General features: G+C 41.1%; 1 protein-coding gene and 1 pseudogene across 1 annotated transcript; both read right to left on the minus strand.

Moving 5' to 3' along the window:
- Window positions 1-42,484: 42,484 nt before the first annotated feature.
- On the minus strand, window positions 42,485-44,084 carry LOC104110745 (GDSL esterase/lipase At1g71250-like; annotated as a pseudogene).
- On the minus strand, window positions 43,947-50,293 carry LOC138903925 (uncharacterized). The gene is made up of 3 exons (XM_070192496.1): window positions 49,905-50,293; window positions 44,334-44,635; window positions 43,947-44,264 (listed from the first exon to the last, which is right to left on the minus strand). The coding sequence occupies exons 1-3, from the start codon at window positions 50,291-50,293 to the stop codon at window positions 44,131-44,133; spliced, it is 825 nt and encodes a 274-aa protein (XP_070048597.1). The 3' UTR covers window positions 43,947-44,130.
- Window positions 50,294-72,089: the final 21,796 nt, after the last annotated feature.

Genomic DNA, 72,089 nt, shown 5'->3' on the forward strand with positions numbered 1-72,089 from the left:
CACCGCCCACTCAGCCAGCTAAAGGCGGGGGTCAGGCTGCTAGAGGTAGAGGTCAAACCATTAGAGGTGGAGGCCAGTAAGCTAAAGGTCGTCCGAGAGGCGGATGTCAGAGTGGTAGGGCCCAACACCATTTTTATGCATTTCCAGCTAGACCTGAGGCAGAGTCATCTGATTCCGTCATCACAGGATTTTTTCGGTTTGCCAATGAGATGTCGCAGCATTATTTGATCTAGGCTTTACTTATTCATACGTGTCATCTTATTTTGCTTCATATCTGATTATGCCTCATGATTTTTTAAGTGCTCCTGTCTATGTGTCCACGCCTGTGAGAGATTCTATTATGGTAGATCGTGTTTATCGCTCATGTGTGGTTTCTATCTGGAGCTATGTGACTAGGGTATATCTCCTACTTCTTGATATGGTGGACTTTGGTATTATCTTGGGTATGAATTGGCTGTTACCTTATCACACCATTTTGGACTGTTATGCCAAGATGGTGACCTTAGCCATGTTGGGGTTGACCCGATTAGATTGGAGGAGGACTCTTGGCCATTCTACTAGCAGGGTTATTTCTTATATAAAGGCTTGGCGTATGACCAAGAAGGGATGTCTAGCATATTTGGCCTATATCTATGATCCTAGTGCGGATGTTCCTTCCATGGATTCAGTACCAGTTGTGCGCGGTTTTCCATAGGTGTTTCATGTAGATTTGCCGAGGATGCCACCTGACAGAGATATTGACTTCTGTATTGACTTGGCTCTAGGCACTCAGCTCATTCTATTCCACCATACTGTATGGCCCCAGCTGAGTTGAAGGCACCGAAGGAGCAGTTACAATATTTGCTTGATAAGGAATTCATTAGACCTAGTGTCTCTCCTTGGGGTGCACCTGTGTTGTTCGTGAAGAAGAAGGATGGTTCGATGAGGATGTGTATAGATTATTGGTAGTTGAACAAGGTCACTATCAAGAACAAGTATCTTTTGCCGAGGATTGATGACTTATTTGATCAAATTCATGGTGTCAAAATGTTTTCGAAGATTGATCAGAGATATGCCACCATCAGTTGAAGATTAGGACATCAGATGTCCATAAGACAACTATTCGGACTTGATATGGTCACTATGAGTTCCTAGTGATGTCATTTGGCTTGACAAATGCCCCAACAACATTTATAGATTCGATGAACTAGGTATTCAAGCCCTATTTGGATTCTTTTGTAATCGTCTTCATTGATGATATTTTGGTTTACTCTCGTAGTTGAGAGGAGCATGAGCAGCATCTTCGGGTCATACTTTAGACCTTGAGGGATAGTCAGTTATATGCCAAGTTTTTACAGTGTGAGTTCTGGTTGGACTTGGTTGCATTTTTGGGCTATTTTGTATCTTCCTAAGGCATTAAGGGGAATTTTAAAAAGATTGAGGCAGTTCAGAACTATCCTAGACCTACTTCAGCTACAAATATTCAGAGCTTCCTTGGTCTAACGGGTTATTATCGCCGGTTCGTGGAGGGGTTTTCATCTATCTCAGCCCCATTAACTAGATTGACCAAGAAGGATTCCCCATTCGGATGGTCTAATGAGTGTGAGTAGAGCTTTCAAAAGCTTAAGACTACTTTGACCACAACTCCAGTTCTAGTTTTGCTATCAGTATCGGGTTCATATGCAGTTTATTGTGATGCTTCATTGATTGGCATTAGATGTGTTTTGATGTAGGAGGGTAGGGTGATTGCTTATGCTTTGTGTCAACTGAAGCCCCATGAGAAGAACTACCTAATTCACGATTGAGAGTTGGGATCCATTTCTCACACATTGAAGATTTGGAGGCACTATCTCTACGGCGTGTTGTGTGAGGTATTCACAGATCATCGGAGTCTACAACACTTGTTTAAGCAATCTAAACTTGAGGCAACAGAGGTTGTTAGAGCTGTTAAAAGACTATGATATCACCATTTTGTACCATCCTAGGAAGGCCAATGTGGTGGTCGATGCCTTGAGCGGAAAGGATGAGAATATGGGTAGCCTTGTATATATTCCAGTTGGTGAGAGACCACTAGCATTAGATGTTCAGGCTTTTGGCCAATCAGTTCATGGGGTTAGATGTTTCAAATCCTATTCGGGTTCTTGCTTGCGTGGTTTCTCGGTCTTCTTTGTATGAGCGCATCGGAGCGCGTCAGTATGATGACCCCTATTTCCTTTTCCTTAAGGACATGGTGCAACACGGTGATTCCAAGCATGTTTCTATTAGAGATGATGTCGTGTTGCAGATGCATGGTCGGATTAGTGTGCCCAATGTGGATAGGTTGCGTGATTTGATTCTTGAGGAGATGCACAGTTCGTGGTATTCCATTCATCTGGGTGCCTCCAAGATGTATCGGGATTTGAGGCAACACTATTGGTAGAAAAGAATGAAGAAAGACATAGTGGAGTATGTGGCTCAGTGTTTGAACTTCCAGCAGGTGAAGTATGAGCACCAGGGGTCGGGCTTTGCTTCAAAGACTTGAGATTCCCGAGTGGAGGTGGGAGCGTATTACCATGGATTTCATTGTTGGGCTCCCACGGACTTTGAAGAAATTTGACGCAGTGTGGGTTTTTATGGATAGACTAACCAAGTTTGCACACTTTATTCCGCTTATGACTTCCTATTCTTCAGAGCATATGGCTCAGATCTATATTCGAAAGATTGTTCATCTTCCCGGCGTACCGGTGTCTATGATCTCCGATCGAGGCACATTGTTCACATCGCATTTCTAGAGAGCTGTGCAGTGTGAGTTAGGTACACGGGTTGAGTTGAGTACAACATTTCACCCCCAGATGTATGGGTAGTCCGAGCGCACCATTCAGATCTTGGAGGACATGCTACGTGCTTGTGTTATGGATTTTAGGGGTTCATGTGATCAGTTCTTACACTTGCAGAGTTTTTCGACAACAACAACTACCAATCGAGTATTCAAATGTCTCCTTATGAGGCTTTATATGGGAGGCGGTATCGTTCTCAATTTGGTTGGTTTGAGCCGGGAGAGGCAAGGTTATTGGGCACTGATTTGTTTCGGGATGACTTGGAGAAAGTCAAGCTGATTTAGGATAGGCTTTGTGTAGCAAAATCTAGGAAGAAGAGTTACGTTGATCGGAAGGTTCGTGATGTTGCATATATGGTAGGCGAGAAGGTGTTTCTCAGAGTTCCGCCCATGAAGGGTGTGATGAGGTTCGATAAGAAGGGCAAGTTGAGCCCTCGGTGTATTGGCCCCTTTAAGGTGCTTGAGAGAGTTGGGGACGTGGCTTACAAACTTGCATTGCCACCCAGACTATCGAGTATTCACCCAACGTTTCATGTTTCTATGCTCCGAAAGTATTATGGCAATCTGTCACATGTTTTGGACTTCATCACGGTTCAACTTGATGAGAATATAGCTATGAGGAGGAGCCGGTGAATTCTAGCCCGACAGGTGCGAAAGTTGAGATCTAGGAGTTTTCCCTCTGTGAAAGTGCAATGGAAAGGTCAGCCAATCAAGGAAGCTACATGGGAGTCTGAGTTCGATTTAGGGAGTAGATACCCACACATTTTCACCAGTTCAGGTACTTTTATATGTCCGTTCGAGGACGAACATTTCTTTTAGAGGTGGTGAATATGATGACCCGATAGGTCGTTTTGAGTACTAGCCCTTATGTATGTATTTTGTGACCTCTATTAGCTCCATTTTATATTTCTCAATTTGCATGCGTAGACCATGTCTTTTTTCGGAAAGTTTTTACGTAAAAGTTTGAAGAAAATATAATTTTTGGCTTTAAAAGCAACTTGAGTTGACTACAGTCAACATTTTGTGGAAATGACCTTGAAACAGTATTTTGATTGTTCCGATAGGTCCTTATTGTGGTTTTAAACTTGGGCGTATGCCTGAAATTGAATTTGGAGGTCCTTAAGTTGATTTGACTTGTTTTATCGGAAGTTAGCAATTTGAAGTTTGGGAATTTCTTAGGCTAGACCGTAGGTTGACTTTATGTCTATCGAGTTCGATTTTGATTTTGGGACTTGGTATAGGTTCGTTTTGCTATTTGAAATATGTCTGCAAACTTTGGTACAATTCGGAAAATGTTTGATAGGATTCTGACGCTTGGTTGTGATTTTAGAGGTTCTTGAGTTTTCTTTGAAATTTCATGCATTTTGATGTCCGATTTATAGTTCTATGTGTTATTTTTGTGTTTCGATCATGCGAGCGAGTTTGTATGATTTTCTTACACTTGTTTGCATGTTTGGTTTAGAGCCCGAGGGGCTTGGGTGAGTTTCTGATAGGCTACAGACCATTCAGACTTAAGAAGTTGCTGGTTTTCAGCTATTTATTGTGTCTGATGTGTTGTGCTTCGTGATCGCGAAGCTTCTCGCGAGATCGCGAAGCTTCTTGCGCGATCGCGAAGGGGAAGTTGAGGCTAGGGCAGATTTTTTCTATGCGAACGCGAAGCGGAGGGGGACTTACCCTTCGCAAATGAGACAGGCCTCTCGCGAATGTAAAGAGTTGTAGGATCTGGGGGAAGGTCAATCGATTACTCATCGTGACTGCGGGACTTGGCTCGCGAACGCGAAGGCAAAGGGGGAGTTAAGCCTTCTCGAATGTGAAGGGTACGTCACATGAAGGCCTTTTGGCCGCTGTTCTTCGCGAACGCGAAGAACACCTAATGCCCATGTATTAAAATATCTAAAAGTCGGGGTTTAAACCAACGTTTCACTATTTTGAAGCTAGAGCTCGGCCTAGAGGCAATTTTGAAGAGGTTTTTCATCCCAACTTCATTGGTTAGTAAATTGTAACTTGTTTTGTTACATTTTCATAAACACCCATTGATTTTAACCTTTAGTCTAGGAATTTTCATGGTATATATTAGGGATTTAGGTATAATTAGAAAATTTTATAAAATTGAGATTTAGACCTCAAATTGAGGTGGGATTTCGAAACAAATCACATAACCGAGTTCGGGGATGAATGTGTAATTGGATTTTGGTTCGAATCTCGGGTTTTGACCAAGCGGGCCTAAAGTTGACTTTTATTGACCTTTTCCAAACTCATTAAAGATTGAATATTTTTCACTCGTATGTAGTTTTTAAAGCCTAATTTGAATTATTTGAACTATATTTTTCTAGATTTGATTGGTTTGGAGACTAATTCCAAAGGAAAAGTCGCGGATGAGTATGATTTGTTTGCGGAGAGAGGCAAGTGTCGTGGTTAACCTTGACATGAGGGATTATGACTTTTTAGTCTAAGTGTTACTTGAATTATGTGCAGGAACGACATATATTTAAGGTGATGAGTATATATACATTGTTATTGGGTTAAAGCATGCGGGTAAAAATTGTTTTTATTGTATTATGTTGTTTCCATGAATATGTTTTCCATGCCGTAGCTAGATTATTACTTCTTTAATTGTTCGCCTTCATATTTATTGATTATTTTGGAGTTGTTGAAATTTTTAAAGTTGAGACAAATTATCATTACATTAAGCTTGAAGTGAAATATTTTCCCACCTTGTTTTGCTATTTTGAATTAATGTTTTTGCTTGGTGAGTAAGAGTGAAAAGCACGAAGGGTGTTGTCGTGCCTTATTTGCATACAATATTATTTATTGAGAGATTGTGAGGATTAAAACACGAAAGGTGATGCCGTGCATTTGATTGCTTATTATCATTTATCACATCATGTGAAGTTAAGAGTAAAACTATGAAGGGTGATGTCGTGCCATTTTATTTATGATATTACATGGTGAGGATGAACGTAAAAGCATGAAGGGTAATGTCGTGCCATTGTTGATTTCTTTGCTTTACTTGGATTCCAGATTGATGATTTTAATTGGTTGGATTATTATTGTTTCTTTTTGGAAAAACATGATTTGGTGATTTTGTACTTGCCATTCTTTTTGTACTTTTCTTTCTACGTGTCCCCTCCCATTTAATACTTTAATTATCCTACTTGTTATTTTTTTGCTTTATTTATACTTGTACAGGATTTACACAGGTGTCTTGTCATAGCCTCGTCACTACCTCGTCGGGGTTCAGCTCGACACTTACAGACTACATTGGGTCAATTGTACTCATGTTATACTTCTGAACTTCTTGTGTAGATACTGGTGTTGGTCCCAACGACGTCTAGTGGTGTCTCTACTTGGATTCAGCTATATCAGAGACTTGAGGTATAGTTGCACGACGTCCGCAGCCCTGAAGTCCCCTTCTTTATCTAGTTTACTATTTCTTTAGTTACAAACAGTTGTATCTTTGTTTAGAGTTTATCTGTAGTACTCTAGATGCTCATGTATTTGTGATTCCATATTCTAGGATATGTTTAGATTATGGGTGTTTAACGGGCGGGCTGGGACGGGCTGGACACAAAAAATAATAGCCCGTCCGTTTAACGTTGCGGGCTGTTAGCGGACTGAGTTAGCAGGCTGTTAGTGGGTTGTACTTTTTTGGGTTTTTTTTGTCCGTCCGGGTTCGGGCTTAGCGTGCTGTTAGCGGGCTGCTAGTGGGTTGTTAGCGGGCCGTGGAATTTTATTTTTTTTAAAAGTAAATTTTGTTTTTCTTATTCAATGTTATTGATACTTAAGTGTTTGAAAACTTTTAAGGCTTAGAATTAAACTTTGAAGTTTAAAGTTTTAAATTTGAAATTTGAATTTTATAATTTTAAATTTGAAAGTAAGTGGCTACAAAAAATTATTTAATAAGACCAATAGGCAATATGTAAGGATCAAGCTCCGAAGACTTTCATTTGATATTTTTATTGAATAATATATAATACTTCAAATTAAGTTGCAAGTTCTTTTTTGATTTTTTTATTTTTGAACTTGCAAATTAAAAGTTTACAACAATTATAAAAAAAGAAAAAATAGTACATCACATGCTTTGCATCATTTTTGTAAGTTCATCCATGTCAACATGAGGTTCTTGGTTTTCGGCATTGGTTGAATCAGCACCATAAACCATTATATCTCCAATTTCTTGGTCCTCCGCTTCATCTACCTCGTCACGCCCTTGATTTCGTCGTTATTATCTTATCCAATCTCTGAAGCACACTAGAATTTCCAAAGCGTTGATACCCAATGAATGACGGGTATCTCCTAGTTGCTGCCTTGCTTGGCTAAATGCGCTCTCTGATGCGACTGTTGAAATCGGCACGTCTCGAGCCATGGCCGAAAGAACAGGAAATTTATTTGAGTTGCTCCTCCACCAACCCAGTGGTAGAAATTTCTTTTTGCGGGGCTCTACTGACTTTTGCAAGTAGAATTGAAGTTCATCAATATTCCTGCTACTAGTTTGTTGATGCTCCCCTAGTGTAGACCAAATCAAATAATCTTCAACACCATCATTATCATCCAAAGCACTGGTCCCAAATGTTGAAACTGAACTTGAAGGAATATTTGCATCTACAGCAGAAGAAGCATCAACAATATTAGCATAATAATTATATAATGTTTCTAAATGTTTATGTAGATCAGAAATACAAGTGTCAATATCAAGAGTTTCAGTTGGTCCATTAAAAAAAAAACTAAAAAAAAAACATTAATAAACGGGCTGAACCGGGCTGTAGCCCGTTAACAACACGTTAACGGGCTGAACCGTTAATGGGTTAACGAGCTGAACCGGGTTGTAGCCCGTTAACAACCCGTTACCGGGTTAACGGGCTTAGCGGGTTCCGGTGCACTGATATCAAAAAACTGTTCGTTTGAAACCCGCTCCCCGCCCAACCCGTCCTAGCTCGCCCCCATACACTATAGTACCGAGCTAAACGGGGCTGAAATCGGGCTGTAAACGGGTCAGCCCGGCCCGATTAACAGGTATAGTTTAGATCATATTGTAACAACCCGACTGGTCATTTTGAGAATTTGTGTCTCGTCTGGTGGCTTAAAGTCCTGAGCAGCTTTGTCTTATGTATTATGACTTGCGTGTGTGGTCGGGTTCTATTTTCGGATGATTCAGGATTTATTTGGAAGAATAATTCTTGTTGTAGAACCTTAAGTGGTAAGAGTTGACCGAATTTTGACTTTTGAATAGGTGACTCCGGAATGATGTTTTGATGATCCTGATAGCTTCGTATGGCGATTTTGGACTTAGGCATATGATCGGATTTGGATTTGGAGGTCCGTAGGTTGATTTGATGCTTTTTGGCAAAAGTTGGAAAGTTGAAGGTTTCGAAGGTTGAGAGGTTTGACCGGGAGTTTACTTTGTTGATATCGGGTTCGGATTGTGATTCCAAGAGCTCGTATAGATCCATTGTATTAATTGAGACTTGCATGGAAAATTTTTGGTCATTCCGGTTGATTTGATATGATTCAGCACGACTTGTCGAAATTGAAAGTTCATACGTTCATAAAGTTCGATTTGAGGTGCGATTCGTAGTTTTGATGTTGTTCGATGTGATTTGACGCTTCGAGAGAGTTCGTATTGTGTTTTGGAACTTCTTGGTATGTTCAGACGGCGTCCCGGGGCATCGGGTGTGTTTCAGATGGGCTACGAGCCATTTTCTCATGTCTTGGATTGTTGATCTGATATCTGGTGCCTTCTTATTCGTGATCGCGACTGTAATGTCGCGTTCGCTGAAGGTACATTAGAGGCCGACAATATTTGTGCTTTGAGTTCGCGGGTATGTGACCGCGTTTGCGTATCTTGGAAGACTTTTGTCTTCACGTTTGCATGCTCTCTTTCGCAATCGCGCTGAAGGTAAGGCGGGAAGGGCATCAAGAAATTTCCCTTCACGTATGCGAGTACGCAGCTCGTTCTCATAGGGGGCTGAGGTCTTGGTCACCGCGTTCGCGAAGCACAATTTGGCAGCGGAAGGTTTTGTTCTTCGCGATCGCGAAGGAAGTTCCGCGATCGCGATGTGTAATATCTGGGTAGAATATAAAAGTACTCTATTTCGAGGGTTATGATATTTTCATCACTTTTTGAGTTAGAGAGCTTAGTTTTGGGCAATTTTGGAGGGGATTTTCACGCTTTGGATTGGTGTAAGTGTTTTTTTTTTATTTTTTTTACCATATTTGATTATATTTCATGATTCCATCTTTGTTTTTATCATTAAATTAGTGATTTGAATTGAAGAAATTGAGGATTTTTGTAAAAACTTTCAAAAATGTAAAATGTGGAATTTGAAGGCCGATTTGATATTGGAATTGGATAATTTTGGTATGGTTGGACTCATATCGGAATACATGTTCGGATTTTGTGAATTTTGTCGGGTTTCGAGGTGCGAGCTCGGGGTTGGCCTTTTGGGTTGGTTTTTTAGTTTTCATTAAAGATCGAAGCTTTATAATCCATAATTGTTTTCTATGGTTGTTATTTATGATATTAAGTTATTTTGGCTAGATTTGAACCGTTTGGAGGTTGTTTCACACGAGAAGGTCATTTTAGAGTATTGGTTTAGCTTCTCTGAGGTAAGTAGCTTGCCTAACTTTTTGTGGAGGAACTACCCTTTAGGATTTGAGTTGTTTGTGCTATTTGTGTTATGTCAAAGCCGTGTACGTGAGGTGATGAGTGCGTACTCGGGCTTATATGTGGAAATTGACTGGTTTAAACTCTTATGCTTATTTTATGTATTCATTTGATATTGTTAGCACATGCTATATCTTTTATTTTTCATGTTTACTCTCACATGCTTTATTTGAAGTTGTTGTTACATGTCATATCCTTTACTTGCCAAGTTTACTCTTATATGCTTTATTTAGATTTGTTACCTCTTTTATTGTAATGTGACCTCCTTTATTATTGAGTTACTTTTAATTGAAATTGTTGTTACATAATATCCTTTCATTGTCGGGTTATTCTCAAGAAATTAGACGTAGTTTCTAGTTCATGCCATCTCTTTTGTTGTTAGCTTATTTCACACACTAGAATTTGGAAATTTGCCATTTTATGGAAATATCTTCATTATTGAGTTTCTTCTTAATTAAGTAATTGAAGTTGAAGTTATTGGAAGTCATTAATATATTATAATTGAAGTTGTGTTTAAAGAGGGCGTTGATCATTGTTGAGTTACTTTCCTATTCATTTTGTTTTTATTGAAATTTTATACGCATTGTGTTTGAGCCGTGGGCTATGTGATATGGTGATAATTGTATCATTATTTTTGAAAGGTTGTGGCGTATGGGCACTTGTGGTACAAGTTGATATGTCGCGGTGTTGTAATGTTAGCACATGTGAATTGTTGTATGGATTGGTTGTTGTTATGCGGAGCATAAGGGTGGCATCTCACTATGGTTGTTATGCGGAGCATCATGGTGGCATTTCACTATTGTTGATTGCACATAGTGATATGGGTGGCTGTTGTGTTATTGTCCAGACAGAGCGATAAGGGTGGCTATTATGTGGAGTGATATGGGTTGCTATCTGAGTGATATGGGTGGATAATGATATTGTCAAGGCGAAGTGATGTAGGTGGCAATGTCAGGGATGATGTGTGATGGCCTGGGGGGCATTATATTGATGATATTCATATGATGGTGTGATTTTCCTTGTGTATGTCATGCACCTTTCGTGACTTGTTGTGTTGCTTTCAATGAACTACTCGATATCTTTGATATTACTTGTTGACTTGGGCTGTAATAATACACTCACACAAGCATACACCGTAGCATGCCACTTATACTAGTTCAAGAGTATGGCACTTGACATTTATTGATCATGCCCATGTGTTCTTGTATTATCTGCTTTCATTGTCATATTGAGCTTGTGACCATGCGGGGCGAATTATAATATTGAGCCTGTGATCATGCTGGGCGGATTGTGATAGTGAGCCTGTGACCATGCCAGGCAGATTGTGATTGTGATCCTGTGACCATGCCGGGCAGATTGAGATAAGGGCATGTGAGTTGGCCGTGCGGTTGTGATTAGAAATATGGGCACATTGTGTCGTAAGCATATGATTGTAGCTGAGACTCATGACTTGTTATTATGAGATAAGGTATCTCGGAGTAATTCGTTGTGAGACTTGTGTTAGAACGACTTGATTAGTTGGTTATCATGTGTTTCCCTTATATGTTTTCACTGGCACTTTAACGATGTTCTTATTACTTTACTGTTTATATCATATGTTTATTCTTTTTGCCATTTATTGATTCATGCTTTCATTATTAGCTTTACACTTTTATACTGCATAGGTTATTTTGACTAGTAGGTGTCTTGACTTGTACATCGTCACTATTCCACCGAGGTTAATTTTGATACTTACTGGGTACCGACCGTGGTGTACTCATACTACACTTATACACATTTTTGTGCAGATCCAGGTATTGGAGATATCAAACATTAGGCAAAGGTAGCTTATCGTTCGCGAGGATTCAAGGTAGAGTTGCTTGGTCATCGTATTCCCTTAAAGTCCTTTCCTTTTATTGTACTGTCAGCTTGATATTTGAACAATATTGTATTTCGATTTCTGAGATCTTTTTATATATTCAGCTAGATTTCGTGACTCTATATTACCCAGTCTTGAGAGGTTGTTGTGATTATTGCCGCATAGGTTTATTTCACATTTATATAGGTATTTATATAAATCTCTATTTTAAAATATCATTGTTAAATTGGCTTAATTATTATAAGTAATCGGCTTACCTAGTCTTAGAGAGTAGATGCCATCACGACGCGTAAGGCGGGATTTTGGGTCGTGACAAGTTGGTATCATAGCTCTATGTTCATAGGTTCTATGAGTCACGAGCAAGTTTAGTAGAGTCTTGAGGATCGGTATGGAGACGTCTGTACTTATCTTCGAGAGGCTATGAAACTATTAGTAACATTCCACTTCTTTCATTCATATAGTGTGGGTTTGTTTATTTCAATGTTTGAGCCTTTGATCTCTATTCTCTCATAGATGTGAGGACACATACTACTGGATCAGCTGAGTAGTCACCCGCGCCCCTTACTAGAGCCGCGAGAGGTCGGGGGCAGAGGAGGGCATGTGCCGCAGCTAGAGCACCTGCCAGTGCAACAGTTGAGGAGCTGCCAATAGCTCCAGTTGGGGGCAGGCACCAGAGGAGCATGTTATTTCCCCCCCAGACTTCAAGAGACTTTAGTGCAGTTCCTGAGCATGTTTGGTACATTGGCTCAGGCAGGATTGATCTTCGTTACTCCAGCTACTTCACAGATTGGGGAAGGATCTCAGACTCCCACCACCCGTACTCCAGAGTAGCGGGCTCACATTGGTCAGGTTCTGGGTGTGGTGCCGGTACAACCTGTTATTCAGGTTCAGCCTGAGGCCAGGCCATGGGCATCAGAGGAGGAGCAGAAGAGGTTTGAGAGGTTTAAAAAGTATGGTCTGCCTATTTTTAGTGGCACAACTACCGAGGATGTGCAGGGTTTTCTAGAGAAATATCACCATATTCTCCGCACCATGGGTATTGTGTAGGTGAGCGGAGTTGCTTTTACTACATTTCAACTATCAAGGGCAGCGTATTAGGGGTGGCAGGTTTTTGAGGAGGGTAGGCCAGCTGATGCAGCACCACTCACCTAGACTGAGGTTTTAGAGATGTTTTTGAGGGAGTTTGTTCCCTAGACCCTCCGGGATACGTTGCTCACAGAGTTCGTGCAGCTGCATCAGGGCACCATGACGATGTCGAAGTATGTCATCAGGTTCTGTGAGTTATCCTGCCATGCACCTACTTAGGTTCCTACAGTTAGAGAGCGAGTCCACAGATTTATTGAGGGGCTCAATTATGGTCTTAGATTCAACATGGCTTAGGAGTTGGAAACTGATACTCTATTTCAGCAGGTTGTGGAGATTGCCAGGAGGTTAAAGCGTATTCAGTATGAGGAGAGGGAGGATAAGGAGGCCAAGATGTCTCAAGGTTCTAGAGGATACAGTGGATTATACTCTTCAGCTATGACCCATCATAGCGGAGGCTCAGGCAGTCGGCCAGTCCAGTCTGCACTTCAGACTACTCGTGGTGCACTAGTTAGTCAAAGACCTCAAGGTACTCATATGGGGTAGTAATATTTTAGTGCACCACCTTCAAGGGGTTCCTACAACGGTTATTCTAGTTATATGGCACATACTCGGTACTAGCACCATGCCCGCAAGGGGGTTGTTATGAGTTTGGCGATACTAGGAACATCATGAGAGATTTTCCCAGACTCGGGAGAGGTGGCTTTCATCAGAGCACTTAGACTATGGGCTCCATTCCATTTACTACTCCACCTGCACAGCCAACTAGGGGTGGAGGACAGGTGGGTAGAGGGCGCCCTAGAGGGGGAGGACCGACCTGTCGATATGCTTTCCATGGTAGGCTGAGGCCGCTGCACCAGATGGTGTCGTTACAAGTATATTTTCCATTTAGCATAGAGTTACATCAGTTTTATTTTGATCCAATCATATTTTTTGGTGTGAGTCCTCCTATCTGCCTCATATATGGGTGGTTTTAGTGATTCTTGTACTCTTCTTATGTGTTTACCTCTGTTGATAGATTCTATAATGGTAGCCAATGACTATCGTCTTGGTTTGCTCACTAATGAGAGTTGTGAGGTTAGAATGAACTTTTTTGTACTCATTACGATAAGTTTTGATGTGATCTCTGGATGGTTTGGTTACAATTTGTGATTTAGGTGCTCTAGTAGTATGGGAAGTCCGTTACGTGTTGTGATTTTATTTTGCAGAATTGAGTTAATGGAAGGTTTTGATTGGTGTGATGTGTATCCTACTTGTGATTCTGAGTTGAGGATGGGATCATCGCATTTTTGTGTGGTTTGACATGTTTGAAACTGGCTACATGCCACAATGGAGTTATATTAGGATGATATCCTTTTAATTAGTTTATATGTTTTGATTCTCCCTTGTGGAATGGATCCGTAGTATGGTACTGATAGGGAGTTGTGTCTGCCGGTCTTGTTTAATAGTTCTCTCATGTGTTTCTCTTTCTATATTCAGTTGTATTCGCGTTGTGCTTATTGGGTTTAACTTACGAGGTATGTGCCCAGGTGGCGTTGGGTGTGAATTTTTGAATTAGGTGAGTAGTTATGAGACCTTTATGTTTTTTGCATCATTGTCAGTGTTGTGAAGGTTTGGAATAGGGTTCCAGCTGTTATGAGATTATTTACCGGTGTTGGAATTGATTATGGGCAGTTATCATTGTCAGAGTTATTGTTATGGACATATATGTGATGTGTTACGTCGTGTGGTTACACCTTGTGGGTGTATGCATGCGCTGTTGCAGTTGGTTGAGGTTTATACAATGTGTTTATGTGAGAATCAAGTCTTTGGAAAATGATCCGATGTTGAAAATTTGGTCTTACGGCTTATCAGTGTGGGTGGAAGGAATAATCTTCAGTTGAGATAGTATTGTCGGGCTTATATGGATTGGGGTGATGTGGGATCAACCGCGAGTATATGTATGGTGAATTCATTCAGTCATTTCGTGGCTTCAGAATGGTTCTTGGCACGTTCGAGGACGAACATTTGTTTAAGTGGGAGAATGTAATAACCCGACCAGTCATTTTGAGAATTTGTGTCACGTTCGGTGGCTTAAGGTCTCGAGCAGCTTCGTATTGTGTATTATGACTTGTGTGTGTGGCTGGGTTCAGTTTTAGATTTGGAAGAATGATTCTTGTTTTAGAAGCTTAACTAGTAAGAGTTGACCGGAGTTTGGATTTTGAGTATATTACTTTGGAATGGTGTTTTGATGATTCCAATAGCTTCGTATGGTGAATTTGGCCTTAGGCGTATGTTCGGATTTAGATTTGGGAGGTCAGTAAGTTGATTTGATGCTTTTGGGCAAAAGTTGGAAAGTTGAAGGTTTCGAAGGTTGAGAGAGGTTTGACTAGGAGTTGACTTTGTTTATATCGGGTTCAGATTGTGATTTCGGGAGTTGGTATAGCTCTGTTGTATTAATTGAGACTTGCATGCAAAGTTTGAGGTTATTCCAGGTTGATTTGATATGATTCAGCGCGAGTTTTAGAAGTTGAAAGTTCGTAAGTTCATTAAGTTCAATTTGAGGTGGGATTCATAGTTTTGATGTTGTTCAATGTGATTTGAGGCTTAGAGCGAGTTCGTATTGGGTTTTCGAACTTGTTGGTATGTTCAGACGGCGTCCCGAGGCATCAGGTGTGTTTTGGGTGGGCTACGGGCCGTTTTCTCATGTCTTGGATTGCTGATCTGATATCTGGTGCCTTCTTATTCGCGATCGCGAGTGTAATGTCGCGTTCGCGAAAGGTACATTGGAGGCAGGCAATATTTGTGCTTCGCGTTCACGGATATGTGATCGCTTTCTCGTAGCGTGGAAGACTTTTGTCTTCGCGTTCGCAAGCTGTCTTTCGCGATCGCGCTAAAGGTAAGGCGGGAATGACATCAGGCAATTTCCCTTCGCGTTCGCAGGTATGCAGACGTGTTCCCGTAGAGGGCTGAGGTCTTGGTCACTGCGTTCACGACTGTTGAGTCGTGTTCGAGAAGCACGATTTGACAGCTGAAGGTTTTGTTCTTCGCGATCGCGATATGTAATATCTGGGCAGAATATAAAAGTACTCTATTTCGAGAGTTATGATATTTTTTCACTTTTTGAGTTCGAGAGCTCGGTTTTTGGAGATTTTGGAGGGGATTTTCACGCTTTGGATTGGGGTAAGTGTTCTTTACTGAATTTGATTATATTTCATGATTTCATCGTTGTTTTTATCATTAAAATAGTGATTTTAATTGGAGAAATTGGGGATTTTTGAAAAAACTTTCAAAAATGTAAAATGAGGATTTTGAAGGCCGATTTGATGTCGGAATTGGATAATGTTGGATATGCTTGGACTCGTATCACAATGCATGTTTGGATTTTTTGAGTTTTGTCGGGTTCTGAGGTGCGGGCTTCGGGTTGACCTTTTGGGTTGACATTTTCGTTTTCATTAAAGATCGAAGCTTTATTATGTGAAATTATTTTCTATGATTTTTATTTATTATATTAAGTTATTTTGGCTAGATTTGAGCCGTCCGGAGGTTGTTTCACACGAGAAGATCATTTTAGAGTATTGGTTTAGCTTCTTTAAGGTAAATAGCTTGCTTAACTTTGTGTGGAGGAATTACCCATTAGGATTTGAGTTGTTTGTGCTATTTGTGTTATGTGAAAGTTGTGTACGTGAGGTGACGAGTGCGTACTTGGGCTTATATATGGAAATTGACTGATTTAGACTTTTAGGCTTCTTTCATGTATTTATTTGAAATTTTTAGCACATGTTATAACTTTTATTTTTCTTGTTTACTCTCACATGCTTTATTTAAAGTTGTTGTTACATGTCATATCCTTTATTTGCCAAGTTTACTCTTATATGCTTTATTTATATTTGTTACCTCTTTTATTGTAATGTGACCTCCTTCATTATTGAGTTACTTTTAATTGAAATTGTCGTTACATGATATCCTTTCGTTGGTGGGTTATTCTCATGCATTTAGACGTTGTTGCTAGTTCATGCCATCTATTTCATTGTTAGCTTATTTCACACACTAGAATTTGGAAGTTTGCCTTTTCATGAAAATATCTTCATTATTGTCACGATCCAAAATCCACCTTAGGAATCGTGATGGCACCTAGTCTCGAAGACTAGGTAAGTCTAACACTTGCTGAATTAATAACTGATTTTAACCAATTAACTATTAAGCATAAAACATAAACTTCTATATAAAGACGACAATCCAAGGTAGATACATAACATCCCAAAACCGGTAGTATAAGTCATAAGCTCTACCGAGTTTACTAGAAAATCTTTAAGTACAACTGTTCTGTAATGGAAATAAACAGTACAAAGTAAAATTTCAGAAGTTGACTCCGAGGCGTGAACGCGACTATAGGTATACCTTGAAGTCTTCACAACAATGCTCGATCAACTGCCTAGTGATAAACACGCTCCGAGGTACCTGCACAAAAATGTGCAGCAAGCATAGCATGAGTACACCACATTGGTACATAGTAAGTATCAAGACTAACCTCGGTGGAGTAGTGACGAGGACTGTCAAGACACCTACTAGACATAATAAACTGTACAATTATGAATATAAAACTAACAGGGAACAATATAAAGCTAAACATGGTAAGAATGATGCTACAATACTTGCAATAAGAACTAGAACAACAATTAACAACAAGGAGCAACAAGTAATAACAGCGTAAAGTAAGCAGAATACAGTTAAAGTTCGGTGAAACTAAGTAAGGGAAAATCAGTAACATCCCAGTAAAACAACCTCTTTCACACGAGATTTATACGAGAATTTCCCCGAGGTACCACACCTCATAATCACAAATCACGGGTCCCAAAACACGAAGCCCAATCACTTGGAATCTTGTTCTCACATTACAAATCACAACCGTACGGACAACTCATGTGTTGCACGGACAACTCATTTGCCAATACCATTAGCACCTCATACCTGTACGAACAACTCACGTGCTAAAAGAGTGACAATAGCTCATATCTGCAAGGACAACTCACGTTCTAGCAGTAACAATATCTCATAACATCACGGACAACTCACGAGCCTATAGTACAATTCACACACAGACGACAAGTATACATGTAAATGATCAATAATGTAATGCTCCGACCGGCTATTTTGTGTAATTACGCCCTATTACCCTTTTTTATGCTTCACGCATCTGAGTTTATGGTCTTATGACTTGTGGTGTTGGTTAGTTTCGTTCCGGGAAGCTTTTTGGTTGTTTTGGACCCTTTGATTCTTGACTTAGAAGCTTAAGTTATAAATGTTGACCAACCTTTGAATTTTGTAAAAATGACCCCGAAACAGTGTTTTGATAGCTCCGATAGCTTCGTATCGTGATTTCGTACTTGGGCGTATGCCCTCAATTAATTTCGGAAGTCTGTAGGTTGATTTGTGTTTTGCCGAAATTCTGTAATTTAAAGTTGAAAAGTTTGACCGTATGTTGACTTCTAGCTATCAAGCTCGAAATTTGATTTTGGGACTTGGAATAGGTCCGTTATGCTATTTAGTACTTACCTGCAAAATTTGGTATCATTTGGGATTGATTTCATAGGATTAGGATGTTTAGTTGTAATTCTAAAGATTCTTGAACTTCACTTTGAAATTCATGCGTTTTAGTATTCGATTCGTAATTTTAGATGTTATTTTTGTGTTTTGATCATGCGGGTAAGTTCGTATGATGTTTCTAGACTTGTGAGGATGTTTGGTTTGGAGCCCCGAGGGCATCAATGAGTTTCAGATATGTTTCAGAAGGTTTTGAACTGAAAATGAAAAATCTGGTCTCTGGTGCCTTTGGTGTAGCATTTGCGAACACCAAGTTCGCAATTGCGGGCTTAGCAATGGGCTTCAGGTATCGCAATTGCGATACCTGGCTTACAAATGCGAAGAAGTTCAGGCAGAGGGCTAGTTCACATATGCGACAAAACAGTCGCATTTGCGATGGAGACATGCTTCGCATATGCGAAGCCAGAGTCGCAATTGCAACCTCCATATAGGATTGAAAGTTCATTTTCGAGGAATACTTCGCACTTACAAGGGTGCGAACCCATGTCGCAATTGCGACATCAGCCGCTGATCAAAAGGGCTGGAAGTCAGGATTTCATCTCATATTCTCATTTTAAAACCCTATACTAGGAAAAAGTGTAGCATGAGTACATAAACAACATGTACCCAGTAAGTATCAAGTCTAACCTCGAAGAAGTAGTAACGAGGGGTCGACATCGACACTTACTATGGGCGACCAATAAAAGTACAGAAGTTCTAAATAAGCATGGGTTATGTAATCAAAATAATAACTAAATAACAAGCAGGAAGTAAATAATTCTTTCACACATGGTAAGTCCCAAATTAATTCAATCATGTATACTTTTAACCTCTCAAGCCATGAAATAATATCAAATGTATAATTAAACTCTCAGTATTAACACACCCGATTATGCCGAGGTCGTACGACCCAATCCAGAATAATATATACACTGCCGAGGGTTGAGCGGCACGAACCATAGATGCATCTATCTACTGCCGAGGCATTCAACCCGCTCCACAAGAAGAGAGGATACTTTATAAGCATTTGACTTAAACGTTATTAAAGGATAACATACAATGTAATAAAAATTCCATTATCGGTCTTCCACAATTCTTCTGACAAGTTCAAATATATTTTAGGCACTTTAATTCATGATTTGGGTCCTAAAACTACCCGGACATAAGCATAATTAGTAGCTACACACGAACTCTCGTCACCTCGTACATACGTAGCCCCCATAATAAGAAGCAAACATTGATTTAGAACACCTATGGGGTAATTTCCCTCTTACAAGGTTAGACGAGAGACTTACCTCATCTCAAAGCTCACTTTCCAACCTCAAATTTACTCTAAAGCCTCAACTCGGTGCCGAACAATCCAAAACTAGTCAAATGTTGTACAAATCAATCAATATATGTTCAAAAGTTCACATTCCAACTATTAGAGTGATTACCCAACCCCATTTGAAGGATTCCTAAAATTCATCCCCGGGCCCACGTGACCGGATTCCGGAAATTTTTGAAGAAAGTTGTTACCCATAACCTCACGAACTCAAACATATAATTTTCAGTCAATTCCATAACCATTATCGTGGCTTAACCTTATTTTGATCAAAACCTAAGTTTTTCATCGAAACCCATAATTTTCACAAATTTACATGTTACAATCTACCCATAATTTATGTATTTAACTTGCATTAGGTAGAATTTACTTACCTTATATAGCTGGGTTGAAATCCCCCTCTGTAAAGCTCCAAAATCGCCCAAGTGTGCAATAAATGGACTAAAGAATAGCTGAATACTGACTTAAATGAAGGTTCTGTCCAGCAGAACTTTCGCACCTGCGGTCCCTGGGCCGCACCTGCGGTATCGCTTCTATGGAACTAGGTCCATTTCTGGGGAATTCCACAGGCCCAGTGCTGGCCGCTTCTGCGGACGGGATCCCGCTTCTGCGGACATGAAGCACATCTACGAACATCACACACCTGCGGCTCTTCATCGCAGAAGCGAGGCCGCTTCTGTGTACGCCTCACCGCTTCTGTGGACCACTGGACAAATGTTCGAAGGACACTTTTGCAACCAAATGCACGCATCTGCTGGCTCGCACCTGTGGCCCAATGCTCGTAGGTGCAGGCACACCAGAACTGGTGCACCAGCAACCCTTTAGTCCAAATTTAATCAGTGCATTGCCCGAATTTCCCCCGAGGCCCCCGAGGCCTCATCCACACATACAAACAAGTCCGTAAATATAAGACAGACTTGCTCAAACTCTCAGAATGCAGAAAAAAAATACCAAAAACTAAGAATCACATCCCAAACCAAATCGATTCAACTTATGAACTTCAAGTTCTTCCAACTAGCTCCAAAAGCACCGAATCGTACCTAAAGTACTCGGAATGACTTCAATTTTTTTCGTGCAGGTCTTAAATAACCACACAGAACTATTCCCAAGATCGGAATCCCAATCGGACCTCGATAATACCAAAACCTACTCCAAACCAAATTTAAAGAACTTTTAAACCTTTAATAAGTCAATTTTCAATATTAAGCGTTGAAACGCTCCTGGGTCATCTAAAACCCGATCCGAACATACTCCCAAGTCAAAAATCATCATACAAACTTATTGGGGCCATCAAATCCCAGTTCCGAGGTCGTTTACTCAAAACATTGACCAAAGTAAAACTTAGCCTTTTTGCCAACCTTAAGGAACCAAGTGTTCCGATTTAAACCCAAACCCTTCCAAATCCCAAGCTAACCATCCCCGCACGTCATAAAATAGTAAAAGAACATACGGGAGTCTTATTTAGAGGAACAGGGACCTAGAAAGCAAAACTACCGATAGGGTCGTTACATTCTCCACCTCTTAAACAAACGTTGGTCCTCAAACGAGTCTAGAATCATACCTGGAGTGATGAATAAGTGCGGATATCTGCTCTGCATTCCCTCCTAGGTCTCCCAAGTCTCCTCCTTGACTGGTTGACCCCTCTACTGAACCTTTACTGCAGAAATCTTCTTGGACCTCAACTGGCAAACTTGTCTGTCAACAATGGCAACTGGCTCCTCCTCATAATCCAGGCTCTCATCCAACTGAACCGTGATTTAGTCCAACACATGCGTCTTGTCGGCATGATACATCCGGAGCATAGACACGTGGAAAACTGGATGAACTCCAGATAGACTGGGAGGCAAAGCAAGCTCATAAGCAACCTACCCAACTCGTTTGAACACCTCAAATGGACCTATGAACCTTGGGCTCAACTTGCCATTCTTTCCGAACCTCATGATCCCCTTCATCGGCGAGATCTTCAAAAGAACTTTGTCGCCCACCATAAAGGATAAATTACGTTCCTTATGATCCGCGTAACTCTTATGTCTGGACTGTGCTGTGCGAAGTCGCTCTTGAATCAACTTTACCTTTTCCAAGGCATCCTTCACCAAATCAGTACCATATAACTTAGCCTCGCCGGGCTCAAACCATCCGATGGGAGAACGACATCGCTGACCATATATAGCCTCAAATGGAGCCATCTCGATGCTGGTCTGATAATTGTTGTTGTAAGAAAACTTAGCCAAAGGCAAGAATCGATCCCACTGCCATTTGAAGTCAATCACACATTCTCTGAGCATATCCTCCAAGATCTGAACTGTCTGCTCTGACTACCCGTCAGTCTGTGGATGAAAGGCTGTGCAGAGCTCTACCCGGGTCCCCAACTCACTCTGCACTATCCTCCAAAAATGCGAAGTAAACTGAGGGACTCTATCTGATATAATGGAGACAGGCACACCATGCAACCGAACAATCTCCTGAATATAAATCTGGGCCAACCTTTCTGAAGAATATGTGGCCACAATCGGAATGAAGTGTGCCGACTTGGTCAACCTGTCGACAATGACCCAAACTGCATCAAACTTATGCAAGGTGCAGCAACCCAACTACGAAGTCCATAGTAATGTGCTCCTATTTCTACTCAGGTATAGTCATATGCTAGGGTAGGCCACCTGGCCTCTGATGCTCATACTTGACTTGCTGGTAATTTAGGCACCTCGCCACATACTCAACTATGTCCTTCTTTATCCGCCGCCACCAATAATACTGCCTTAGGTCGCGATACATCTTTGTAGCACCTGGATGAATAGAATACCGGGAGTTGTGTGCCTCTTCTAGAATCTTCTCCCTCAAGCCATCAATATTAGGAACACATAGGCGACCTTGGAATCGCAGAATACCATCCATACCGAGAGTAACCTCCTTGGCACCACCCTATAGTACCGTCTCACTGAGAACCAACAAGTGCGGATCATCAAACTAGCAAGCCTTCATCTGCTCGAATAGTGAAGACTGAGCAACAACGCATGCAAGAACTCATCTGGGCTCTAAAATATCCAACCTCACAAGTCTGTTAGCCAAGGACTGAATGTCCAAATCTAGTGGCCTCTCCGCCACTGAAAAGAATGCCTAACTACCCATACTTTCCGCCTTTCTGCTCAAGGCATCCACAACTACATTAGCCTTGCCCGGATGATAAAGGATGGTAATATCATAATCCTTTAGTAACTTAAGCCACCTGCGCTGCCTCAAATTGAAATCCCTTTACTTGAAAAAAATACTACAAGCTGCGATGATTGGTGTAAACCTCACAGGACACCCCATAATGATAATGCCTCCAGATCTTAAGTGCATGAACAATCGCAACCAACTCCAAATCGTGTACCGAGTAATTATTCTCGTGGGGCTTTAGCTGAAGTGAAGCATATTCAATAACTCACCCCTCCTGCATCAATACACAACCCAAACCAATGCGTGAAGCGTCACAATACACAGTATATATCCCTGAACTGTAAGGCAACACTAACACTGGTGCTGAAGTCAATGCGGTCTTGAGCTTCTGAAAGCTCACCTCACAATCATCAGACCATGGAAATAGAGCACCCTTCTAGGTCAATCTAGTCAAAGGTGCTGCGATAGATGAGAAGCCCTTCACAAACCGATGATAATAACCTGCTAACCCCAGGAAGCTCCTGATCTTAGTCGCTGTGGTAGGACGAGGCCAACTCTGAACTGCCTCAATCTTCTTGGGGTCTACCTTAATACCCTCGCTTGATATAATATGCCCCAAGAATGCCACAGAATCAAACCAGAACTCACACTAGGAGAACTTAGCATATAGATTCTGTTCCCTTAAGGTCTGAAGCACCACTCTCAAATGTTGCTCGTGCTCCTTCATGCTATGTGAGTAGATCAAAATGTCATGAATGAAGACAATGACAAATGAATCAATGTATGGCCTGAATACCCGATTCATCAAATCCATAAACAACACGGGGGTATTAGTCAAACCGAAGATCATCACTAGAAACTCATAATGGCCATATCTAGTCCGGAAAGCAGTCTTCGGAATATCCGAATCCCGAATCTTCAACTGATGGTACCCCGATCTCAAATCGATCTTAGAGAACAACCTGGCACCCTGCAACTAGTCAAACAAATCATAAATAAGCGGAAACAGGTACTTGCTCTTGAACCTTGTTCAACTGGCGGTAGTCAATGCACATCCGCATAGTCCCTTCTTTCTTCTTCACAAATAACATGGGTGCACCCTAAGGCGATACACTTGGCCTGATGAACCCTTTTGCTAGCAACTCCTCAAGTAGCTACTTCAACTCTTTCAGAGCCATGAGGTATGGCGGGATAGATATACGCTGGGTACCTGGAGCCAAATCAATACAGAAATCGATATTACAATCTGGTGGCATGCCTGGAAGATTAGAAGGAAACATATCGGAGAACTCCCAGACCACGGGCACTGAATCAATCGCCGGAGTCTCTGTAGTAGTATCCCAAACATAGGCCAGATAAGCCAAACAACCCTTCTCTACCATGTGTTGAGCCTTCAGAAAAGAAATAACCCGACTAGATGTACTGATAGACAACCCCTTCCACTCCAATCTAGGAAACTCTAGCATCGCCAAGGTAATAGTCTTGGAATGGCAATCCAGGATCACGTGATACGGAGAAAACCAGTCCATGCCCAGGATGACCTCAAAGTTAGTCATATCAAGCAACATAAGATCCGCTCTTGTATCATAACCACATAATGTAATAATGCAGGACTGGTATATCTAATCCATAACAACAGAATCGCCCACAGGAGTGGACACATAGACAAGAGTACCCAAGGATTCACGAGGAACTCCTAGGAAATGAGAAAACAGAGATGAAACACATAAATATGTAGATCCTGGGTCAAATAGTACTGAAGCATCCCTACCGCAGACAGACATAATACCTGTGATCACGGTATCTGAGGCCACTGCATCTGGTCTGGCCGAAAAAGCATAGAACCTAGCTGGAGTGCCACCTGGTTGGCCTCCACCCGACTAGCCTCTACCTCTAGGATGACCCCTACCCACCTGCTCTCCGTCCTGGGTGGTCGGACGGCTCGTGGGGCAGCTGGTGATGGAATAACAGGCTGCTGACCATGTTGTACTGCCTTGCCCTGAAGCCTGGGGATGAACCTCCGCTCATGACTGAGATCCTCGCAATTGAAACAACCTCTCGGTACGGTGGACTGCTGACCTGAAGTTTTACCCTAATGGCCTGAATACCCACTGGAGGAACCCTGGATAGTTGGTGGGCGGTAAGAACTCTCTGTCATGGCACTGAAATAAGGTCGCACTGGATTACCCTGAGGAGGTGGCGGTGCTGGATATGTGGTCCTGGTAGATTGACCCCTCACGAACTGACCCTTGCCCCCAGCTGGGGCAACACTGAACTCTCCGAAACCGCTTATCTCTCTTTTCCTGCTCTTGGCTCTGCTGACGGACACCCTCGATCCTCCGAGCTATCTTCACAACCAACCCGTAAGAAGTCCGCATCTCCACCTCTCGAGCCATGGTGGCATGGATACCAGAGTACAACCACACAACAAACTTCTGCACTCTCTCTGCATCGGTAGGAAGTATCATAAGTGCATGGAGAGACAACTTAGAGAATCTCGCCTTATAGTCGGTCACCGACATCTAACCCTGCTGGAGCTGCTTAAACTGCAACCACAACTCTTCCCTTTGAGAGGGTGGAATATATCTATCCAAGAAGAGACGTGTGCACTGATCCTATGTCATGGGAGGGGAACCTGCTAGTCTACCAAGAAGATAGGACTGCCACCATCTACGGGCCTTACCCTTCAGATGAAAGGTGGTGAAGTCCATCCCATGAGGCTCCAATATCCTCATGTTATGCAGTCTGTCCCTGCACCAATCAATAAAGTCCTGGGGGTCCTCATGTTGCTCACCTCCAAAGGCATGAGGATGAAGCCTGGTCCATTTGTCCAATAGTTTCTGCGGATCGCCAGCCGCAACTGGTCTGGGATTAGGTATAGCTGCTGCAACTGGCTGAGCTCCACCCACGGGTAGTGCGCCCAGGGTCTGATATAAGGCTGTTGCATGCCTTGGAGCCTGAGCGGTAGGGGTCTGTGCTGCCCCTCCTACCGAGATATGGCTGGGTCTACTCGAAATAGGCCAACATGAGTCATAGAATCCATGAACCGCAACATATGGCCTATGACCTCCTGGAATCTCGACGCGGACATGAAATCCACCGGGGCTGGCTCTGCTGCAGGCACCTCGCCCTATTTCTCAATAATAGGATCCTCTACTGGATCCACCGACGGCATAACTAGAGCAACTCTGGGACGTCCCCGTCCCTTACCATGGGATGGAGCGCTCCCTCGACCTCTAGCAAGAGGGGGAGCAGCTCCTCCATGGTCTGGAATATCCGCCGCGCATGTTCTCACAATCTGTGAGAGAATAAGAGAAAGATAGTTAGTACCACATCAACTGCAGGATAGGAGATGAAGAAAGAGTAGTTTCCTAACACCCTATATCCTCTCCAAGATAAGTACAAACGTCTCCACACCGATCCGTAAGACTCTATTAGGCCTGCTTATAACTTGTGAGACATATATGAACCTAGGGCTCTAAGACCATATTGTCACAACACAATTCTCATATAGGCCTGCTCATAACTATAGCCATTGTCTGAAATGACAATAGACAGAAATAAATGTGAAGGAGAGACTCTAGGTGCTGCGGAACGGCTCAGGAAGCAGCTCACCACTAGACCTCCGGGTAACGAGGGTGTGCGCCAGTATGTCCACAAGATGCACCTGCCTCAGATCCTGCATGGTTAGTGCAGAAGTGTAGCGTGAGTAGATAAACAACATGTACCCAGTAAGTATCAATTCTAACCTCGAAGAAGTAGTGACAAGGGGTCGACATCGACACTTACTATGGACGACCAATAAAAGTACAGAAGTTCTAAATAAGCATGGGTTATGTAATCAAAATAATAACTAAATAACAAGCAGAAGTAAATAATTCTTTCACATATGGTAAGTCCCAAATTAATTCCATCATGTATACTTTTAACCTCTCAAGCCATGAAATGATATCAAATGTATAATTAAACTCTCAGTATTAACACGCCCGATTATGCCGAGTTCGTACGGCCTGATCCAGAATAATGTGTACACTGCCGAGGGTCGAGCGGCACGAATCATAAATGCATCTATCTACTGCCGAGGCGTTCATCCCGCTCCATAAGAAGAGAGGATACTTTATAAGCATTTGACTTAAATGTTATTAAAAGAGAACATACAATGTAATAAAAATTCCATTAACGGTCTTCCACAATTCCTCAGACAAGTTAAAATATAATTTAGGCACTTTAATTAACAAGTAGGGTGCAAACATTTTAAGTAATTCATGATTTGGGTCCTAAAACTACCCGGACATAAGCATAATTAGTAGTTATGCATAGACTCTCGTCACCTCGTATGTACGTAGCCCCCACAATTAGAAGCAAACATTGATTTAGAACACCTATGGGGTAATTTCCCTCTTACAAGGTTAGACAAGAGACTTACCTCGTCTCAACATTCACTTTCCAACCTCAAATTTACTCTAAAGCCTCAACTCGGTGCCGAACAATCCAAAACTAGTCAAATGTTTTACAAATCAATCAATATATGTTCAAAAGTTCACATTCTAACTATTAGAGTGATTACCCAACCCTATTTGAAGGATTCCTAAAATTCATCCCCGGGCCCACATGACCGGATTCCGGGAATTTTCGAAGAAAGTTGTTACCCATAACCTCACAAACGCAAACATATAATTTTCAGTCAATTCCATAACCATTATCGTGGCTTAACCCCATTTTGATCAAAACCTAAGTTTTTCATCTAAACACATAATTTTCACAAATTTACATGTTAATATCTACCCATAATCTATGTATTTAACTTACATTAGGTATAATTTACTTCACTTATATAGCTGGGTTGAAATCCCTCTCTGTAAAGCTCCAAAATCACCCAAGTATGGAATAAATGGACTCAAAAATAGCTGAGTCCCGACTTAAATGAAGGTTCTGCCCAGCAGAACTTTTGCACTTGCGGTCCCTGGGCCGCACCTGCGGTACCATTTCTGCTGAACTAGGTCCGCTTCTACGGAATTCCACAGGCCCAGTCCTGGCTACTTCTGCGGATGGGATCCCGCTTCTACGGATGCGAAGCACATCTACGGACATCGCGCACCTGCGGCTCTTCATCGCAGAAGCGAGGCCGCTTCTGCGCACGCCTCATCGCTTCTGCGGACCACTGGACAAATGTTCCAAGGCTGCTTCTGCAACCAAATACACGCACCTGTGGGCTCGCACCTGCGGCTTTAATCAGTGCATCGCCCGGATTGCCCCCGAAGCCTCGACCAAACATACCAACAAGTCCGTAAACATGAGACGGTCTTGCTTGAACTCTCGGAATACGGAAAACAACACCAAAACTAAGAATCACATCCCAAACCAAATTGATTCAACTTATGAACTTCAAGTTCTTCCAACTAGCTCCAAACACACCGAATCATACCTAAACTACTCGGAATGACTTCAATTTTTTTTGTTCAGGTCTTAAATAACCACACGGAACTATTCCCAAGCTCGGAATCCCAAACAGACCTCAATAACATCAAAACCTACTACAAACCAAATTTAAGGAACTTTTAAACCTTCAATAAGTCAATATTCAATATTAAGCGTCGAAATGCTCCCGGGTCATCCAAAACCCGATTTGAACATATGCCCAAGTCCAAAATCATCATACCGACCTATTGGGACCATCAAATCACGGTTACGAGGTTGTTTACTCAAAACATTAACCAAAGTCAAACTTAGCCCTTTTTTCCAACCTTAAGGAACCAAGTGTTTCGATTTCAACCCGAACCCTTCCAAATGTCGAGCTAACCATTCCCGCACGTCATAAAACAATAAAAGCACATACATGGAGTCTTATTTAGGGGAACTGGGACATATAAAGCAAAATGACCGATCGGGTCGTTACACAAAATTTGAAACTAATCACATATATGAACTCGTGGGGTCATGGATAATCGGAATCTACCATTGGACCCTGGTTTTGACGGGGCGAGTCTCGGGTTGACTTTTGTTGACCTTTTGGGAAAAGTATAAAGATCATATCTTTATCTATTGTAATTGATTTCCATAGCATTGTTTGATGATGTTAAGTCAATTTTGGTTAGATTTGAGCCGTGTGGAGGCACATTTTAGGGGTAAAAATATTTCCGGGGGTTGAATTGGCCTAGTTAGGTATCTTGTCTAACATTGTGTTGGAGAAACTACCCCTTAGGAATTAGTATTGATTGTGTCATTTATTCTTTGTGAAAGCCATGTACACAAGGTGATGACTGGGTACACAGGTTATATGTGATAATTATCCGGTTTAGGCTACTTAGACTTCTTCCATTCTTTAATTGAATGGTCATATCATGTTGTAAATTCTCATAGTCAATCCACTCTTGTTTGTGTTAGTTTATCCTTATATGCCTTAAGATTTTGTTAATACTTGTTCACATCTTACTTGATATTTTTCTCTTATGCTTTAGTTGAACTTGCTGCCTCTCTCATTGTTATATGTTATCTCTTTCATTGTTGATTATCCTTATTTGAAGTCATCGGTATAAGCTATATCTTCTATTGTGAGTTATTCTTATTTAGTTTCGTATTTACACATTATTTTTCTCCTTGTTAAGTTATTGGTGTTGAAGTTGTGAAAGTTGTTATCACATTGAGGTGAAGTGTTAATTGTTGAGACATTTTTCTTGTTGAGAATTTTACATTCATTGTTATTATTGATATTCTTATACACATTATGGTTGAGCCATTTTCTATTGATATGGAAACATTGATATTGTTGATTATTGGCAAGTTATGACATATGGGCACTTGTGGTGTGAGTTATTATTATGATGTGATATTGATGTGCATGCGGTGGTATAAGGATATGGGTTAATGTGCATGCGTCGGTATAAGGTGAGACTTATGTGCGTTGCTTGTAAAGGAATTACGTGAAGCCACGCAGCGTCATAAGGTGGGATAAAGTGCATGTAGTTATTTCGGGAAAAATATTTTCAAAACTATTTAAATGTAAGGCTCACGCTGTGGTATAAGAAAATATGGTGATTGAAATTGAGAAATGTGAATACGAGGCGGTACCCCAATTGTGATTCTTGATATATATACGAGGCGGTACCTTGGTTGTGGTTCTTACTGTGCACGAGGCAGTACCTCATTGTGATTGTTGTTGTTTAACTCATATTGCAAAGAGTTTTTGGTGGAAACACTTCTTGTTGTTTTGTTCTTCCTTGTTCTATCAGTTATTGTCTGTATATAATCATTGTGGTTCTCCTTAATTGATTCCTTTATGTTATCTCCATGCTTACAAATTTTGGTTTTAGTTCATGCTATTAATTTGTTTCGTATCAGTTATTTCTCTGCCTTCTATTATTTATCGTTATTATGTTTTCATATTGTTTATTACATCCTATCAGGTGTCTTAGGCTTGATAATTACTGGGTATCATTGTGGTGTACTCATACTACGCTTCTGCACATCTTTTTGTGTAGATCTAGGTACGTCTGCCCATGCTACACGCTAGAGTTGATTTGAGTAGCTACTTTTGGATACTTCAAGGTATACCTGCTCTACGTCCACATTATTTGGAGTCCCCTTCTATTTTAGACATTTCGCTATTTCTTTCTTGTTTCAATCTGTATTGTAGTTCGAGACTAGTAGTACTATCTTTTAGAGCTTGTGACTCCGTTCCACCAGGTTTTGGAGAACATTTTGACTATTGTATTGTTGAGTTATTATTATAGTATGAAGGTTTTATTTGAAGTTTTATTAGTATTTCTACTATTTCTCTATGCATGTTAGGCTTATCTAGTCGTAGAGACTAGGTGTGATCACGACATCTTACGGAGCAAAATTAGGGTCGTAACAAGTTGGTATCAAAGCTCTAGGTTCATAGATATTACGTGACATAAGTAGCTTTATTAGAGTCTTGGGGATCAGTACGGAGACCTCTTTACTTATCTTCGAAAGGCTACAGAACTGTTAGGAAATTTCATTTCTTTGATTCCTTATCGTGCAAATTGGTTGACTTCGAAAACTAGACCATTGATTTTCTATTCTCTCACGGATGGTGAGGACACGCACTGCTGGATATGACGATCAGACACCCGCACCCCTGCTAGAGCTGCGAGAGGCTGGGGCCAGGGCAGAGGCCAAGAAGGGGCATATGGTGCAGCTAGAGCACCTGCCCAAGCTGAGATAGAGAACTCACCAATAGCTCCTAAAGGTTATACCAGTACATCATGCTATTCCGGTTCGGCTCGAGGTTAGAGCAGAATTATCTGAGGATGAGCGGCTTAGACTTGAGAGGTTCAAGAAGTATCACGAAACTTTTAATGGTTTGGCTTCAGAGGATGCACATGATTTTCTAGAGGAGTGCCACCGTATTCTCCGCACCATGGGTATTGTGGAGACGAGCGGGGTTTCTTTCACCACTTTCCAGCTGTCAGGAGCAGCATATAAGTGGTTATGGGTGTACGAGGAGTGTAGCCCAGCTGATGCAGCTTCACTTACATAGACTCAGTTTTCAAAGCTGTTCTTGAGAGAGTTTGTTCCTCAAACCTTTCAGGATGTATGGCACACAGAGTTTGGGCAGCTGCGCCAGGGTACTATGACAGTGTCAGATTATGCTATCTAATTTAGTGACTTATCCAGACATGTACCTGCCTTAGTTTCTATAGTCAGAGAGCGAGTCCGCCAATTTATCGAGAGGCTCAACTATGGTATTAGATTCATCATAGCTAGAGAGTTGGAGACAGATACCCCATATGAGCAGGTGGTATAGATTGCACAGAGGTTGGAGGGTATGCAGGACCGTTAGAGAGAGGACAGGGAAGCCAAAAAGCCTCAAGGTACTAGAGGATTTTGTGGTGGCCATGCTGCAACTACAGCCCGTCATGGTAGAGGCTATGTGAGTCATCCAGTTCACTCAGCACTACCAACTTCTAGTGGTGCTCTGGCTATTCTGAGGTCTCAGGTTTCACACTTTGTTCAGCCACTTTCTAGTTCACCTTCTACACGGGGTGCCTTCAGCGGTCAGTCCAACCAACCAGTCCTGAGCCAGTCCCAGCAACCACGCCCATCGAGAGCTTAATTTGAGTGAGGGGATACCCGTCATATGGTTAGAGACTATTCCAGAGTCAAGAAGGTTGCACCTCCATAGACTACTCAGGCTCCACGGATTCAGTCAGGTCTACATACTTCTCAGGCCATGGTTGCTACCCTAGTTGTCGCTCCACCTGCACAGCCAGCTAGGGGTGGGGGATGGGCGGGTAGAGGTCTCCCTAGAGAGGGAGGCCAAGCCAAATTCTATGTTTTTCTGGGTAGGATGAAGGAAGTTACTTCAGACGCAGTCATTTTAGGTATGGTTCTGGTTTTCCATGGAGATACATCAGTCTTATTTGATACGAGATCCACTTATTCATATGTGTCATCTTACTTTGCTTCATATTTGGATATATCTCGTGATTCTTTAAGTTCTCTTGTTTATGTGTCCAGGCCTGTAGGAGATTCTTTTTTTATGTACAATGTGTATCGGTCATGCTTAGTTGTTATTAGTGGTTTTGAGATCATAGTTGATCTATTGTTACTTAGTATGGTAGAATTTGATGTTATCTTGGGCATGGACTAGCTGTCGCCCTATAATGTTATTCTAGATTATCACGCCAAGACTGTAACATTGGCTACAACAAGTTTGCCACGATTAGAGTAGTGGTGCATTAGATTATGTTTCTAGCAGGGTTGTGTCATTTCTAAAGGCTCACCAGATGGTTAAGAAGGGATGTGATGTTTATCTAGCCTTTATGAGGGATGTCAATGCTGATACTCCTACCGTTGAGTCAGCTCCAGTAGTGAGAGACTTCCCAGATGTATTTCCAGTGGATCTTCCGTGCATGTCGCATGATAGGGATATCGATTTTGGTATTAACTTATTGTCGGGCACTCAACCCATTTCTATTCTACCATATTGTATGGCTCTAGCGGAGTTGAATGAGTTAAAGGAGTAGTTGCAAGAGTTGCTTGATAATGGGTTTATTCGGCCTAGTGTGTCTCCTTGGGCTGCTCTGATTTTTTCTGTGAAGAAGAAGGATGATTCTATGCACATGTGTATTGATTATTGGCAGTTGAACAAGGTTACAATGAAGAACATGTATCCATTGCACGCATTGATGACCTATTTGATTAGCTATAGGGTGCCAAAGTGTTCTCATAGATTGATTTACGATCAGATTATCATCAATTAAAGATTCAGGACCCGTATATTCTGAAGACTGCCTTTAGGACTCGATATGGTCATTACGAGTTCCTTATGATATCATTTGGGCTGACCAATGACCCAACAACATTTATGCACCTGATGAACAGTATATTCTATCCATATCTTGATTCATTCTTCATTGTTTTTATTGACGACATTTTTGTGTACTCCCACAGCCGGGAAGATCATGAGCAGTACTTGTGTAATGACTTGGCTGGTTGTTTTGAGAGTATTAGCCCTGATCCCCTAATTATTGCTCCCTCTATTTCAATTTTTGCTTATGTGACTTGCCGGGGTACTTGGTGTCGTGTTCGGGAGAGTTTCATAGTGAAATAGGACACATAGTCCCTAATTAGGAAGTTTATGCCGTAGGAGTTGACCGTAGTTTGGCTTGTATGAAGATGAATCCATAATAGAGTTTTGGCGATTCCAATAGCTCCGTGGGGTGATTTTGGTTTTAGGAGCGTGTCTGGGTATTGATTTGGAGGTCCATAGGTCATTTCGGCGTTAAGTGGCGAAAGTTGGAAGATTTTGGAAAGTTTGACCGGGAGTGGACTTTTTGATATCGGAGTCGGATTCCGATTCCGGAAGTTGGAGTAGGTCTGTAATGGCATTTATGAATTGTGTGCAAAATTTGAGATCAATCGTACTTGATTTGATAAGGTTCGGCATCAAATGTAGAAGTTAAAAGTTTATAAGTTCATTAGGCTTGAATTGGGGTGCGATTCATGTTTTTTATGTAGTTGGATGTGATTTAAGGTCTCAAATAAGTTTGTATCGTGTTTTAGTGCTTGATGGTATGTTTGGTTGAGGTCCCAGGGCCTCGGGTGTGATTCGGACCATGTTCGGCGCATTTCAGATCGTTGAGGAGTTACTGAATCTGGTGCTTCTGGTTTCCTTCTATGCGATCGCGTGGTTTGAACCGCAATCGCGAAGGGGTTTTTATAGTCTGATGGTTTTTACTCTATGCGTTGCAGAGAGAAGTATGCGATCACAGAGGTTTGGCTTGCAGTTAATTGCATATGCGTGGAGAAGTTCGCGTTCGCATAGTAGAATTGGAAAAGCTGGGGCTGAGGCAGTTATGCTACGCGATCATGTAGCCGGTGATGCGAACGCGATGTTCAGGTAGTGTTGTTATCTGCATTCACGTGTGCTTTTGCACGATCGCGAAGCTTTAGTTGAGTTGGGCAGAAATTTATCTTACACGATCACAAGAGGATTTACGCGATAGCGATGTGTAAATAACTGGGCGGCATACTTAAGTTTCAAAATCGAGGGTTTATTTCATATTACACAATTTGGACTTTTAGAGCTAGGTTTAAGGCGAATGTTTGAGGGATTTTCATAGCTATTGTTGGGGTAAGAATTCTTAACTCGTTTTTGATTAAATTCCATAAATCTATCTTTGATTTCATCATTTAATTACAGATTTGGGTTGAAAAGTTAGGGAAAATGGAGGAAACTTCTTAGGTCGAATTTTGGGGATTTGAGCGAGATTTTGGTATCGGATTTGTGTAATTCTTGTATAATTGGACTTGATATCGAATGGGTGTTCGAATTTTAATTATTTTGGTCGGGTTTCGAGATGTGGGCCCAAGTCGACTTTTTGGAGCAAATTTTTAATTCTTAGCTAAGATCATTATTTCATTATTTAAATTAGTTTCCTATACTTATATTTATAGTATTGAATTGTTTTGTCTAGATTCGAGCCTTTCGAAGTTAGAAAAATGAGCGAAAGGCCTTCTAATTGATTGATTGAGCGTGGTTTGAGGTAAGTAACTTGTCTAACCTTGTGTGGGGAAATTCCCCTTAGGATTTGGTACTGTGGCGATAATTTGTGATATGTGAAGGCTGTGTACGCAAGGTGACAAGTGAGTACACGAGCTAAATGTTGGAATTCCGATTTTAGCTACGTAGTTTCCTTTCATGCCTTAATTGAGTTACTTTAGCATGTTGTAGTCATCATGTTTAGCCTAATTTCACATGTCTACTTGTCTTATCTCCTATTTGTAATTTGTATCACATGTTTAGTTGAATTACTTACTTTTCTTAATTTCCATATTCATTACTTAACTGTGGAATTCTTTACTTGAAATTGCTATCCTTGAGATATCTTGCTGTTGAGTTTGGTGTTGAATGGCAAGGCTGTGGTTCTTTTGAGGCAAGGTGTAAGTTATGAAATATCCTTTATGTAGTTGTTGTCTTTTGTCTTTCATGTTATTGTTGAGGTGATTGTTTGGTTGTTTACATGAGGTTTCTGCCGTGCTGTTGTCATTGTTGTACGAGGTTTCTGCCGTGCGATTGTTATTGTTTGCACGACATTGCTGCCGTGCCATTGTGATTATTGATACACATGTGGTTATATAAGGTTTGGGTGTTGAAACTCGTGCGGTGAGATAAGGAGGGCTTGATACACGTGGCTAGTAGGGGAACTACTAGAAGCCATGTGGTGTGATAAGGTGGGCTAAAACGCGGGATGCTATTTTGGAAAAATGATCTTCAAAACCAAATATAAAGGCTCCCGCGGTGATATAAGGAAAGATTGTGAGTTATTTTATGATTCGGGACTATGAGGCGGTACTTCGGGAGTGACCCTGTTGATCTTCTTTATTTGCTGTATTGTTTTTTTGTTGTTACCTTAACATGTAAAATTCTTGTTTTCCTTTCGTGTTGTATTAGCTTTCCTTGATTCCATGTTGTTACTTCCCGTAAATTCTTTATTGTTCACTTCACTGTCATTTTTATTATATCATTATATCTTCTGTTTGTTTCTTATTATCTCCAGTAGGGTCTTGACCTGACCTCATCACTACTCTACCGAGGTTAGGCTTGGCACTTACTTGGTAACGTTATGGTGTACTCATACTACGCTTTTGCACATGTTTTGTGTAGATCCAGGTACATCCTATCAGCCTCGGTATTAGCGCATTGAGTTGCTTGTCCTTTGGATAATTCAAGGTACACCTACCCGCATTTGTAGGCCTCAGAGTCCCCTTCTACCATGTTCTTCCTTATTTCTTTATATTTTTGATAGACATTGATATATAGGATTGTTCAGCATTGTATCTAGAGCTTGTGACTTGTATTTACACCGGCTTTTGGGAGATGTACATATTGAGTTACATATTTCATTTCATATTGTTGTTGACGTTTTGAGATTTAAATTATTATTCCGTTATTCCGCATATTTTGTTAGGCTTACCTAGTCTTAGAGACTAGGTGCCATCACGACATCCTACAGAGGGGATTTGGGATTGTGACAAGTTGGCATCAGAGCTCTAGGTTCATAGGTGTTATGAGTCACAACCAGGTTTAGTAGAGTCTCGCGGATCGGTATGGAGACATCTGTACCTATCTTCGAGAGGATATGAATCTGTTAGGAAAAACTTCACTTCTTTAATTCCTTATCGTGCGAAAGCTTTGACTTCAGATCCGAAATTTATGTCTCTCTATTATCTCACTGATGGTGAGGACACGTACAACTGGATGAGATGACCAGACACCCGCGCCCCCTACTAAAGCCATGAGAGGCCGAGGTTAGGGTAGAGGCCGATGACGTCCATGTGGTGCAGCCAGAGCACCCGCACGAGCTGCTACAGAGGATCCACCAGTTGGAAGGCAGGCACCTGAGATGCCTGTTACTGCACCAGCTCTTCATGAGACCCTCGCCCAGTTTCTGAGCATGTTCGGCACCTTGGCTCAAGTAGGGATGATACCACTTGCTCCTACCATATCTCAGATCGGGGGATGAGCACAGATTCCCACCACTCGTACCCCAGAGCAGCGGTTTCAGGTTGATCAGGTCCAAGATGTCATACCAGTACAACCGGTAGCCCAGTTTAGCCCAAGGTTAGGGCAACAACTTCTAAGGGGGAGCAACTCAGGCTCGAGAGGTACAAGAAGTACCACCCTCCTACTTTCAGTGGCTTGGCGTCAGAGGATGCCCAGGTTTTCTTGAGGAGTGCCACCGTATCCTCCGTACTATGGGTATTGCGGAGTCTAGTGGGGTTGCTTTCACTACGTTCCAGCTTAAGGGAGCGGCCTATCAATGGTGGCAATCATATGAGTTGGGTAGTTCGGCCAAGGTAGCTTCACTCACTTGGACTCAGTTCTCAGATATGTTCTTGAAGGAGTATGTTCCCCAGAGTCTCAAAGATGCACGACGCGCAGAGTTTGAGCAGTTGCGCTAGGGTTCTATGACCATGTCAGAGTCTGAGGTCCGGTTCAGTGATTTGGCTAGGCATGCACCAGCCCTAGTTGCTACTGTTAGACAGCAGGTCCGTCGATTTATCGAGGGGCTCAACCCTAGTATCAAATTTAGCATGGCCCAAGAGTAGGAGATGGACATAACATACTAGCTGGTAGTAGGGATCGCTAGGAGATTGGAGGGTATGCTGACCCGGGAGAGAGAGGAGAGGGAGGCCAAGAGGTATCGAGAGTCTGGCACATATAGTGGTACCCGTGCCTCAGTTGCAGCTTGTCATGGTAGGGGGGCCTATAAGATTATGAATAAGCTATTTATTCTCCGTCCTTTTGAATTAAAAAAATCGAGTCACCCTGTTCATTCAACACTTCCAGCTTCTAGAGATATTCCGGCCACTCTTAGGCCTCACGCTCTCTATTATGCACCACTATTTTCTAGTGCACCTCCTGCACGGGGTGCTTTCAACAGTTATACCAGCCGATCAGGCCTGAGCTAGCCCCAGTAGCCACGCCCTCCGAGAGCTTGCTTTGAGTGTCGTAACACTCATTATATGGTGAGGGATTGCCCCAGACTCACGAGGGGTGCACCTCCAAAGACTACTTAGGCTCCGCGTGCTCCACCGGGTCCTCAGTCCATGGTTACCGTACCGGTTGTCACTCCACCTGCATAGACAACTTGAGGTGGAGGTCGAGCAGGTAGAGGTCACCCTAGAGGGGGAGGCCAGACCATATATTATGCTTTTCCTGCTAGAACGGAGGTAGTTGCATCAGACTCAGTCATCACAGGTACTGTTCCAGTTTGTCATAGAGATGCATCAGTATTTTGTGATCCAGGCTCCACTTATTCCTATGTGTTATCTTATTTTGCTCCGTATTTGGGTATATCCCATGATTCTTTGAGTTCTCCTATCTATGTGTCCACACCTGTGGGAGATTTTATTGTTGTTAACCGTGTGTATCGGTCGTGTTTGGTTGTTCTTAGTGGTTTTGAGACCAGAGCCGATTTATTATTGCTCAGTATGGTAGATTTTGATGTTATTTTGGGCATGGACTAGTTTTTTCCCTATCATTCTATCCTTGATTGTCATGCAAAGACTGTGACGTTGGCTATGATAGGCTTGTAACAATTAGAGTGGAGATGTACTTTAGATTATATTCCTAGCATGGTTATTTCATTTCTAAAGTCTCAATAGATGGTTGAGAAGGGGTGTGATGTGTATCTGGCATATTTGAGAGATGTCAGTGTTGATACTTCTACCATCGAGTCAGTTCTGGTAGTGAGGGATTATCCAGATGTATTCTCGGTAGATCTTCCGAGCATGTCGCCCGACAGAGATATCGACTTTGGTATTGATTTGTTACCGGGCACTCAGCCCATTTCTATTCCACCCTATTGTATGCCCCAGCAAAGTTTGAAGAGTTAAATGAGCAGTTGCAAGAGTTGCTTGCTAAGGCCTTCATTCAGCCCAGTGTGTCACCTTGGGGTGCTCCAATCTTATTTGTAAAGAAAAAGGACGGTTCTATGCGAATGTGTATTGATTATCGCTAGTTGAACAAGGACGGTTCAATGTGTATTGATTATCGGGAGCCAGATATCCTAAAGACTGCCTTCAGGACTCGGTATGGACATTACGAGTTCCTTGTAATGTCTTTTGGGCTGACCAATGCCCCAACAACATTCATGCACTTGATGAACAGTTTATTTCAGCCCTATCTTGAATCACTCATCATTGTGTTTATTTACGACATTCTGGTGTACTCCTGGAGCCAGGAGGATCAGGAGCAGCACCTGAGGACTATGCTTCAGACCTTGAGAGAAAAGAAGTTGTATGCAAAATTTTTAAAGTGTGAATTCTGACTTGATTCAGTGGCATTTTTGGGTCATATAGTATCGAGTAAGGGGATCAAGGTAGATCTGAAGAAGATTGAAGCAGTGTAGAGTTGGCCTAGACCGTCTTCAGCTACTGAGATCCGGAGTTTTCTGGGTTTGGCGGGGTATTGCTGTCGATTTGTAGAGGGTTTCTTGTCTATTGCAGAACCTATGACCAGACTAACCCAGAAGGGTGCTCTGTTCAGATGGACTAAAGAGTGTGAGGAGAGCTTTCAAAAGCTCAAGACAACTTTGACCACAGCCCCAGTGTTGGCGTTGCCTCCGGGTTCGGGGACTTATACTGTGTATTGTGATGCGTCGCGCATTGGTCTCGACACAGTGATGATGCAGGACGGTAGGGTGATTGCCTATCCTGTCCATGACCTTGAGTTAGCAGCTATTATTCATGCCTTGAATATTTTGTGGCACTATTTGTATGGTGTCCCTAGTGAGGTCTACACCGACCACCGGAGTTTACAACATCTGTTCAAACAGAAGGATCTTAACTTGCGGTAGCGGAGGCAGTTAGAGTTGCTTAAGGACTATGATATCACCATTCTATATCATCCCGGAAAGGACAATGTGGTGGCCGATGCCTTAAGTCGCAAGGCGGAGAGTTTGGGCAGTTTAGCATAGCTACCGGTACCAGAGAGGCCATTAGCCTTGGATGTTCAGGACTTGGTCTACCAGTATGTTACATTGGATGTTTCTAAGTCAAGCCGAGCCGTGCGATGCCAAAGATGTCACTATTTGAGATGACGGTGTATTACGGATGCAAGGCAAGCTATGTGTGCCCAATGTAGATGGTTTGCGTGAGTTGATTCTCCAGGAGGCTTTCAGTTTGCGGTACTCCATTCATCCAGGTGCCTCGAAGATGTATCAGGACGTGAGGCAGCATTATTGGTAGAGGAGAATGAAGGACATAGTGGAGTATGTATCTCGATGCCTAAATTGTCAGCAAGTGAAGTATGAGCATTAGCGGCCAGGTGGATTGCTTCAGAAGCTAGAGATTTCGTAGTGTAAATGGAAGCAGATAACTATGGATTTTGTTGTTGGGCTTCCACAGACTCAGAGGAAGTTCGATGCAGTTTGTGTGATTGTGGATAGATTGACCAAGTCAGCTCATTTCATTCCAGTGGTGACTACTTACTCTTCGGAGCAGCTGGCTCAGGTTTATATTCACGAGATTGTCAAGCTTCATTGCATGCCGGTATCTATCATCTCTGACCGGGGTACACAGTTAACATTGCGGTTTCTAGAGAGTCGTACAACAAATGCGAGATATGCAGTCCGACACCAGAAACAAACATGCATTAGTTATTCTTCTAAGTCCACAATCACTCTGTAGCCTATCCGAAACTCACCCGAGTCCCTCGGGCTCCAACCCAAACATGCACACAAGTGTAATAACATCATACAAACTTGATCGCATGATCAAAACACCAAAATAACACCTATAACTATGAATCAGACACCAAAACAATGAGATTTTCAAAGAAACTTAAGAACTTTAAATTTTTAAACTGGACGTCTGAATCACGTCAGATCAACTCCGTTTTGCACCAAATTTTGTAGATAAGTCATAAATACTGAAATGAACTTATACCAAGTTCCAAAATCGTAATCCGAACGCGGTAGAAACAAAGTCAACCTACGATCAAACTTAGGAATTCTTTAAACCTTTAAACTTCTAGTTTTCAATAAATTATGTTAAATTAAGTTAGAGACTTCTAAATTCGATTTCGGGCAAATGCCCAAGTTCCAAATCATGATACGGACCCACCGAGATAGTCAAAATACTGACCCGAGTCCGTTTGCTCAAAACGTTGACCGAAATCAACTCAAATGAGTTTTAAAGCACGATTTTACATTTTCATCAATTTTCTCATAAAAACCTTCCGAGAAAAGGACACGGACGACGCACACAAATTGAGGAAGGCTAAACAGAGCTATTCGAGGTCTCGGAATACAGAAATGAAAGGTGAAACTACAAATGATCTATCGGGTCATCACAGATATGTTTAATATTCTTTAATATTGAACATGGAATAAAATGCAAATACTAAATCAAGTGACATGGCTTGTTACACACACACACACACATAACAAGTTGTCCACTAGCGGCTTGTTTGGATTATTGTTACATGTCATTTTATAATGCATCATATTGTATTGTACTACTTTGTATTGTATTATTTGATGAACACAATGTTTGGATAGATTGTAACGTTTGTCGTCGTTTCATGATATCACACACTAACAATATGAAGAATAAACTTGTAATATTGCTAAGAAAAAATAGGATACAGAGTAGAATTATTATATAAAAAAGTAGGGTAAATGATAAAATATGATTATTTAATAATAAGGAAGGGCAATATGAGAGAAAAAAGTAAGGAAACGACGTCACTATACCAAATCCGTCGTTTCATAAAGTGACACTTTTCGTCGTTATGTAACGTTGGATTTAACGATACGATACAATAAAATTAAGTAACAATCAAAACAAATATTGTATTTGAAGTAACAATACGATACAATACAATATGTAACAACCATCCAAATAAGCGGTAGGAGATATGAGAAACAATTCATGTACTGCTTCTTAATTGACATCTAATAATTATCTTATCTATAAGGTTTAAATGTTAAAGTAATTTGTATATAATCCAAATAACTCAAATCACAATTTCATATTTGTGTCCATGCATCGTGCGGGATACTAATACTAGTATGTAGTTATTATCGTACAAGATGAACTTCCTTTAGAACAAATTCCACAATACTAGGCTAATAGTAATTTTTAAGTTTGAAATTTATGATTACCTGGTGTTTACTCTAAAAACGGATAAAAATTAAATTTATATGCACTTTTAAGGATACGTGATATAACTTGGCACAAATTAAGAGAATATATTAATATTGAATTTGACGATAAAAGAAATAAATGCAAACTAAACGAATCGAATAGCCTTGGCCCTCGAGTTTGAACACCCTTGAACCACGAGAAGTTTTAAATGATATAAGAGCAGAGTAACAAGATAATGAAAGCTAGAAAAAGACAGTATATTGCTTTATGTTGCGTAAATGTGATCCCCTTTACAAATGATGAGACCCCCTTTATATAGTAGGGGAGTCCCACTCTTGATACAGTTCTAAATGAAGTAAGAAATCTCATGATTGGCTAATTAATCGGCCTATCCTTGATACATGCCAAGATCTCCGCAGTGATCTACGCTCGATCGCGGATATTTCGTCTTTCTGTTATCCGACTCAGCAAATTTCCCTCGATCTCGCCTGATCTCGATTTTGTTCGGTCCCAGGGTCTCGAGCTTGGCGATATAACTTCACACCTCGGTTCGATACGACTCGAGGTAGGACCTTAATCTATCATATTTCAGTCTCGATTAGTCAAGCAAGGGGCGAGCCCGGTTTTGACTGTATACACCCGAAAGGAAGGAATTATCCTCATATTTTTTGGTGTGTACTTAATATATAGTTAGCCTTTAAACAAAAGTGTTTAGCAAATGGAGACATAATTTACTTCTTATTTTTTCTATTTTTCGCATAGAAGCTCTATGGAGATTATAAAAGTATTTTTAAGATTAATTAGTCAAACACAAACTATTTCTTTTTTAAAAATATATTTTAGAAAAGTACTTTTAAAAAAAAAAGAGAGGGAAATTTAAAGCTAAATCTTTTGTTTAACTGCAATAATAGAGCAGTATTTATTATTTATTGTTGCGCACATGATAGACATGAATGGTGTGTCTACATGACAATATATAAGTTAAAATGAAATAATTTTAGAGCTGAGCCATTTTTTGGACATTTATGGGATAACAATCATGTAAGGACCCTGAATATGCCTTCCTAGCAAGAATTTGATTCACAGCTTGTGTTGGATGGAAGGCATCCCAAAAGAGGTATTGATCTCTATTGAAGCAAGGCACTGACAATGGAAGACATGTTATTCGCCTCCCAACGCCACAGCATCCTCTGTCCTTTACTTCAAACCCTGCAACGCTACAACCATGAGAATTAATAGCACCATTCTCTAATAAGACAGGTTATTGGATGTTTTTTATCTTACCATAAACAGAGGCATTGTTGAATATCTCGATAAATCCTCCAAAAGTATTGCCGTAAATAAAGATGGAGTGAGGGTTATCTTTGTTTAGCTGATCAACAAGAAACCTAAGTTGTGAATTAAACATCCCAATCATTTCATTCACAATAGAGACACACTTTTCCTGGTGGAGCAAGACCAGTTCCAACTTGGCTAGGGATACAACCCAGTGGTCCAATTGCTCCCAATAAGAACTTCCTTAGTCCTATAGCATGAAGTGCCTGCAAATAATGGACAAATTAAACTCAGAATTAAACCCTAAAGTAAAAGTTTTTTTTTTTTTTTTAAAAGAGGGGTCAGTACGTATTACCAAGATTTGCCTAGAGTAATGCTTTATGAGGAGATCAGCATAATCTCTAGGCTTGTAATTGGAACTCGTTGTGTACAATGAAGGTTGCAAATAGTTGTTGATGTAGTCATTGTTGCCAAGGTTCATTACAACCAACGACTTTGCAAGATAATAGCTCAAGTCTTGCTCTTCCATCTGCTGTTTTAGTTGATTCAAGGTATCTTCAAAATTTTGAATCTGTTGATTCAAGCTGAACCTTTCTCCCTAGTTAAAAAAAACATCTAATGTTATAAGCAATAGGAGTTTTAGGAGAAGAATTCATTTACGATTTCTTTTTGAATTTAAGAATTGAGAGTTAGCTCACTTTGACGAGTATCGATCATCACCTAATTTTATACGTACAAAATATTTTCATCATCACATCACTCTATCATCTTTTTAAAAGTTCATTACAAGTAGCAGCCCATATGAAGTGTAGGTTAGAAACCTAGAAGATATAATAATTAGCCTATTAAAATTAATTAAATTACATTTTGTAGTATAAGAATCTTTTGTTTCCTTTTTTACAATTGCAGTGGATATAATTTATAGCCTGTTTTTTTTCTTCCAAATTTGAAGTGTTTGGCAAAGCTTTTAGAAGAAAATAAAAGTGTTTGCAAAAAACAGTTTTGGAGAAACAGAAAATTATAGTCTTTCCCCCAAATCACTTTTTGGAAAAATACTTTTGAGAAAAATACACTTAGAAGTATTTTTTAAAAGTTTGTTCAAATACTAATTGCTGCTCAGAAGTGCTTTTCAAATTAATTAGTCAAACACAAACTGCTTTTCACCAAAAATACTTTTGAAAAAAAGGCTCTGCTCAAAATAACCTGATTTTTGAAGTTTGGCCAAACAGACTATTAAACTCATAAAAAAAACTATAAAAGAAAGGTTCAAGGTAAAGATTGATGACAAATTATACAAGATTATGGCCTGTCTCGTCTAGAATTCCGGCTGCAGCTGAAGCATAATTTACTCCTTTCGAAATATCACTACCCATGGCGATAGTAGCTGTATAAGCTGGAATTAGAGGAAGTCCTAGCAGATCACCTACAAAATTTAACAAGATTAATTGTAGATGAATGTAATAGAGAAAATATATGAGCAAATCCAAATTACCCAAATAATCTATCATGGTTCTTCCATTGCAAAATCTCCCAGTGGGCCCTATAAAATCAACTCCATATGGTACATAATTAGCCTTTGCCAAAGAGTTTGGGAGATAGTTATTATTTCCAGGATCTATAAGTGAATCCCCAAAGGCGAACAAAGCTGTGAACTGTGGCACTGCAATGGCTTCTTGAAAGGAAAGAATAACAAGGAGAGCTAAATTGTACAAGAAAAGAACATTCCATGTCATAAACTGGCCCTCCATTGTGTGTTCTTTTATCATATCCAGTGCGTTCACTTCTGATGCTTTCCTATTAAAGAACATTAACAGAAAGGGGTGCTGAGAATGATAGCAATCATCAACTCTTTTTACTTTCTTGCTTTAGGTTAACAATTTTTCCCTTCTTTCCTCCCTATATTCTTGCATGTTTTTCGATTCACTTTTATTTCAGTTATATTTTGCTTATTATCTTCTTTTTTCGCCATTTGTTTGATGTTGTCCAAACTTAGTTGTACTTTCTAAGGGTGCCTACATTCCCATGCCATATCAATGTTATGGTATTTATATGATGAAATGTGCTAGTTAAAAATTCGTCCATAATTTGAAAGAAAATTCTTGATTGTTTGGGATGTGTAAGTTGTAGGAATAGTGTGAGCTTGCCATGCATCTTTTAGCCTGCTATTTAATGTTTAGTCATTGTTTAACATATTGAGAAAAAATAACTAATTTTAGTTATAATAAACATTAGAGGCCATATTACTTAATTTAGAAAACGCTCTCTTTCTCTCATCAAAAAATCCTAATACGGTTGACCCATAAGTTTCCTACCATGGCCTCTCCCGCTGGTGGTTCATCTGCTTACTAAAACTACTAAACCACTCACAAACTATATTGTTGTACTTGATCCATTCACATCTACCCAAAAACCCGATCCTATAGTCATTAGACACATTACGTACCTGTATGGAGAACCAATCATTACTTGAACAACGAAAGAGTTTGATCGATTAATGATTAAAGAAAACATATAAGTTGTTGTGATTGCTAGAGTTCACAAATTTGAATGGGAGTTGACTTTAATGACATTGGATTCAGATTGTTTTTTCGGAACTTGGAACAGGTTCATTTTATCAATTGAAACTTGTGTGTAAAGTTTTTGTTACGACTCGAAAATTCCACCCTAGGGACCGTGATGACGCCTAATATTCACTTGCTAGGCAAGCCAACGTTAGAATAGTTTATCCTTTTTTAACAGTTCATATTGAATAATAATAAGGAAACTGAAATAGCTGAAATAAATTCTGAAGTAAAGTGCGAAACCATGATATCTAAAATATTTAATACAACCCGAATCTAGTGTCACAAGTGCATGAGCTTCTAGAAGTTCTACATATATAGTCTGAAATAAATACAACTATTTCGAATGAAATGAACAGTAAAAGAGGAAAGAGGAAAGAGGAAGGGGACTTGTCTGCGGACGCCAACAGATCTACCTCAAGTCTCCGAATATGATAATCCGAGCTAGTGCACCTCACGTACAGCTGGGACCAATACCAAAATCTATACAAGAAGTGTAAAGTGTAGAATGAGTACAACCGACCTAATGTATTCCGTAAGTGTTGAGCCTAACCTCGACGAGGTAGTGGCGAGGCTATGACAGGACACTCACGTAATTAAACATGTGCAAATATAGATATATGTACCAAACAACAACAAATAGAGATTTAATATGTATAGTTGGGAGGGGACATGCAAAAGGGGGACAAGATGCGATAACTACGACAAGAATGACAATACAAGACAGTCAAATAAATCATCAACCAATAAAGACGGATAAACATACGGAATAAAGATGGCACGACATCACCCTTCATGCTTTTACTCTCACCCTTACCATGAAATGATGACATAAGTAGAATGAAATGGCACAACATCACCCTTCGTCCTTTTACTCTCGATTTGCCTATGTAACAATGAATAATTGATATAGATGGCACAACATCACCCTTCGTGCTTTATCTCTATTCCTCACTATGTACTAATCAATAAATGAAGTAATAAAATGGCATGACATCACCTTTCGTGCTTTAACACTCTCCCTTACCATATAGTAATGAATATAAGAATTCGGGATATAAATAATGTGAAGGATGTACTTTGTGTCAATAATGATTCTAAGATACCAAACCTCAACTTCCAAAATACTCAACCATCACAATTAATCCATAAATATAGAAGGAATGATCAAATAGGTAATAATCTAATCTAAGCATGGATGTCATAATTAAAGAGGCAATAAATCACAAAGAAACAAGTTCTACCGCATGCTTTAACCCAACAACAACGTATAGGTACTCGTCACCTCACATATACATTGTACCCACACATTAAACACGTAGTAAATAGGCAAGCAAGTCCTTTTTCCCTCAAGTCAAGGTTAATCACGACACTTACCTCACTTCGCAATCAATTCAAAGCTCTACCGGGGCCTTTCCTCTAAAATCCGCCTCCGAACCAACCGAATCTAACAAAAATCAACTCAATAACATCAAATAAGGCCAGGGAATTCAATTATAATACATAAAGTTAAAATTTTTATATTTTTCCGAAAAAGTCAAAAACGTTAACCCCGAGCCTACTTGCTCAAAACCCAAGATTCAGACCAAAACTCATTTACCCATTCACCCCGAGTTTGATTATGTAATTAGTTTCGAAAACCAATCCCAAATTGAGGTCTAAATCCCGAATTTGCAAAAATCCCCCAATTCTTCCTAAATCCCTAGTTTTGTATCATGGAAGAACAAAGATTAAGTCTAGAAATTAATGGGTGATGATGGAAATGGAAAAAAGTTAAAGTACACTAACCTATGAAAGGGTGATGAAATTGCTCCTCCAAATCGCCTCTAGGTCGAGCTCAAATGGAAAGATGGTAAAAAATGGGTGAAATCCCGTATTTGAAATGTTTTAAGGTCTGGGTGTCAGGCCTTCTTCGCGTTCGCGAAGGGCCTGCCGCGATCGTGATGCACAGCGGCCCAAATGGCCTACGCGTTCGCGAGTTCGCTCACACGTTCGTGAAGTCTGCTTCCCCAGGCCTTCGCGTTCGCGAGCCAGTGCCCGTGTTCGCGTAGAGTAAATCACCCCTCCCCCTCCCTAGGTCCTTTAAAGCTATGCGTTCGCGATATGCTATCCGCGTTCGTGAAGGGCAACCCTCCTCCACTTCACGTTCGCGTCCAGTACTTCATGTTCGCAAAGAGTAAAACCCACCCCAGTCCCAACTACCCTTCATGATCGTGGGAGTAACTTCGCGATCGCGAAGAAGGATTAATCAGACACCAGTAGAAGTCAAGAAATCCAGAAATTTCTAAGTTCAAAACATCCGCAACCTATCCGAAACTCACCCGAGCCCTCGGGGCTCCAAACCAAGCATGCACACAAGTCCAAAAACATCACGCGAACTTGCTCGCGTGATCAAAATACCAAAATAACTCCTAGAACTATGTATCGGACACTAAAACAAAGGAAAGTTTCAATGAAAAGCATGAAACTTTTCATCGGACGTCCGAATCACATCAACATTAACTACGTTGTGCACCAAATTTTGCACACAAGTCATAAATATAGTAATAAACCTATACCAAGTTCCAGAACTCGAATTCGGACCCAGTAGCAACAAAGTCAAACTACGGTCTAACTTGGAATTTCTTTAAACTTTTAAACTTCTAGTTTTGTACAAATAGCGATAATTCCGGCTAGGAACTTCTGAATTCGATTCAGGGCATACGCCAGAGTCCCAAGTCACAATACGGACCCATCGGGACCGTCAAAACATTGACTCAGGTCCATTTTCTAAAAACATTGACGAAGTCAACTCAAATAATTTTTAAAGCACGATTTCACTGTTTCGTCGAATTTTCACATAAAAACCTTCTGGAAAAAGTCACGGACTGTGCACGCAAATTGAGAAAGATTAAACGGCGCTAGTCGAGGTTTCAAAACACAGAATGTAGGGTTGAATCTGTAAATGACCTATCGGGTCATCATATTCTCCGCCTCTAAAATAAACATTCATCCTCGAACGGACATAGAAAAGTACCTGGGCGTGTGAAAACATGTGGATATACACTCCGCATGTACGACTCGGACTCCTAAGTTGCTGTCTTGACCAACTGACCTCTCCACTGCACTCGAACTGAAGGATAATGCTTAGACCTCAACTGCTGGACCTGCCGGGCTAGAATAGCCACCGACTCCTCCTCATAAGTCAAAACCTTGTCCAATTGGACATAGCTGAAATCTAACACATGAGACGGATCACCGTGATACTTCTGGAGCATGGACACATGAATACTAGATGGAGTGCTGATAAACTAGGTGGAAATACGAGCTCGTAGGCCACCTCACCCACTCTCTGAAGAATCTCAAAGGGTCTGATATACCTAGGGCTCAACTTACCCTTCTTTCCGAACCTCATTACACCCTTTATGGGTGAAAGCCGGAGCAACACCCTCTCTCCGACCATGAATGCAACATCACAAACTCTACGATCGGCATAACTCTTTTGCCTAGACTGAGCAATGTGAAATCGATCCTGAATAATCTTGACCTTATACAAGCTATCCTGTACCAAATCTGTATGCAACAACAGAGCCTCCCCCGGCTCGAACCTTCTAACTTGCGAACGACACCGACTACCGCATAAAGCTTCATAGGGAGCCATCTGAATGCTCGACTGGTAGCTATTGTTATAGGCAAAATCTGCAAGCGGCAAGAACTGCTCCCAAGAACCCCCGAAGTCTATAACACAAGCGCGAAGCATATCCTCTAATATTTAAATAGTGCACTCAGACTGTCCGTTCGTCTGGGGATGAAATGTTGTACTCAACTCAACATACGTGCCCAACAAACATTGTACGGCCCTCCAGAAGTGCAAGGTGAACTGGGTACCTCGATCAGAAATGATAGACACAGGCATACGGTGAAGACGAACGATCTCGTGGATGTAGATCTCAACCAACCACGCTGAAGAATAGGTAACTGCCACTGGAATGAATTGTGAAGACTTGGTCAACCTGTCCATAGTGACCCATACCGCGTCGAACTTTCTCTGAGTTCGTGGGAGTCCAACAACAAAATCCATAGTAATACGCTCCCATTTCCACTCAGGAATCTTTAACTTCTGAAGCAAACCACCGGGTCTCTGATGCTTGTACTTTACTTGCTGACAATTCAGACACTGAGCTGCATATGCAACTATATCCTTCTTTATCCTCCTCCACCAATAATGTTGCCGCAAGTCCTGATATATCTTGGCTGCACCCTGATGAATAGAATACCGAGATTTGTGGACCTCTTCAAGGATTAACTCACGAAGCCCATCCACATTGGGCACACAAATATGACCCTGCATCCTCAAAACTCCATCATCTCCAATAGTAACCTATTTGGCACCACCGTGCCGCACTGTGTCCTTAAGGACAAGAAAATGGGGATCATCATACTGATGCTCTCTGATGGACTCATACAAGGAAGACCGAGTGACTTTGCAAGCTAAAACACGACTGGGCTCTGAAACATCAAACCTCACAAACTGATTGGCCAAAGCCTGAACATCTGCAGCAAGTGGCTTCTCACCAATAGGGATATACACAAAGCTACCCATACTCATAACCTTTCTACTCAAGGCATCTGCCACCACGTTGGACTTCCCGGGATGATACAAAATGGTGATATCATACTTTTTCAACAACTCTAACCATTCCCTCTGCCTCAAGTTGAGCTCCTTTTGTTTGAACAAATACTGTAGACTACGATGATCCGTGAATACTTTGCATGACACACCATAAAGATAGTGCCTCCAAATCGTCAGCACATGAACAATGGTTGCTAACTCTAAGTCATGGACAAGGTAATCCTTCTCATGAACCTTCAACTGCCGCGACACGTATGCAATCACCATGCCATCCTGCATCAATACTGCACTGAGCCCAATACGAGATACATCACAATATACCGTGTAGGATCCTGAACAGGTGGGCAACACCAACACTGGCGCCGTAGTCAAAGCAGTCTTGAGCTTCTTAAAGCTCAACTCACACTTGTTCGACGATCTGAATGGGGCACCAGTATGGGTCAATCTAGTCAACAGGGCTGCTATAGATGAAAACTCCTCCACGAACCGGCAATAATAACTCGCCAAACCCAGAAAACTCCGGATCTCTGTAGCTGAAGTAGGTCTAGTCCAGTTCTGAACTGCCTCAATCTTCTTAGGATCCACCTTTATGCCCTCTACCGATACAACATGTCCCAAAAGGCGACTAAGTCTAACCAGAACTCACACTTTGAAAACTTGGCATATAACTGGCTATCTCTCAGAGTTTGAAGTACAATTCAGAGATGCTGCTTGTGCTCCTTTCAGCTACGGGAGTAGATCAAGATATCATCAATGAATACAGTCACAAATGTATGGCTTGAACACCTGGTTCATCAAATCCATGAATGCCGCTGGGGCATTTGTCAACCTAAATGACATCACTAGGAACTCATAATGCCCATACTGAGTTCGAAAAGCTGTCTTAGGGACATCGAATGCACTAATCCTCAATGGATGGTAGCCAGACCTCAAATCAATCTTCGAAAACAATTTGGCACCCTGAACCTGATCAAATAAATCATCAATCCTCGACAACGGATACTTGTTCTTGATAGTGACTTTGTTCAACTGCTGATAGTCTATACACATCCTCATCGACCCATCATTCTTCTTCACGAACAACACGGGCGCACCCCAAGGCAAGACACTAGGTCTAATGAAGCCCTTATAAAGCAAAACTTGCAACTGCTACTTCAATTACTTCAACTCAGGTGGCGCCATACGGTATCCCTGTGATATGGGGTAAAATCTAGTAATGTGCCTCGAATCACAACAAGTATAATAAAACCTCATCTGCTGTGACTGCTGACCCTGGAAATGGCCTTGAGGACCTGGATAACCACTCTGATATCTCTGGATCAGAGGTGCGCTGATAGGAGCTGGTGGTGCACTGTAGGCTGGCTATCCAAAATAAGGCATGTAAGGACCACGGCTCCCTAAAGCATTGGGAGATGCCTGAAGCACTGAATAAGATGGCCTGGGGGGATGACCTCTACTAAAAGCACCCCTACCTCGAGATGAGGCACCACTGAAACTACTGGAATGACGGGACCTCTTATCTCACACATGCCCCCTCTCCTGAACAAGAACCAACTCGATACGTATGGCAATATCAACGACCGTCTGGAAGGTAATATCACTCCCTTTCTCCTTGGCCATCTGAAGACTGAGAGTGTAAGTGAGCTAATCAATAAATCTCCTCACTCGCCCCTTCTTAGTAGGAAGTAAGATAGTGGCATGGCGAGTCCATAAATCGAGTCTCGTACTGGGTCATAGTTATACAAACCTACTGAAGTTGCGCAAATTGCCTATAATACTCCTCTCTCAGGGTGATAGGGATGAACTTATCTAGGATTAGCTATTAGAATAGATCCCAGGTAAGTTCAGGCAACCCAACTGATCTAGTCAACATATAATCTCTCAACCATCTTCGGGCGGAACCAATCATCTGAAAGGCTACAAAATCGACCCTATTAGTCTCAATTATACCCATGTTCTGCAGCACCTCGTGACAACGGTCCAGAAAGTCATGTGGGTCCTCAGATGCTGGACCACTAAAATGAATAGGAAAGAGCTTGGTGAAATTATCCAACCTTAACATAGCGTTAGAAGATAAAGTGGGCCTATAACCGGCCTGTGCCGCAACAACCTGCTAAACTACCCCAACTAGCGGGGCTGTAAGAGTCTAAAACTGGGGAGCCACCGCAACCCGAGAGATGGCTAGTGACACCCAGAAGGTACCCATCTGGGCCATACTCTCCATAAAGCCCACCAAATATACTAGAGCGTCCTGAAGCACTGGAGTGGCTATGAACCCCTGTGGGACCTAAGCTGGTCCGATAGGTACAGTCTGAGTTGGAACATCTTTATCAAAATCTAGCTCAGGCTCCACTGCTGGTGCTGCTGCTCGAGCTCTATGCTGAGCTCATCCTCTGTCTCTGCCTTGGCCTCTAGCATGACCTCTGCCCCTAGTCATAGCTATCATAGGGGGCTCCGACTCCTATCTGCCGGTAGATGCAGTGCATGTTCTTGCCATCTGCGAGAGAACAAGAATAGAAAAGTTCAATCGTCAATGATAGAATAAAATCGCACGACAGAGTAAGACAGAAGTGACATTTGTTTTTCCTAAACTCCATAGCCTATGAAAGATAAGTACAGACATCTCCGTACCGATCCTTCAGACTCTACTATGCTTGCTCGTGGCTCGTGAGACCTAGGCAACCTAGTGCTCTGATACCAACTTGTTATGACCCGAAAATCTCACCCTTGGGACCGTGATGACGCCTAACATTTTACTTGCTTGGCAAGCCAATGTTAGAATAGTTTATCCATTTTTAACATTTCAAATTGAATAATAATAAGGAAACTGAAATAGCTAAAATAAATTCTGAAGCAAAGTGCAGAAACCATGACATATGAAATATCTAATACAACCCGAATCTGGTGTCACAAGTGCACGAGTTTATAGAAGTTCTACAAATATAGTATCAAATAAATACAATTGTTTTGAATGAAATGAACAGTAAAAGAGGAAAGAGGAAGGAGACTTCAAGGTCTGCGGACGTTAGCAGATCTACATCAAGTCTCTGAATGTGATAAACCGACCTAGTGCACATCGCGTACAACTGGGACCAGTACTAAAATTTGTATAAGAAGTGCAGAGTGTACTATGAGTACAACCAACCCAATGTACTCCGTATGTGTCGAGCCTAACCTCGATGAGGTAGTGACGAGGCTTTGATAGGACAATCACATAATTAAACTTGTGCAAACTTAAATATATGTACCAAACAACAACAAATAGAGATTTAATATGTATAGTTGGGAGGGGACATGCAAAAGGGGGACAATATGCAATAACTACGACACGAATGACAACACAAGATAGTCAAATAAATCATCAACCAATAAAGATGGATAAACATACGGAATAACGATGGAATGACATCACCCTTTGTTCTTTTACTTTAACTCTTACCATGAAATGATGACATAAGTAGAATGAAATGACACGACATCACCCTTCGTTCTTTTACTCTCGATTTGCCCATGTAACAATGAATAATTGATATAGATGGCACAACATCACCCTTCGTGCTTTATCTCTCTTCCATACTATATATTAATTAGGGGTGGTAAGTGGGCCAGGTTGGGCCCTAAACGGGCCTAACGGGTCAATTTTGTGGGCTGCGGTCCCAGTCCTTAAATAAACGGGCTAAACAGTCCCGGGCAAAACGTGCTTTTTGTAGGTATCACCCAAGACCGGACCCACGAACTCATGGTCTCGGGCTAAACGGGTCGGGCCCGCGATCCCAACGGGCTAAATGGGCCCAATGGCTAAGCAGTAATTTAAAAAAAAAACTAAATAGAAATTAGAGATAAAAAGATGTTAAATATCTAAGGCAATGCCTTGTAAATTTATTATAGAATTGTGACCTAATTTGTTAATTCAAATTTAAAGACAAAAATATTATAAAAAGATATTCAAAGCAATGCCTTGTAATTTTATTATAGCAATAAAAAATATGACAATATATTTCTTAGTCTTCCTCCCCCATATGGAATGAGCACAACAAGGTGCTAATACCACAATTGAGAATAAAAAGGAATTAATCAAGATGTGACAAAATACAAGTTATATAATACATACTAATTTTTGTTCATACAAGTTACATGCTATCTCTTACAAACTTCATAAATCCATCAAGGTTTGGAGAAAGTTCCGTTGGTGGTGACGGAAACGTAGTTTGGTTATCACCACTTCCATTGTCGGGCGAAGTAGCATCCTCAGTAAGTTCATCTAGCATTTCTTCATAAGCTTTGTCTACCTCTGGTTGTGATTCAGCAAGTCCAAATTTTTTTCTTTTCGAACGGATCCAATCTCTTAAAAGTACTGATTTTTCCAAGAACTCCCTTGTAGATGCACTATAATCACCGATTTAAAGTCTTGCTTGACTGAAAGCGCTCTCCGATGCCACAGTTGAAGCTTGAATAGTTAAAATATCTCAGGCCATCCTTGAAAGAACCGAAAAGTGTTTTTCTTTGTCCTTCCACCATTGCAAAATAATAAAGTAGCAAAATAAAGTAAAGTAATAGTAGCAATCTCACAATTGTTTCACTATGTTGTTTGATAAAGTAAACAATTATAGCAAGTATAGAATAGTATTAGAGAGAGATTTTGATAGATTGATATTGATTTTGTAAGAAAATGAAAGAATTAGGGGGTATTTATAGTAGAAAATAAGGAAAAAGTATAATAATAAAAAGTATGGGGTTAAAACTAAGTTGGGGGCGGTTAAATGTAGCTATTTTTAAATAGTCAATGTCTATGTTTTAAACCCTCAATAGCTATTTTTCTCAAAATCCAAATGACTCTTTTTTTTTAAAAGCAATATCCGTTGGGCCTGCCAAGGGACCGGTCCAGTCCTAGTCTCTTGGTGGGCCAAACAGGCCCGGTCGTAACGGTTCCTAGCTAATAACCGGCCCACGAGATCGGCACGAGCCCAACTCTAGCGGGCCTAACGGTCCCAGTCCATTTAGCCCACTTAGCCCGTGGGGCTAGGCCGATCTCGGGCCCGGCCCAACCCACTTTCCATCCTTAATATTAATCAATAAATAAAGTAATAAAATGGCACAACATCACCCTTCATACTTTAACACTCTCCTTTACCATGTAGTAATGAATATAAATATTCGGGAGATAAATAATGCAAAGGATGTACTTTATGTCAATAATGATTCCAAGATTGTAAGGCCCCGCGAAATTTCACCTAGAACCCGAGGTTTTGTTGTGCCGAGGTAAGCTAATGTGTTTGAGGATTGTAGACCTACTACACCAATAGAGATTCACAGTTTTTCTGGCTTAGCTGGCACATGAAGTGTGTGGAGGGGTTCTCTACTCTTGCCTCTCAATTGACTAAATTGACGTAAAAGGCTGTTAAGTTCCAATGGTCAAATGCTTGTGAAATGAGCTTCCAGGGGTTGAAATTAAGAGTGACTACGACACCGGTGTTAACTCTACTAGAGGGCACATATGGGTTTGTGGTATATTGTGATGCTTCAAGAATCAGACTTGGGTGTGTATTAATGCAACATGGCAAGGTGATAGCTTATCCTTCTAGGCAACTCAAGAATCATGAAAAGAACTATCCAACACATGACTTAGAGCTTGCATCAGTGGTATTTGCATTGAAGATTTGGCATCATTATCTGTATGCGGTCCATGTGGATATATTCACGGACCATAAGAGCCTTTAGTACATTTTCAAATAGAAGGAATTGAATATGAGACAGAGAAGATGGCTTGAGTTACTTAAGAATTAGGACATCGATATTCTGTATCATCCGGGGAAGGCTAATGTTGTAGCGGATGCTCTTAGTCGGAAATCTATGCGTAGTTTGGCTCACTTGGAGGCGTATTAAAGGTAGTTGGCCAAGGAGGTTCATCGGTTGGCTAGTTTGGGAGTTCGTCTTGCAGATTCTAGTGAAAGAGGAGTGATTGTGCAAAATAAGGCTGAATCATCGCTTGTTGTGGAAATCAAGGAAAAGAAGTACAACGACCCATTGTTGGTACAATTGAAGGAGGGGATTCATAAACATAAGACCATGGCCTTTTCTCTAGGCATGGATGATGGTACACTAAGGTACCAAGGGCGACTATGTGTTTCAAATGTGGATGGCCTCTGGGAAATAATCATGAATGAGGCTCACACTTCTAGGTATTTTGTACACCCGGTCTCTACAAAGATGTATCATGATCTTAAGGAAGTCTACTGGTGGAATGATATGAAGAGGAGTGTAGCGGACTTTGTGGCGAGGTGTCCAAATTGTTAGCAAGTAAAGGCCGAACGTCAAAGTCCCGGTCGGTTGGCACACAACATAGAAATTCAGATGTGGAAATGGGAGATGATCAATATGGACTTTGTGGTGGGACTACCTCGCCCTCTTTGCAAGTTCAACTCGATTTAGGTGATTGTGGACTGACTCATGAAATCAGTATACTTCTTACCTGTTATGGCAACCGACACCGCGAAGCAGTATGTTTAGTTGTATATCAAGGAAATAGTCAGTTGCATGGCACTCTAGTTTCTATTATCTCACATCGAGTGGCATAGTTCACATCTAACATTTCAGCAAGGTTTGGGGTACTCAGGTGAATCTTTGTACAACCTTTTACCCGCAGACTGACGAGCAGGCGGAGCGCACTATTCAGATACTTGAGGATATGTTTCACGCTTGTGTTCTTGACTTCAAGAGTAGCTGGGATGATCATATGATACTCATATAATTTGCCTACAACAACTGTTATAATGGTAGTATTCAGATGGCACCGTTCGAGGTTTTATATGGTAGGAGATATGGAACTCCCATTGGGTGGTTCGAGATTCGCGAAGCAAAATAGATAGTACCATACCTCTACATTAGGCTATGGAGAAGGTTAAAATCATTAAGGATCGGTTGGAAACTGCTCAAAGTCATCAAAAGTCCTATTTGGATGTGTGTTGCAGGGATTTGGAGTTCAAAGAGGACACTTGGGTATTCTTGAAGGTTTTCTCCATGAAGGGCATAATGCAGTTTGGTAAGAAAGGGAAGTTGAGTCCGAGGTACGTTGGCCCGTACAGAATTATTCAGAGGATTGGTCGGGTGGCTTACCCCAGAGATGTCTTTAGTGCACCCGGTGTTTCTTGTATCCATGTTGAAGAAGGTGGTTGGAAATTCGTTGCTTATTGTGCCAGTTGAGACTATTGAGGTTAATGAAGAACTGACCTATGAAGAAATTCCAGTCGCCACTTGATAGACAAGTTTTAATTGCCTATGTGAAAGTACTTTGGTGAAATAAACAGGTTGAAGAGGCCACCTGGGAAGCCGAGGAAGAGATGCAGAAGAAGTACACTAATTTATTTAAATAGCTATGTAATTTTATCGATGATGTTAATAGCTAAATTATTTTCAAATTTATGTTCCCCCTGTACAACTTATGTTAAGGATACTCCTTCTTGGTAAGTCAATGTTTATGGCATTGTTGCCAGTGCTGTTTCAATATTGTTTTACACCGTTGTGTTGTGGTTATGTTGTTAGGATTGGTTTTTGGGATTCTTTGGCAGGTGAATAGGCCCAGTTATAAGGGAAACTCTGCCGAAATTCTTGGGAATTTGGGGAGTTAGTCAAAATTTGGAACTGCTGGTGTGTGAAATAATAGACTGGTCATATTGAATGCTAATGGCAGATTTAGACTCTCATTCGAGGAAGACGTGGTACAGACTTTTGGGGTTGCTCAGTTTGTCGAGGAGTTGAAGACAAACATTTGCAGAACATGGCAGTTCTGCGGTCCAGTATGCGATCGCAGAACTAGTTTGCGGGCCGTAGATCGGTCGCGGAATGAAGCAGAAAGATTTGCCAATTTTGAGGACCATTATGCGACAGCACAACCGTTATACGGACTGCAGATCCCATCGCAGATCCCGCATGAGAAATTTTGAAAGGAGGTTCTACGGTCCATTTTGCGACCGCAGAATTGGTCTGTGGACCATAGACCTATCGCAGAGTGAAGCACAAATTCCCAGTTCTGGAGGGCCATTATGCAGTCCATTTTGCGGCCCGCAGAAGTGTTATGCGGTCGCATATGCGACCGCAGAATTGCATCAGGGCTTATTTTTCTCTAATTTTGTGACATGAGCCTATTTCGATATATAGTCGTTGAAAGTCATTTGGGAGGTAAACACCTGATATTTAGAGAGAGGGGAGTGGTCTAGAGTGAGGGGAGGTTTCTAAGGTTATTGTTCATCAATGCTTGTTCAATTTCGAGTTTGGGGTAGAATGTGGATAAATGGGGAGTGCAATTCTTAGGTATGGGGCTGTTATCTTTGCATGCATGTACCAACAAAGTTGTAGGAAGGTTGTTGAGCTAGAAAAGGGTAGATATTGTGTTGGGATGAAGGAAATCCCTATCGGAGGACCTTGAAACCTTAATGCACACCTAGTGTTTGATAAAATACTCAAATGAGCTGGAACTATGAACTCCTTCCTAATTTGTGTTCAATTTTGCTATATCTCTAAATATATCAAAGTGGCTAAAATTTTCGGAACATTGTAGTAATTTAAGGAAATCTTAAGGCGAGGTATGTTGGATAACCTTCTCTCTTAGAATTGAACCCCACATATCCTTGTAAGTCCCGAGTTGTTTATTATAAATTGATTATTCTGAATAAGCCTTGTGTCAAAAGATATATGTTCAATATGTATTCCAATGTTCTTGTTATGGTATATTCTATTTGAAAATATGCTCGAAGCATGGGTTGCATATCTAAATGTTATAACCTCAAGTTGTGATTCAAATGAAAGTTATTATGCCAAATTATGTAAGAAATCTCAATGTGCTTAACATTCTTATTTGCTCATATGTGGACTTAAATTTTTGAATAGAAATGTTTTGTTGTTGATGATCCGTGATGATGTTTGAAAGTGAAAGAGATAAACATGAAATATGAAATACGGCCAACGTGCCAAGAGTGACATTGTGTTATGGCCATCGGTACCAATGAACTAAATGATATATAAAAGATAATGAAATGAGTTGTCAATCTTTTAAATAAATAAAGACCCTGGGAGTATCGTTAGTCACCGAGGAAGGGTAGGTTGAAATAATCTAACCACAAAACTATACGTGCTAGTATAGGAGTGAATTGTGATTGTACTACTTTATTTGGATGATATTGATGTGATGAGAATATTCCCCTTTATGGGATGATATGATTGCTAGAAAAGGGTGATGTCACTCCACACAACATTATGGTGAGCCGGCCTATCCGGTCGGGTCATGATCGGACGCTATGCCACACACATGGTGGTGATTATGCTTGAGATTATGATTGAAACAATGACTGAGACTGAGATAATTATTGTGATTTTGGTTGATGTCTTTGTGTGAGACGGCCTAGCCGATCAGGCCGTGATCGGACTCCGTGCTAAAATCATGGTGGTATATTAGTGCCAAGATCTCCCAACCTAAAATATAGAAATTTACTTGAAAACTTGTCTTGCTCCTACCTTGATGTTGTGGTATTGTTTGAGGCTCTCATTGATTTTATGATTGTCATTTCCTTATGTTATCATTCGTTCTATTTAGAAGGTGTTTAGTCATTCATACTAGTACTATTCAATATGTACTAATGTCCCTTTTGCCGGGGGTGCTGCATCTTTGATGGATGCAGGTGGTTCCACATTAGGCGGCTTTGATCATTGATAGTGATACACCCTCTTCCCCGCTGACTTGGTGAGCCCCACTTCATATCGGGGTCGTATAACTTTTGTTCCTCGTGTATTATGTTTTGAGGTATAGCCGGGGCCTTGTTGCCAGCACTATCATCACACTCTTTTGTATCTATTACAGGCTCCGTAGACATAGTGTGGGTGGTATGTTAGTGTTGGGGAAGTCAAACTAGCAATGTTGTATTTGTATCACACATTCCACTTCAAACTATGAAAGTGTATGTATTTTGAACTTATAAATGATGTAACTAATGATAATGAACTGGTGTTGTTCACATGATCCTCCTCGTTGTCTAATAAATGAAATGTATCTCCTCTTTATTCATGAGTAAGTTCGGGTAGAAGGTATTGTACAGGCTTGCTCGGCCGGGGTATCTCGGTTGAGCGCTGGTATTAAGAGCTGGGGTGATGAGGTATTACCTTTTAGGATGAAGAATTTTGTGCCCTACTTGAATATTTCCAAAGCTTTGAGTGATGGTTGAAGATTATTTTGATAAAAATTAGGCCCTCCCTTTAGAACCCTCTCTCTCACTCTAGAATTATCAGAAATGAGCTCCAAAATAGACTTAAGGGGTGTTTTAATGGAATGGGGATCGGGTTTTAAATTAAGAAAAAAGGTGCCTCGACACAGGTCTGCGGTCGCGTATGCGACCGCATAATGGTTATGCGGTCCGCAAAGTGATCGCAGAAATAACCCTTAGGGGCCTGAACTTTCGACCCAGGTATGTGACCAATATGCAGTTCGTATATCGATTATGCGGTCGCATAATCGACCGCATAACTGACCTCAAATTGGCCAAACTTTCTGCTTCACTCTGCGGCCTTTAAGTGGTCCGCAGAGTGATTATGCGGCCGCATAATGGGCCGCAGAAATGCGTTCCTCTGCGAAACATTTTCCTCTAAGTCCGTAATAACGCAGGAATCTAACTTGGCAGCACGAAACCCCGAGTTTTTGGTTAATTTTTTTTTTACGGGTCCTTACACAATGCCACCCCAGGAATGGCAGTTGATTCTTTACTTGATGATATGGGTGAGCACCCGAGGGGTGAGAATATTCCCCTGACTACTACACTGCCTGATTCTACTGCACCTGATCAGACTGAGTCAGTTCTTACACGTATTGAGGGTGCGATGATCCCTCCAACTGATATTCCAATTCCATCTCCAGCCCCAACTTCCGGTCCCGATGTTTCTAAGGGGGATCTTAGGGGAGCCATACAAATGTTGGCTCACATAGTGGCTTCTCAGGCCTAGAGATCAAATGTTGTGCCTACTTCTTCCAGTCAGCCAGGGGAATCTGCTAGTTCCAGGGTGAACAAGTTTCTTCAGTTAGATCCTTCAGTGTTCACGGGTACTAATCCTGAGGAGGACCCCCAGGAATTTATTGATGAGATGCACAACACTCTTCGGGTTATGCGTGCTACTGATACGGAAGTAGTGGAAATGGAATCCTACTGCCTGAAAGAGGTGGCATATTCTTGGTTTGAATTGTGGGAGGAGCCCCGTGAGGAGGGAGCCCTCTGGCAAGGTCGAATGCGATCACCGATGCTTTCATTGATCAATTCTTGCCTGCCAAGACTAAGGTAGCCCATGTCGCTGAGTTTGAGAGCTTAAGTCAAGGTAGCATGAGTGTGTGGGAGTACCATATGAGATTTGCGCGCATGTCCAAGTATGTTATATACATGCTTCACACTACGGAGGCGAGAGTGTGCCGGTTTATGTAGGGCCTTAGCCCCTTGCTTATTAATAAGGCCACTACATCTACCTTGAATTCTGATATGAACTATGGCAAGATGGTGGCATTTGCTCAAGCTACAGAGAACCGTAAGTGGAAGAATAGGATGGAGCGAGAGAGTATCAGCAAGGCCCGGACCGCGAGCAACCTTGGAGGTTCTTTGGGTGGTGATGATGGTAGGTTAGCATTCAGGGGAGGGTCATCAGGGCCATCCCAGTATTTTGCTCAGTCTTCAGTTAGTGCGTTGCCGTCAGGGCCCGGTCAACAGCAGTGGAGTCATTTTAGGCCTGGTTAGGGCAACAGCGGATCCTACTAGCAGGGTCAGCCTGGTGGGAGATTCTAGCAGCAGAGGAGGCCCCTATGCCCTAGGTGCAGGAAGATGCACTTAAGAGTCTGTTACGTGGACCTACCCATATGCCTATTGGTGCAGATTAAGGGGTCACATCCAGAGAGATTGTCGTTCGTCCTGCCAGGTTATGGACAGGGGTACGACATAACTAGCCAGTTCTGCAGTTACTACATCTGCATCACCTCCTCTAACTCGAGGCACTACAGCACTCGCAGAGCGTGGTTTAGCTAGGGGTAGTACACAGAGTTCGGTAGGACCTAGCCGTTTATATGCTATGAAGTGTTGCCAGAGTTCAGAGGCTTCTCCAAATATTGTCACACGTATATTGACTGTCCAATCCCATGATGTATATGCTCTTATTGATCCCGGTTCCACTTTGTCATATGTCGCTCCTTATGTTGCTATGGAATTTGGGATAGACCAGAACAACTTTATGAGCCGTTCTCTGTATCTACTCCGGTTGGCAAGTCTATTGAGTTCGTGCAGGTTTATAGGTATTGTGTTGTCACAGTGCATGGTCGGGACACCATGGCCGACCTTATTGAATTGAGATGGTTGATTTTGATATAATAATGGGTATGGATTGGATTTATTCATGTTTCTCTAAGCTTGATTGTCGAACCAGAACCGTTAGGTTTAAATTTCCAAATTAGTCAACGATTGAATGGAAGGGGGATGATGTGGAGCTAAAGGGTAGGTTTATTTCTTAAGGCCATGAAGATGATTAACAAGGGGTGTATCTACCATTTGGTCTGGGTTACGGACACTGATGCTGAGGCACATACACTTAAGTTCGTGCCTGTTATGAATGATTGTGGGCTTGATGTGATGCCAGACATGCAGCCAATATCTATTCCACTCTATAGGATGGCACCAGCAGAATTGAAAGAGTTAAAGGAACAATTGAAGAATTTGTTAGAGAAGGGTTTCATCCGGCCGAGTGTGTCAACTTGGGGCGCACCAGTCCTTTTTGTAAGGAAGAAAGATGGGTCACTGAGAATGTGTATTGACTATAGGCAGCTCAACAAGGTCACGATCAAGAATAAGTACCCATTGCTAAGGATAGATGACTTGCTTGACCAATTGCAAGGAGCTAAGTACTTCTCCAAGATCGATTTAAGATCCGAGTATCACCAATTGAAGATCATGGAGCAGGATATTCCGAAACCAGTTTTCAGGACCCGGTATGTGCACTTTGAATTTCTGGTGAAGTCTTTTGGGCTAACATAAACCCCGGCAGCTTTTATGGATCTTATGAATCGAGTCTTCAAGCCTTTTCTTGACTCTTTCATGATAGTGTTTATTGATGATATCCTTGTATATTCGTGAAGTCGAGAGGACCATAACGATCATCTCATGGCAGTTTTGCAGACCCTGTATCAGCATTAGTTGTATGCAAAATTTTCAAAATGTGAATTTTGGCTTGAATCTATCACGCTCTTGGGTCATGTTGTCTCTTGAGAAGGAAGTAAGGTTGATCCTCAGAAGATGTCATCGATGAAGAATTGGCCTAGTCCTATTACCCCAACAACGATTCATAGTTTCTTGGGCTTAGCTGGATGTTACAGGAAGTTTGCAGAGGGGTTCTCTACTCTTGCCTCTCCGTTAACTAAATTGACACAGGAGGCGGTTAAGTTCCAATGGTCAGATGCTTGTGAAATGAGCTTCCAGGGGTTGAAATCAATATTGATTATGACACCGGTGTTGACCTTACTAGAGGGCACATATGGGTTTGTGGTATATTGTGATGCTTCAAGAATTGGACTTGGGTGTGTATTAATGCAACATGGCAAGGTGATAGCTTATGCTTCTAGGCAACTCAAGAATCATGAAAAGAACTATCCAACACATGTCTTAGAGCTTGCGGTGGTGGTATTTGCATTGAAGATTTGGCGTCATTATCTATATGGGGTCTATGTGGATATATTCACGGACCATAAGAGCCTTCAGTACATTTTCAAAGAGAAGGAGTTGAATATGAGGCAGAGAAGATGGCTTGAGTTACTCAAAGATTATGACATCGATATTCCGTATCATCCGGGGAAGGCTAACATTGTAGCGGATGCTCTTAGACGGAAATCTATGGGTAGTTTTTCTCACCTGGAGGCATATCAAAGGCCGTTGGCCAAGGAGGTTCATAAGTTGGCTAGTTTGGGAGTTCGTCTTTCTGATTCTTGTGAAGGAGGAGTGATTATGCAAAATAGTGTTGAATCATCGCTTGTTGTGGAAGTCAAGGAAAAGCAGTACACCGACCCTTTGTTGGTACAATTGAAGGAGGGGATTCATAAATATAAGACCATGGGCTTTTCTCTTGGCATGGATGATAGTACACTAAGGTACCAAGGGCAACTACGTATTCCAAACGTGGATGGACTCTGGGAAAGAATCATGACTGAGGCTCACACTTCTAGGTATTCCGTGCACCCGGGATCTACAAAGATGTATCATGATCTCAAGGAAGTGTAGTGGTGGAATGATATAAAGAGGAGTGTAGCAGACTTTGTGTCGAGGTGTCCAAATCGTCAGCAAGTAAAGACCGAACATCAAAGGCCCAGTGGGTTGGCACAGAACATAGAAATTTCGATGTGGAAATGGGAGATTATCAATATGGACTTTCTGGTGGGACTACCTCTCACTCCTCGCAAGTTCAACTCAATTTGGGTGATTTTGGACCGACTCACAAAATCAGCACACTTCTTACCTATTAAGGCTACCGACACTGGGGAGCAGTATGCTCAGTTGTATATGAAGGAAATAGTCAGGTTGCATGGCACTCCAGTTTCTATTATCTCAGATTGAGGGGCACAATTCACAACTAACTTTTGGAAGAAACTTCAGCAAGGTTTGGATACTCAGGTGTATCTTAGTACAACCATTCACCCGCAAACTGACAAGCAGACAAAGCGGACAATTCAGAAGCTTGAGGATATGTTGTGTGCTTGTGTTCTTGACTTCAACGGTAGCTGGGATGATCATTTGCCACTCATAGAATTTTCCTACAACAACAGTTATCATGCTAGTTTTTAGATGGCACCGCTTGAGGCTTTATATGGTAGGAGATGTAGATCTCCCATTCGGTGGTTAGATATTGGGGAAGCGGAATTGATAGGACCAGACCTCTACATTAGGCTATGGAGAAGGTTAAGCTCATTAAGTATCGGTTGGAAACTGCTCAAAGTCATCAAAAGTCCTATTCGGATACTCGTCGCAGGGATTTGGAGTTCAAAGAGGACGATTGGTTATTCTTGATGGTTTCCCCTATGAAGGGCATAATGCGGTTTGGTAAGAAATAGAAGTTGAGTCTGAGGTACGTTGGACCGTACAAAATCATTTATAGGATTGGTCGGGTGGCTTCCAAGCTCGAACTACCTCCAGAGATGTCTTTAGTGCACCCGATGTTTCACGTATCTATGTTGAAGAAGGTGGTTGGAAATTCGTCGCTTATTATGCTAGTTGAGACTATTGAGGTTAATGAAGAACTGACCTATGAAAAACTTCCAGTTGCCATTCTTGATAGGCAAGTCCAAAAAAATATGAAATAAGGAAATTGCCTCCGTGAAAGTACTATGGCGAAACCAACAGGTTGAAGAGGCAACCCGGGAAGCCCAAGAGGAGATGAAGAAGAAGTACCCTAATATAATTGAATAGCTATGTAATTGTTTCGATGATGTTAAGAGCTAAATTATTTTCAAATTTATGTTCCCCCTGTATAGCTTATGTTAAGGATACTCCTTCTTGGTAATGCAATGTTTATGGCATTGTTGTCGGTGTTGTTTTCATATTGTTTTAAACCGTTTTCTTGTGGTTATGTTGTTAGGATTAGTTTCTATGATTCTTTGGCACGTGGATAGGCCCGGTTACAAGGAAAACTCTAATGAAATTTTTGGGAATTTGGGGAGAGTCAAAATTTGGAACTATTGGTGTGTGAAGTAACAGTCTGGTCATATTGAATGCTAATGGCGAATTTAGACCCTCATTAGAGGACGAAACGGTACAAACTTTTGGGGTTGCTCAGTGCGTAGAGGAGTTGAAGGGAAACATTTACAGAACATGGCAGTTCTGTGGTCCATTATGTGACCGGAGAACTAGTTTGCGGGCCACAGATCGGCCGCAGATCGGCCGCAGAATAAAGCAGACAGATTTTCCAATTTTGAAGACCATTATGCGGCCGCAGAATCATTATGCGGGCTGCAGATCCCATCATATGCCGCATAAGAAATTTTGAAAGGAGGCTCTACGATCTATTATGTGACAGCAGAATTGGTATGCGGACCACAGACCTATCGCAGAGTGAAGCAGAAATGCTTAATTCTGGACGGCCATTATATGGTTCATTTTGCGGACTGCAGAATCGCATCGGGGCTTATTTTTTTCTAATTTTGTGACCTGGCCCTATTTCAATATATAGTCGTTGAGAACTATTTGGAAGGTAAATTGATATTTAGAGTGGGGGGAGTGCTCTAGAGTGAGAGGGGAAGTTCCTAAGGTTATTGTTCATCAACTCTTGCTCAATTTGGAGTTTAGGGTAGAAGGTGGATAAATGGGGAGTGTAATTCTTAGGTGTGGGGGTGTTATCTATGAATGCATGCACCAACAAAGTTGTAGGAAGGTTGTTGAGCTAGAAAAAAGGTAGATATTGGGTTGGGGATGAAGGAATCCACCATAGGAGGACCTTAAAACCTTAATGCACACCTAGTGTTTGATAAAATGCTCAAATGAGCTGGAACTATGAACTCCTTCCTAATTTGTGTTCAATTTTGCTATATCTCTAAATAGATCGAAGTGGCTAAGATTTCCGGAACATTGTAGTAATTTAAGGAAAGTTCAAGGCGAGGTATGTTGGCTAAACATCTCTCTTAGAATTGAACCTCACGTATCTTTGTAAGTCCCGAGTTGTTTATTATAAATTGATTATTCTGAATAAGCCTTGTGTCAAAAGATATATGTTCAATATATATTCCAATGTTCTTGTTATGGTATATTCTATTTGAAAATGTGCTCGAAGCATGGGTTGCATATCTAAATGTTATAACTTCAAGTCGTGATTCAAATGAAAGTTATTATGCCAAATTGTGTAAGAATTCTCAGTGTACTTAACATTATTATTTGCTCATATGTGGACCTAAAGTATTAAATAGAAATACTTTGTTGTTGATGATCCATGATGATGTTTGAAAGTGAAAGAGATGAACATAAAATATGAAATACGGCCAACGTGCCAAGAGTGACATTGTGTTATGTCCATTGGTGCCAATGAACAGAATGATATTTAAAAGTTAATGGAATGAGTTATCAGTCCTTTAAATAAATGAACACCATGGGAGTATCATTAATCACCGAGGAAGGGTAGGTTGAAATAACCTATCCTCGAAACTGCACGTGTCGATGTAGGAGTGAATTGTGATTGTACCCCTTTATTGGAATGAGATTGATGTGATCAGAATATTCCCCTTTATTGGGATGAGATGATTGCTAGAAAAGGGTGATGTTGATCCAGATGGCATTGTGGTGAGACGGTCTAGCCGTTCAGGTCGTGATCGGACGCCATGCCGCACATATGGTGGTGATTTTTCTTGAGATTATGATAGAAACAATGATTAAGACTGAGATAATGATTGTGATTGTGGTTGATGTCTTTGGGTGAGACTGCCTAGCCGATCGAGCCGTGATCGAACTCCGTGCTAAAATCATGGTGGTATATCGGGGCCAAGATATCCTAACCTAAAATATGAAAATTTACTAAAACTTCTCTTGCTCCTAACTTGATGTTGTGGTATTGATTGAGGCTCTCATTGACTTTATGATTGTCCTTCCTTGTGTTAGCATTTGTTCTATTGAGAGGGTGTTTAGTCATTCATACTAGTACTATTCCATATATACTAATGTCCCTTTTGTCGGGGGCGCTGCATCTTTGATGGATGCAGGTGGTTCAACATAAGGCAACTTTGATCATTGATAACGATACACCCTCTTCCCCGCTGACTTGGTGAGCCCCACTTCATATCGGGGTCATATATCTTTTGTTCCTCGTGTATTATGTTCTTAGGTATAGCCGGGGCCTTGTTGCCGGCACTATCATTGTATTTGTTTGTATCTATTAGAGGATCCGAAGACATAGTGTGGGTGGTATGTTGGTGTTAGGGAAGTCAAACTAGCAATGTTGTATTTGTATCACATGTTCCACTTCAAACTATGAAAGTGTATGTATTTTGAACTTATAAATGATGTAACTAATGATAAGGAATTGGTGTTGTTCACATGATCCTCCTCGTTGTATAATAAATGAAATGTATCTCCTCTTTATTCATGAGTAAGTTTGTGTAGAAGGTATTGTACAGGCTTGCTTGGTTGGGGTATCTCGGTTGAGCGCCGGTCGCGCTCCCCGAGGTCGGGGCATGGAAAAGATACCAAACCACAACTTCCAAAATACTCAACCATCACAATTAATCCATAAATATGGTAGGAACGATCAAATAAGTAATAATATAATCTAAGCATGGATGTCATAATTAAAGAGGCAATAAATCACAAAGAAACAAGGTTTACCACATGTTTTTACACAACAACAATGCATAAGTACTCGTCACCTCACATATACGTTGTACCCACACATTAAACACATAGAAAATAGGCAAACAAGTCTTAATCCCTTAAGTCAAGGTTAACCACGACACTTACCTCACTCCGCAATCAATTCAAAGCTCTACCGGGACCTTTCCTGTATAATCTACCTCCGAACCAACTGAATCTAACCAAAATTGACTCAATAACATCAAATAAGTCTAGGAAATTCAATTACAATACATAAAGTTAAGATTTTTACACTTTTCCCAAAACATCAAAAAAGTCAACCCCAAGCTCGCTTGGTCAAAACCCGAGATTCGGACCAAAACCCATTTGCCCATTCACCCCGAGCCCGATTATGTAATTAGTTTCGACATAAGATCCCAAATTGAGGTCTAAATTCCAAATTTGCAAAACCCCCCAATTCTACCCAAACCCCTAGTTTTCTAACATGGAAGAACAAGAATTAAGGCTAGAAAATAATGGGTGATGATGAAAATGGAAGAAAATTAGTTAAAGTACACTAACTTATGAAAGGGTGATGAATTTTCTCCTCCAAATCACCTCTAGGCCGAGCTTAAATGGAAAGATGGTGAAAAATGGGTGATATCCGTATTTGAAATGTTTTAAGGTAGTGGCGTCAGGCCTTCTTTGCATTCGCGAAGGGCCTGCCACGATCACGATACACAACGGCCTAAATGGCTTACGCGTTCGCGAGTTCACTCACATGTTCGCGAAGTATGCTCCCTCCAGGCCTTCGCGTTCATGAGCCAGTGCCCGCGTTCACAATCCACTGCCCGTGTTCGCGTAGAGCAAATCACCCATCCTCCTTCCCAGGTCCTTTAAAGCTACCCGTTGGCGATATAATGTCCGCGTTCACAATAAGCATTGGACCTTACCAAGCTCGTCACTGCTTCCGGCTCAATGTTAGGCTTGCTAGTTATTGAATACATGGGGTCGCTTGTACTCATACTATACTCTGCACTTTATGTGCAGATCCATGTGTTGTTGATTGTGGTAGTTGCTTGTGAGACGGATCCGGACTAGCTGGAGGTTTCAAAGTAGCACCATTGTTCCGTTTGTAGGCCTTGAAGTCCCTCTCCTTATTTTCATGTTATCGCTGTTTATTTTTGAACGATATTTTATTTGACTGAGACCTTGTATTTACTAATTCTATAAAGCTTATTTACTCGGTGACACCGAATTTTGGGGTGATTCTAAGTTGTATCCTTATTTTGACTTCATTTATTTATACTATTACTCTATTTGACGATATTTCTTATCATTATTGAAGTTTATTTTCGCATATATGTTGTTGGCTTGCCGAGCAGGCTGTCACGACCCAAATCCTATAATAGGTCGTGATGGAGCCCAACAATGCTACTAGGCAAGCCAACACGTGAACTTCCACTTAATTAGCCATTTTAGCATTTAAAGACCGGAATTTCATTAAATAAATAGAATTAAATTTTGGTTTCATGAAAACACATGCTCTACTTTACCAAAACTCCGATAAGTAAACATATCATAAAGCGAAGTGACAATTATAATATAAGGTATAACTATGAGCATCCACTAGAAACCCCCAAAACCTGGTGTCACAAGTGTATGGGCATCTATTAGGAAGAACCATACTAATACAACATCTGTATGAAATATAAAATTGATGATATAAAATAAATGAATATGATGGAGACTCTGTGTGTTGCAGATCATAATATGGGATGCAACTCACCATAGAGTCCCCTCCACAACAATGCCTATACGCCAAGATGACCACTGAATGAACATGCCTAAGTACCTGCACAATTAGTGCAGAAGTGTAGCATGGGTACGTAAATCAATGCATACCGAGTAAGTATCTAGCCTAATCCTGAAGAGGTAGTGATGAGGGATCGACATTGACACTTACTAGTGGTCCAATAAATTAGGCATAACAGAATTGAACAGATATGAGGCATAACAGGTAAAAAATAATGAAACAGATATAAGTGCATAATACGATCCTCAATAGAAGAATAAACACGAGGTCCTCAATAACCAGATACTACCTCGAATGGAATACATAATGATTAACACGAGACAAAATGTTACATCTCAAGTCAAGAAAACTCTCGGGTACACAAACTTCTTATCAAATATTACGCACGATTCTGCCGAGGCGAGCGAGTCGATCCCATAAGAGTGTTTCATATAACTGGCGAGGCGAATGACCCAATCCCATAAGAATATGATACATGATACTGCCGAGGCGAACGACCTGATCTCATAAGAGTGTATTACATCATACTGCGGAGGAGAATGGCCCGATCCCATAAGAATACTGTTGAGGCGTTTAGCCTGATCCCATTAGAATATTAAACTTTAATGGGTCATTAATGGGTCCTTGACCCCACTTATGAATATACATGTGAGTTATAAAATACTAGAAAACGCTTCGATGAATACGCACAATGAGGGAAAAATCCGTAACAGAAGTAAAATTTACACAGCTAATCAAGTAGCCCGTCAACTATCCAATATAGCAAGTCCATTACTCTACGCGATTCTAGTCTCAAGTTACAATGTAAATTAAAGCGTTTAAACATGCAATGATACCTTAAATACTACAATTAAAGCATGACATGAATCTAAGTCTACCCGAACATAATCAGAAATTCTAGCATACACACGGATACTCATCACCTCATATGTGCGTAGCTCCCACAACATGTAGTATATAACAATAAATACCTACAGAATACATTCCCCTTCACAAGGTTAGACATGAGACTTACCTCACTCCAAATTGCGATAACCAACCCCAAAGCCTCTCTAATTCCTCAAACCAATGCCAAACTAGTCAAAGAACATTCAAACCAATCAAAATATAACCAAACACTCCTAATTTAATAATTTATAATAATTCCCAACTCCATTCGAAAAGTCAACGAAGTCAATCCCTCGGCTCACACGCCCAGTGTTCGAAAATTCTCAAAGATAAATACTACCCATAACACCACGAACTCAAATATATAATTTATTCCCAATTCCATGTCCAATTTCGTGGTCAAAATCTAAAAATACAATTTCTAGGTTTTCTTCAAAAATCCCACAATTTTTACCAATTTTCATGTTCAAATATATATAGAATCTATGTATCTAGCTAAAAATGTGTGGGAATTACTTACCTTGCAATAGATGATGAAGATCTCCCCTTAAAGAGCTCCAAATATCGCCCAACATAGAGTGCAATGAGTTGAAATGAGAAAAATCCCGACTTGCAACCTTATAATCTGCATAGGCGTTGCCCTTTGCGATCGCGGTCCAATGCCTCGTAATATCGAAGAAGAAAATCTCTAGATGACTAAATAGACCTTCGTGATCGCAAAACACAACCAACTTCCTCAACACGAATGCGGGATTCCTTCGCGTTCGCGAAGACTATGTCCTCCAACCCGACTCCAACCTTTCGCAAACGCGTACAACCAAACGTGAAAGCGATGATCCAGCCCAGGAACCTACACGATCGTGGAGCCACTCCCGTGAATGCGAAGAATAGCAGGTCCCCAGCTTTAGGTTACCATCCACGGTCGCGACACCCCATCCGCAATTGCAATGCACACTAAGAATACCAAAAACCAACAGTTGCAAAACAAAGAGAAATGGTCTGAAACCATCACGTAACATAGCTGAGGCCCTCAGGACCCCATCCAGTA

This window comes from Nicotiana tomentosiformis, unplaced genomic scaffold, assembly GCF_000390325.3.
Source record: "Nicotiana tomentosiformis unplaced genomic scaffold, ASM39032v3 Un00166, whole genome shotgun sequence".
NCBI lineage: Eukaryota > Viridiplantae > Streptophyta > Magnoliopsida > Solanales > Solanaceae > Nicotiana > Nicotiana tomentosiformis.

Bases quoted from the DNA above. Each gene is read 5' to 3' on its own strand.
- LOC138903925 (XM_070192496.1), bottom strand. From the start codon at position 50,293: ATGCAGGATGGCATGGTGATTGCATACGTGTCGCGGCAGTTGAAGGTT. The intron at 44,636-49,904 runs GTTTGATGTTTC...GTTCTTTAATAG, and splicing joins TTGGCCAATCAGTTTGTGAG to GAAAGCATCAGAAGTGAACG. The intron at 44,265-44,333 runs GTAATTTGGATT...TAAATTTTGTAG, and splicing joins AACCATGATAGATTATTTGG to GTGATCTGCTAGGACTTCCT.